Below are 70,449 nucleotides of genomic sequence, written 5' to 3' on the forward strand. Positions count from 1 at the left end.
AAATAATAAAAAAAAACTAACCTATTGCTTTTTTTTAACACCTCTAAACTAAAAACTGTAAATGAACTAATGATTTGTTACAATTAAAGACAAATCTATATTAAGGGCCTTGTAACCCAGTAATATCTCTTCTACCTCCGATTAAAATTATCATGTAATTTATAATTTTAAACGGAGTAGCAGAAGTGGGATAGAGCAATCAAACGTGTAAAAGTGGTTGAAATTTTGGAGAAAATACGAGTTTCAAGTAAAAAAAAAAAAAAAACCAAAGCTTTATTATTATTATTTTTGGTAAATAACACCTCTAAACTACAAATCATATCAAGGGCCTTGTAACCCAGTGATATCTCTTTTACCTCTCAAAGTGAATGGTGATAATTTGAGTCTCTAAATAAGCAAAGTAGGTACGTGAAAGAGACTATTTTGCTCTTTTTCATTAAAATTTTCATCTCTTATTAAATTTATCAAATATTAATTGTTCCAATTACCTTATTTTATCAGTATTAGTTTATCATAAAAATGGAGAAATTTTTTTTAGTTGTAACTACCATTTTCTAAAATGATTAATGTATTAATAAAACTATATTATTTATAATAAAATTTATTATGCTTAGTTTAAACTTTTCTACTATTAAAAAATATTTTTCATATAATATATTCTTGAAAAAATAATAAATGCTTAAATAAAAAATAACTTATTTTTTAATGCAATATATTCATAAAAAATTAAGAAATTACTTGAATTGTTTTACAGATTTATACTTAAGATTTTTCTTTAAACAATTAATTTCAATAATTAAAGATAAGTTTATTCAAGTTTAATGGAGAATGTGTCATGAAATTAGTATGAATTATTTTCACAATTTCTTTTAATAAGAAAAATGGATAAAGTGTAATTTGATATAAAAAGGGCATTATGGTCATTTAATTAAATAGCCCAAGGATGGAGTATTTTGTAACAAAATGTGATAGTTCAGGGGTATTGTGTATAATATTTACTTCAAGGGGGTTATTTACAAATTCAGACATAGTTTAGGGATTTTTTTACACTTTATTTTAATTTTTATGATGTAATATAAACTGAAATAAGTTTTTAGCAGAAATAATGTGCCAGTGATAACATTTGTAATTTTGATGAAAACAAATTTATGTAGAAGTTGGTAACATCAATATTATCCTCTGTAGTTTTTTTAATAATAAATTATCAAGTTCGCACCAAAAAAGAAAAAAGAAAAAAAAGGTGAATAACAACTGCATCTTAGCATATCCAATGTCTAATTTATGGTGTATTTGGTCTTTACACTGTTTGGCAGATGGAGAAGGAGACGAAATAGAATGAAATTAAGCTTCCTTCTCAGCACATTATTCATGGGAATAACAATAACACCCATTACTTGTAATAATAAATCAAACAACACGATATAGGCGCCTTTCTTTGTTTTTTATTTTATTACTTATGAATTTTCAAGTATACATCTTTACATTTTCACTTTTTATTCCTTTTGTTCTCAGTCGTACTTCTTTTACTTAAATGGAACAAAGTTACTTGATGTCCTTATTTAATTTAATTTTTGTTCCGATAGAATGTAGAAATAACTTAAGATGGGCAAAAATTAAAAAAATTTTATATTTTTGTTACGGGGAATTGGATATTTTTCAATAAATTTTGTTATCGTACTTTAGTGCACATCAAAATGAACGCTAGGGAAAGACATAACCAAAGGTTTTGGGCTAGAAAACACAGATATGGACACGAGACACATAGTCGACCTTGAGATTCCAAATTTTTTTAGAGGTCATAGGCGAACTTTCAAATGCGAAGCTCTTTATAAAGTTTCACAAGCGCAAAAATATTATAAAAGTGCAAAATTTTCATTAAAATGAGACGATAAATACAAATAATGTTGAAAATACACCAAATAAAACCCGGTTTTGATACTTTATGAAGAGCATGATTCGATTTATCAAAGCAAATGTAATCCTCATGCATCTTAAGTTGCAAATTTATTAATTAAAGTGCTTATGCATCTTAAGTTGCAAATTTATGTGCTTCAATCAAGTTTCTCTAATATATCCTTTTCAATAGTCAATAATTTTCTATATGCAACTCAACCTCCATTAAGCCCGATCCAAATAACCAAATTTTAAATTCATGTGTGCAATCAACTGTCACACAAAGAGAAACTTGATAAAATTGAAGTCAGTAAAGAAATTTAGATTATTGCGTATATCAGATTAAAATGACTAGCCTTATTATTAGGAAGGTAATATTCACACTACATTTTTCAACGTTTGCACTAAAATCTTAAATGAAATGACAATTTTAACCATAACTTTATAAATAAATAATAATAATTTTTTAAATGACACAACTGCCCTTTCAGTTATTCTCTCGTTATCGTCTTTAATTTTTTAGGCGCCTTTTGACAAGAATTTTTTTAAAAAAAATTGAATAAATTTTTTTTACGCGACAAAATTATTATTATTTGAATAAATTGTCTCTTTTGACAAGACAAAAAAAAATTAAAAAGTAATAATTACAAATTATCTCTTTTGGCATGAAAAAACCCCAATATATATAGAAATAATTTCTTTTGTCAAGATCCAAAAAATAAATAAATATTTTTAAGATACAGAGACTTACTTTCCATTTGGAATTGCAAAAAAAATAACTCAGAGGGGTCTGCGGAGCTTTGCATGCACGAGTCAAAAGATAATATAATAATAAAATAAATCAATTTTTGAGTTTAAATATAAAAAATATATTTTTCTTTTGAAGGGGGAACAAGAACAAATTATTATTACCATACTGTATAACATATATAAATTGATTAAGTACGTGTGTTTATTGTCATATATATATATATATATATATATATATATATATATATTAAAAGTTATTTATTGTCATAAATTTATATGATATATAAGTATGTATTGTCTTTTAATTATGAAAATTATGGCTTAAATGTTAGACATATACCACTATATTTGCACCATAATCCTAAATTTGAGGCCTTAGGTGACCGCCTTAGAGCCCGTCTGAGATTACTTATCTATTGCTTAAAAACGTTTTTATTTTGAGAAAATGCGTTTAGATATATTTGGTAACACTCATATTTGACACAGACACCTTATATACATATATATTGCCATTTTATCGATATAATCATGAATAAAATCACTAATTTAGAATTCCGAACTATATGTTTGATATCTTTTTAAAAAATATATATTTAATTTTCTATTTAACCTACTATATATTTTAAATTGCATTTAATTATATTCTTCCAAAAATTTTAATTACAAAATGACTCATGGTATTCTGAAAGCGTCCAAACATATCCTTATCGTGTTGATATTGTATCCCAGCAATGTCCAACAAAAAAATAAAATATTCAAGTTTTAGTATACTTAGTAACTGTATCCGACACACATTCAAGTATTCAACAAGTGTCTAAAGTTATATGATACCATCACGAAACTCTAAAAAAATGTATTCGTGCTTCTTAGACTTTTTATTTTTTGATGCATAAAATGAAAAGTAAGTTATAAGAGCTCCCTTACCAAAAAATAAATAAAAATCACCATATTTAATCATTTAATATATCTCAATTTATTGATTAAAATCGAGGGTGCTCTCTGAGTATTTCAATTTTGAAAATGCAATACTGTATAACTTTGAGAATAATGTACAAATTTGAAGCATGAACATTGCATTGTTTTGACACACAGAGCAAAAGTACCTACAAGAGGGGATACACTGCTGAATTTGCAATATGAGAAATAATAGAATACCACCTTGTCTTATAAAAAATAGATGTTCTTCGCAAATGGAGGGCTGTGATTAGATCAAAAAACCAGTCGAACCCCTGATCTAACCAATCATCAATGACCCAAGAATCATTGGACGTTCCAGAATTGCCGTTCCAAATTAATCAGCCAGCCATCATCCGTATCTTAGCATCCCTCAAACTTTCTCTTGCAAAACATACTGATACAGAAAGAGAGAGAGCTCTTGAATAAAAAGGACACTGTAGCGCACGTTAACTAACATCACCCCTCCGGCGCACGTTAGCACGGTCTAAAAAATGCTTTCACCTGTGTCTACGATTCTTCCTCTCTCTAACTCCACGCCTCCCTTATCCTGCGCGGCAGCCCCACCTCGCTTGCCCTTGCGCTTTCGCTCTCCTCTAGGGTTAGGGTTATCTCTCTCTCCTCACAGAGACCATATATTTTTTATTCTCCAATGCTCTTCAAAGACCTCGAGTTTCAGTCTTTAGGGTTCTTCTCTTCACTTTGTCTTCGAAGCATAGGCTATGGACGGGAAGCGCCACTCGAAGGACTCGTTTTCGTACTCGAATTTGTTCAATCTTGAGGTATGCCATATGGGTTTTTGATTTTCTCAATTGGGTTTTTCTGTTTTCTTCAATTAATGACTATCATTGTTTTTAGCGTGAATTAATTTTGTAAAAATTAAGTTTTTTTCCCCTCATTTTGTGCATGCGTGTGTTTGCTTTGGTGATTTATTTGATTTGGTTATGTTGATTTTTTTTTGAATTCAACGTGTTTTGCGATATCCCTTTTAATTTTGGAATGAATTGTGGTTGTTTATTTTCTGGTTTGTATTGTAGTCTTTGATGAACTTTCAACTACCACTTCAAGATGATGATTTTGATTATTATGGGAATAGTAGTCAGGATGAGAGCAGAGGTAGCCGAGGTAGGCATGTTGTTCCTCAAGTGTTTTTCATTGTTTTGAGTTGAAATCACAACGACCAATTTGCATTCAATGCTTGAAAATCGAACTTTATTCTCTATAAAATTTATACCTACTTTTTTTAGTATGTTTAATGTTAGTTGTTTCAGTGAAGGTAAATACTTGGGCTAGTGAAGTGAACTTATGTATATTGATCTATATAGGTGGAGCAATGGCAGACCGTAGTAATGGGATTGTGTCTGAGAGGGAATTGAGCTTTGCAAAAAAGAAGAAGAAGAAGCGGAGCACATACAGTAGCGACGAAGACGAGGACGTCAGTTACAATACACGTATTTCAGAGGAGAGATATCGAGCAATGCTTGGAGAACATATACAGAAGTACAAGAGGAGGCTCAATAGCTCCTCGTCTACTCCAGCTTCAACCCGGATAGGGATGCCGGCTCAGAAGAGCAATTTAGGATCCAAAGTTCGGAAATTGGGTAATGAGCACAGAGGAGGACTACATGAAATAGAAACCACATCGGATTTTCTCACTGATATTAGTCCTCAGAGAATGGCTAACAATTGTGATGCAGATTTTGCTCCAGAATATGGCGCTGATAGGTTTGTTTCCTTCTATAAACTTTAAAATTGTGAGTTCTGAAATATATGAAATACCTTTATCCAATGAAATGGGGCCAAGCCATTGTTTGGTGCAATGGTAAAAGTTTTGACAATCGTGGACATAGGTTCAAGTCTGAGAGCAACCACTTTGTGCAAAATAATGCCAAAGGTTCGGTTTGTCTCCAGTCTTTCCTTCCTAGCATCCTGCATACATAGGACCAGAATCCGATAATTGCCTTTAATTATATCCATTGAACAGTTGGATTTTAAATGGAAATCTTTTTACTAATTTTGAAAAAACTGCAGATCAAATTATGAAACATCTTGTTTGGATATTGGGGATGGCATTACTTATAGGATCCCTCCGACTTATGAAAAGCTGGCGGCATCACTGAACTTGCCGAGCATGTCAGATATCCGGGTGGAGGAATTCTATTTAAAGGGCACCCTTGATCTGGGTTCATTGGCTGCAATGATGGCGACTGATAAAAGGTTTGGGCCCAGAAACCGAGCATGGATGGGTGATCCAAAGCCCCAGTATGAATCACTTCAGGCGAGATTGAAGGCCCTGTCAGCTAGTAACTCGGTCCCGAAGTTTAATCTGAAAGTCAGTGATATTGGATTAGACTCATACTCCATTCCAGAGGGGGCAGCAGGAGGGATTCGGCGGTATATATTGTCCGAGGGTGGTGTATTGCAGGTTTACTATGTGAAGGTGTTGGAGAAAGGAGACACATATGAGGTCAGTATTCCCATTGAGTTAAAAATGGTTTATCAAATTTACTTCTTTTATGTTTGGGGAGCAGAATTGGGTTTCTGTTTCTTGTAGTGATTTGGATTTGTTGGGCTACAGATCATTGAACGAAGTCTACCCAAGAGGCAAAAGGTGAAGAAAGATCCTTCTATGATTGAGAAGGAGGAAAAGGAGAAGATTACAAAATATTGGGTAAACATTGTAAGAAAAGAATTACCACGACACCACAGGATTTTTACTAATTTCCACAGAAAGCAACTAACTGATGCCAAGAGGTTCTCTGAAACCTGCCAAAGAGAGGTACCTATAATTTTATTGGGTCTTGTTAGCCTTGTTTTATTTTTTATGGTTGCACCTGCCGCGCTTGGATGTGCTCAGAGCCTTGGGTCTGGTAGTCAGTCCTGCATGCTTCTTGTTTGGCATATCTAGTTCCACATACTTATATCTTATATCTAGCTTTTCATATATTGTATTTTCTTCTCCAACATTCAGTGATGACTTTTTTCTTTCCAGGTGAAAATGAAGGTGAGTAGATCACTTAAATTGATGAGGGGTGCTGCAATCCGCACAAGGAAACTGGCAAGAGACATGGTGGTATTCTGGAAGAGAGTTGATAAGGAGATGGTATTTTTCTTTTCCTCACTGTAATCATTAAAGGGCATTGCAAAGTACGATCTTTTGAATGAGCAAATTTATTTGTTGTGATCCAAGTAAAGGCCGATGATGAGGATCTTTTTTTGGTTTTTTTCCCAATAATTAAGATTCTCTTTTGTTTCATAATTCTATGTGTAGGGAGCTTACAAAGAATTATATCAGTTATCTGTTAGGCATACGCTAAAACATATTTGGTTCATATGATCGCCCTTAGTTCTGTGATCATTAGTGGAATTTGGATACTATGTCCCTGATACTCAAGAAGAAATATCATACGTGCTATAAACTTCTGATCAAATTATTTTAATAAAGTGCCTTTGATTGCCTATTCTATTGGCATATTTAGGTATCTTAACAGCTAATTGAGCCTAACGAAACTAAAGGACGAAGGGTACCATATAACTTTCAAAGGAAACTCTTTTCTATTGGTGTGCAGATATATTATCTACAGATCTCACAATAATAGTTCCTATTTTTTGTAGTTCAAAAATATAGTGAAAGGTATGAAGGGGTGCAACCCATGTTACACTAATAATATATGAAAATGAACGTAACTTATAGTTATTTATTACTGAAGAGAGCTATATGAATAGACAAATTTGAAGCCTTCTGAATATTTTCCAAAATACTTTCACCAAAACCATCGCACAAGTAATCCCTCTTTTTGCAGGCAGAAGTGCGGAAAAGAGAGGAAAGGGAAGTTGCAGAAGCTTTGAAGCGTGAACAGGAGCTTCGTGAAGCGAAGAGGCAACAACAGAGGCTTAATTTCCTGTTGTCACAAACGGAACTCTACAGTCACTTCATGCAGAATAAGTCAACTTCACAACCTTCTGAAACTTTGCTTGTGGGTGATGATAAGTTGACTGATCAAGAAGTGCTTCCGAGTTCTTCAGAAGCTAGGCCTGGAGAGGAAGAAGATCCTGAGGAGACCGAATTGAAAATGGAGGCTCTGAAAGCCGCTCAAGATGCTGTTTCCAAGCAGAAAAAGATAACTAGTGCATTTGATGATGCATGTTTAAAGCTGCGTAAAAATTCTGAACCTGATGACCTCCAGCAAGATACATCAATTTCAGGGTCTAGTAACATAGATTTATTGCACCCGTAAGTTCTTTACTTACTTCTGCTTCGTACAGAAATATTAAGGTAGTGGAGGCATTTTATTTTTTAGCCTGTTAGTAAATTGAAACCTTTCTTTGCAATGTTTCAGTTCGACCATGCCTGTAACATCATCAGTGCAGACACCAGAACTGTTTAAAGGTTCCCTCAAAGAGTATCAGCTAAAAGGCCTTCAGTGGCTGGTGAATTGTTATGAGCAGGTAATAAACCAGTCTGCAGTGGAGCTATTTTCTCTTTAATAGATGCTTTAGTAGGTTTCTACTATGGATTTAGTTTAAGAAGGTTTGATGTTCTCAGGGTTTAAATGGTATTCTTGCTGATGAGATGGGCCTGGGAAAGACTATCCAGGCCATGGCATTTTTGGCTCATTTAGCTGAGGTAAGCTATATACTTGGTGTGTGCTATATGGAGAGTTTGTAATAGTAATTTGGATTGAATGTGCCATGCAGGAAAAGAACATATGGGGACCTTTTTTGGTTGTTGCACCTGCTTCTGTCTTGAATAACTGGGCCGATGAAATTAGTCGTTTCTGCCCTGACTTGAAAACTCTTCCATATTGGGGTGGGCTTCAAGAACGGACGATACTTAGGAAAAACATCTATCCAACGCGTCTTTATCGTAGGTGATTATCTTCTAGCATGAGTTATTTTTCTTTCATTTCTTGAAGAGAAATAAATGATATATCTGTTAGTCTTCTCATTGCATTTTACCATTTTTTACATCCTAATGGGTTATAATTAATGTTATCTGGTGCCATGTTCTCATTTCAATAGATTCTTTTTATTAGATGTGATGATCATGGACATGGGTACAATCATGGACATGGTTATCGCTTAGGGGTGGCAAATTACAACATGACTCGAACATGACATGAGATAAGCGGATTTGGGTTAACCTTAAACGGGTTTGGGTTATAAACGGGTTGACACAATTAACCCGTTTACTTAACTGTGTCGGGTTAGGGTTGAGGGGGTTCAACACGTGTAACCCGTTTATACATGTTTATCTGAACATGTCTAATCATTTATATGACATATGTAATATGTTACCTGTATAAACTCAATTACTATGGACAGTTAAGTCGTTTTAACATAAACCTTGGCTATGCCTTATGATTTTTCTTCTTATTTTGAATATTTGGGTTAATTGTGACAAATTTTTTTTAGTATTTATTATTTGATTGAATATTAAATGTCTCGTTTTGATACACAGGTCATTAAACGGGTTAACACGTAACCCGTTTAATAAATAGGTCAGATTAGTGTTGAGGGTTCCTGACACGATTATTAAATGGGTCGGGTTTGGGTTTACCTATTTAGTAGAATACCCTTACATCGACACAACACGATTATGACCCACGAACACGAATTGCCACCCCTAGTATCGCTATCTGAAAACTTGAAAGTAAAGTATAATTGTCACACTAATGGAAAATGACTGAAAAGATATTCTAGAGTAAAAGGGTAAAATTGAGATAAAACCCACTTTTAATGAATCTTGAACTTTACTGGAAGTATTACTAAATTAGAGTCCATTGGCTTAGTAAAATTTTACAGGACTTAATCGTCTTTGTGATGCAAAAGCAGTACTTATTTGTTGTTTTCCCTCTTTTTTTTAGTTTGTTTGCTTCCTGATAGATCTTCTAAGCATTTCAAAGTTGCCATGTCTCATTCTTTATTTAACAGCCAACTGTAATTTGTATTTGCCAGGGATTCTGGATTTCACATTCTCATTACCAGCTACCAGCTGTTAGTTTCCGATGAGAAGTATTTTCGGCGTGTAAAATGGCAATATATGGTATTAGATGAAGCTCAGGCAATCAAAAGTTCGAACAGGTTTGAAATTCCATCTTTTGAAGTTGCTCTCCGTGGTCCGAGTTCAATGATATCTTTATAGAATCAGGACGCTATTTGAATGTGTGTTTTGTTACTATCTCTAGTTTTTATGCTGGATTGAGTACTAACGGTTGTTGTTGAAGGCGATCTAGTGTTAGAAAAATAACAAGATGAAGAACTTTCGAAAGCCAGATATATATTTTTTCGGATAATGAAAACCAAATAGTGTTGCTCAAGAGGGGGAAAAAATACAGTAAAAAATAAAAATGATGGGTGTCCGTGTTTACTTAAACTAATTGATTTTTCTTCATGTGATACCCAACTAGCTTACTGGTGCTTGGTTTAAAAATCAGCATATATGTGTTAAATATTATGTTGAAAAATAACTGCTGTATGCTATATTTCTGAACTTTGCGGTATTAAAATTTTTATTTTCTTAACTTGAAGGTTAGAACATATATGTACTTTGTTTTTCTTATAGCATCCCATTAAATTTTGGTTTAACAGTATAAGGTGGAAGACATTGCTCAGTTTTAATTGTCGGAACCGCTTGCTTCTGACTGGGACACCTATCCAGAATAACATGGCAGAGTTGTGGGCCCTCTTACATTTCATAATGCCTACCTTATTTGATAGCCATGAACAATTCAACGAGTGGTTTTCAAAAGGGTATGTTTCTTACAGAAGATTTAATACTATCTTTTGTGCACCAAACTTATGAACTAAAATGCATCTTTCTGATCATTCTTTATCATTTATTATCAGAATTGAGAACCATGCAGAACATGGGGGGACTTTAAATGAGCACCAGCTCAACAGACTGGTGAGTAGGTTTCTAGTTCCTATAATTTCATCACGACCTTTGCTGAAGAAGTATATATATTTTTTTAAGTTGTATGAGAAGTCAGCAACAGGAATGTTTGAGATGTTCATACTCCTGAAAGAATAGGAAGAAACTCATGCTTCTCACAGATTCTAAATATTATAAGAAACATGATTTCATTTTTCTTCTGAACATAGTTTAGTACTTTTGGTTAGGTTGGAGAATGTCATTGGCTAAGGCATATTTTTGCATTTCAAGTGAGCAACATGTTTAGAAACATTATAAAGAAGTGCCCAATCCAAAGTGACCAATTTCCTTATTGAATTTTGGTTTCTATTGGATTTACTACTACCTGGTTTGTATCAATTCGTGATTTTGATTAGGGATGCCACCATATGCAGTCGTCTCTAACCACACGTTCTTAAGTTCTTGATGTAATATCTTGTCAGAATGTAATTGGAAGACCCAACTTTACCACCTTGGATGCTCAATACTTCACATTTAAATGCTTGGGTGTCCTTTTTATTTTTATTTGCCTTTCTAAATTTTGAAATTTTTAACTTCCCTAATAATTTATCTTCAAATCTTCTGTCTCCTCTTTTGGTAATGCATACCCATTCCTTCAACTGAAGTCTCTACATATCTTAACAGGTCTAATAACAGTTAATAAATTTATCGTTGCATTTCCGGGAAGATTTCAATTTGATCATCAGTGGGGAATGGTCAGATGTTTCGGAAAGGACTGGTTTTCTTAACTCAACAAGCCTTAATTCCAACTAATTAAGATCTTCTAAATGGTTTTGTCTTCTCCAACCGACTCTTTGTAAAGTGCTATTTTTGTTAATTACACACCAATTTGGTATTTTCTTATAGATGCAACCCATATTCTTTCCAACTTTATTCTTGTCCTTTGTGTGCCACTAACTTGGATCAAATCATGGTTCCTCCCGCATAGTTGGTCTACATTACATATAACAAAGCTATCTAAAAATTAATCGCCTCAACCTATCCATGTAACTTCCCATAGATAACTAATTCGTTATTCCATCTTTTATTATCAGTCATCCATTCGACCCTCATTTTGGCTTCACTTATGTTTTGAACATGTTGCCTCTTAAGCGCTCAACAATATCTATTATGAAGAATCTAAGACCTTATAGATTTGCCATAGAACTTCCCCTTGAACGTGACAAGAATTCTATGATGATGTAACAGCAGCAGCAACACTACATTTCGCCCGTCTTGCTCTTTTTATATGGGAACTTCTTCTTTGTTCTCTCACCCCTTATGAAGGATCCAAGGGAGTGGAAACTGTTGCTCTGGTATTGTGTTACTACATCTGGAAGTAGATCAGTTAGCAGTCAATCCTAATCTAATCCATTTAGGAAAATAGTTGGTCTAATTGGATTTGATAAACTGAAGGATCAATTTTCTCCCTTTTGAATCTCAACTTGTAAGCTGCCCCATCTATGTCCTATAATCAAATCAGTTTGAGCAAACTAGGGAAAAAAAAGAAATCAGTTTGAGCAGCATATTTAGCCTAATATTTTTACAAAATTTGATTCCAAACTCTAGATTTTAGCGTGTTCAAATTAATTCATAGCGTTTTCCACCTATGATTGCTTTGGACTTTACCAAGTGTTGTTTCTGACACATATCTTGGCTGTTCTTCCTATAACAGCATGCCATTCTAAAGCCTTTCATGCTGCGGCGGGTTAAAAAAGATGTGATTACTGAGTTGACAGCGAAAAATGAGATCACTGTACACTGCAAGTTGAGTTCTCGGCAGCAAGCTTTTTATCAAGCCATAAAGAACAAAATATCTCTTGCTGAGTTGTTTGATAGCAATCGTGGGCACCTTAACGAGAAAAAAATTCTGAACTTAATGAATATTGTCATCCAGTTGAGAAAGGTATTCTTTTGGTACATTTTTGTTACCTGAAAACAGTGAGAAATATGGATCTTCATGAATAACATTCATTGTGCAACGATTCAAATTCATAGTTGCCCATCATAATTTTTTTATTTTTTTTGGTAATGGTAGGTTTGCAACCATCCAGAGTTATTTGAGAGGAATGAAGGAAGTACATACCTTTATTTTGGAGAGATTCCAAATTCTCTACTGCCCCCTCCCTTTGGGGAGATGGAGGACATATACTATTCTGGAGGTCGGAATCCCATTACATACAAGGTACTTTACAGTCCTGTTCTTATTTTGTTTCCCCTTTTGTTTGAAAACGTGTCCACAATATCTTGTCTTACCAGATTAGATGCAGCATCCACTTTTGTCCCAATTGTTGACATATTTAGTACAAAACAAGCATTGGTTCTTAAGCACTCCATATGGACATTAGATCTATTCACTAATCTGGAGTTTGGACCCATCATTGGATATTTGGTTTTATTTTCTAGATTTCCGCTAAATAATTTAAGTTGTGTATGAACTTTTAGTTAAAAAATTAAATAAATAAATCTTGAAAGCCAACAAGGTTGAAATATGTTCCTAAGTTTATTATTATTATTATTATTATTTATTTATTTATTTTAACCACAACCTCATACTTGATTTCATAACTCTTTTAACTTGCGAATTTCTGTATCAAAGTTTGTTGATTTGGCTTGAGATGGGAATATTACAACAGCATGCATAATCTTGTTTTTAACTATCGTTTTACAGTTCTGCAAATAAAAAGGAAAAGGAAATATAAAAGTTTAGGTCCTTTCCAAGTGAGATAAAATTATATTTGTCTATTGGTAGAGTTCAAGCATGTGTATGGTTCTGGGGATTTGATCCCTATTAGTTGCAATAGAACTTATATGAGTTGAAATTCATTTAAATATGCATTAGTTATGCACATGTCAACTGGCCATATTAATTGCGATCCTTATTGTGTGCAATCCAAAGATTGCTGGGAGTTCTGTGTTGACTCAATTTTTATTAATTTTGTGACTCCATTTGGGTACCTACGATGTATCATTGAAAGAAAAGAGGACGAATATATTATCTTTATAATTAGTAGTAAAAGTTACATATTGGACATTATTTGTATTATTGATGTGAACTTGCCTTTTTGGAGCCCATGTTAACACATAAAAATATGCTTAGGTATATTTTTCCTTTATGTTTCAACTGATGATTTCCTCTAACCCCTTTCAGGTACCAAAACTGGTCTTCCAAGAAGTAGTTCGAAGTTCTGATATGCTTTGCTCAGCAGTAGGGCATGGTGTCAGCAGAGAACTGTTTGAGAAACGCTTTAACATATTCTCCCCAGAAAATGTTTATCGGTCCATGCTTCCCCAAGGGAAAAATTCACATGGGTCTTTTGCCAAAAGTGGAACATTTGGGTTTGCTCATTTGATTGATTTGTCCCCAGCAGAGGTGGCATTTCTAGCAAGTAGTTTTTTCTTGGAGAGATTATTGTTTTCTGTTCTAAGATGGGATAGACAATTTATGGATGGATTCTTAGACTTGCTCGTGGAAGCTGAGGATGACGACCTGCATTGTGGTCACCTTGGGAGGGAAAAAGTAAGAGCTGTCACCCGAATGTTACTGCTGCCGTCAAAGTCGGAGATTAATTTGCTTGCAAGGAGACTAGCTACAGGTCCTGGGGATGCTCCATTTGAGGCTTTAGTCATTTCACATCAGGATAGGCTTTTATCCCACATCAGGCTTCTTCATTCTACTTATACTTCTATACCGAGAACCAGATCTCCTCCTGTAAGTCTGTTGTTTTTTTTCCTGTCTATTTTCTTCATATGTAGTCACGAGAGCCTATTTCAAAACTTGGTCATTCTCTACATTGCTTCTCTTATTCTTCATAGATTGATGCCCACTGCTCGGACAGAAGCTTCTCTTACAAAATGATTGAAGAACTACATCACCCTTGGATTAAGAGGTTGTTAATTGGGTTTGCACGAACGTCTGACTGTAATGGCCCTCGGAAGCCAGATGGCCCTCACCATTTGATTCAAGAGATTGATTCTGAGCTACCAGTTTCCCAACCAGCTCTTCAGCTCACATATAAGATCTTTGGGTCATGTCCACCCATGCAAAGTTTTGACCCTGCTAAGATGCTCACAGTACGACGCCTTCCATTGACTTCTTTTTTAGTCTTTTTGTCTGTATGAATCATATGCATTTTCAAAAGAATGCTTAAATTGAAATTTCAATATGTTTTTTCTAGGACTCTGGGAAGCTTCAAACATTGGATATTCTATTGAAACGCTTGCGGGCAGAAAACCACCGTGTTCTTTTGTTTGCACAAATGACGAAAATGCTGAATATTCTTGAGGTATCAAAACTTCTCTCTTCAGTTTTGGTCGATTTCTCAAGGTCCTTATCTACAACTTGATAATGGAAGTAATGGGGAGCAATCTGACTTCAGCCATATGCACTAGAATAGAAAAAAATATCGATGGGTTATGTGACAGATATATATATATATATATATATTTTAAATAATAATAATTATGGCTAACTATTAGTTTGTATATTCTTATTTGCTCCATAAGTGAAAGCGTTCTTATTTTTTCTTTGATAGACCATGGAATTTGAACCCATGTTTCTGTTCCATGGTGCCAATGGAATTAAGAAGCTCTAGTGTGTGTGAAAGTTTCCAAATTTTACTGAGGGATGAGAAAATCTTCTATGGAGGAAGAGATTGCGTATCTCTCTGATGACTTCTCAGTTTGTGTTAACTTTGATAATGAAAATTGGAGAAAGCTGAAATGGATAGAAAAACAGGTCAAGTTTCATTAGTTACTAAATATACCATTTTAATTGACAAATTTCAGGCTTGGGAGTTCTTTTAACAAGAAGAATTACACTGATTATAAGTTTAATCAGAAAGTACAAGAAGAATTACACTGATTCTGGATTTAATTAGAAAGTACAGTGAAAAGTCACTAAGCCAGTTGCAAAGAAAATTTGGAATTAAATCTTGAGGGTATTGCGGACAATATTTGAAGAATGTACTACAGGAAAAGTATGTTATTGGAGTTAATATCTTCAATTTTTTTGGAGTTTCTATTACAAATAGATGCTTATGGAATTGTAAAGGAATCAAATAGCTTTTCTTCTTCAGTACAACACGACATGGTATGAGTCTTGATGGCGTCCTACACATACTGGATCAGACACGTAGGTCCTTTAGTTGTGATAATGAATGAAGAAGAAAAGCTCAAATTTCATAGCCACAAAAGTTCCCTACTTTTGAGATTTTCTCCTTTTTTCACCACATTTCATTTAATTTAAATTTTTATGCTAGTATATTTTTTGTAGCATATTATGGGCATGACGTTATCCACATACCCACATCCAAGTTTTAGGCACATTTCAAAGTCCCTGGATCCTAATAATTGGGATTCAGGGAGGTTCGACATTTGAACACATACATGTACCCCAGCCAATGTAAAACTAGGGCTGTAGATTGACAAAGCCCAAATAAGCCTTGGGCTTGCTAGCAAATAAATGTTACAGATCATTTTCCGCTTAGTGCTGTACCCTTGTTGGGTCCAGTATCTAATGGATGATAGAATTTATAATTGAGCTGGGTGTGTAACCCATTAGTTCTTGCAAAAAAAAATAGGAATTCTGTGGAGCTTCATCCTACCTGTCGCATGTTTATGTTTCTTAAGCTAAACAAGCTTTTGCATTGCTCAACCTTGATTACAAGCCTTGAGCTCAGGTCCTTCTTGTAATAAGCTCACTTGCAAGTTAGTTTTGTGTCTTGACTCCAAGCTGGTACAGGATCATGGCAGTTCACTTATCTTTTTTTCTGAGCCATTTTAACTGGGAGTTGTCTTGTTGCTGACTCTTTCTTATATTTTCAGGATTATATGAACTATAGAAAATATAAATACCTCAGGCTTGATGGATCCTCCACCATAATGGACCGTCGAGACATGGTCAGGGACTTCCAGCATAGGTAGGGACTTAATTGACTGATTATGGTTTGTTTTATAGATTTTTAATTTAATTTGCAGTCCTTTCATTTCATACCTATTTGTTCCCTGAATATAACCATGGAAGCGAGATGATGAAGAAAATCTTTATTGTCTTGTCACAGGAGTGATATCTTTGTATTCTTGCTGAGTACCAGAGCCGGTGGACTGGGTATCAACTTGACGGCTGCTGACACTGTCATATTCTATGAAAGTGATTGGAATCCAACGTTAGATTTACAGGCTATGGATAGGGCTCATCGGCTGGGTCAGACTAAGGATGTTAGTATCCTATTCGTTATTTCCATTTCATTTTGTTAAACTCAATGGTTGTGATTGATTAAAATTTCCAAAGTTTTGTTAGTCTTTTCATTGTCCTTTACCATTAGTAATCATTTTTATTTTTAATAGGCAAGCAACACAGCACACTTTCACACACCCCACACTGCCCCAAGTGGGGGTTCGAAGTTCTTTTTTTTTTTTTTTTTTTGATAAGTAAAATGTATTAGAAGGCGTTCAAAAGGGGAACGTGTCCCAAGCTATACAAAAATTGAAACTATGATCTCAAGGAGCCCAAAAAGTCCACAATATCCTCAATGGAGGAAAAATCTCTCCCCTAACCCCAACAAAAAAGAGTACAAATAATAGAGAATTTCAACACCCCAATGGAGGACTCCTTCCCCTCAAAAGATCTTCTATTCCGCTCTTTCCAAATGCTCCACCAAACACAAAAGGGGGTTACCCTCCAGAAGACTCTCGCCTGAGCCCCCACCCATTGGCCCCTCCAAATATCCAGCAATTCCCGAGATGTCCGAGGCATAACCCAATGAATACCAAACAAATCAAAAATGAGACTCCAACAATCATGAGCCATAGGACAATGCAGCAGCAGGTGATCCACTGATTCCCCATTCAACTTACAAAGACAACACTGATTAACAATAATATGTCTTCGCTTCCTCAAGTTATTCAAAGTCAAAATCTTGCTCCAAGCTGCGGTCCACACAAAAAAGGCTACCTTAAGAGGCACCTTGGACAACCACACCGTCTTCCACGGGAAGGAAACGCCATGAAAACCAGAAAGGCACACAAAAAAAGACCGAACCTGGAACATCCCCTGAGAAGAGGGCACCCAAAACAGGGAGTCAACACCAGTGCCCTCCACCTCCTGTCTGTACAAGAGAGCCAACAAGCCAGTGACATCATCCAACTCCCAATCCTGAAAAGATTGCCGGAATCGCACATCCCAAGATAACCTCTTGCTATCAAGGCGATGGCAGTTAGCAACCATAGCATGTTTGTCAACAGCAATCCTGAACAGCCTTGGAAACAAAAGAGACAAAGGCCTATCCGCGCACCAGGGATCCTCCCAAAACCGGACAAACCTTCCATCCCGAACTTTGAATCTAACATGTTTGGAAAACTCGTCCCATCCTTTTCCAATGGCCCTCCACACCCCTACTCCACTAGCAGACCTGATTGGCCTAGCTGACCACCCCCCTCTCTCCTCCCTAAAGCGACAGGAAATAACCCTTCTCCATAATCTATGCCTTTCACTGCCGAATCTCCAAAGCCACTTACCGAGGAGAGCACTGTTAAAGGGGGCCAATCTCCTAATTCCAAGCCCACCCAACTGAAAAGGCCTGCAAACTTGCTCCCATCTGACAAGATGATACTCAAACTCCTCTCCACGACCCCCCCAAAGGAAGTTTCGTTGTAGCATCTCAAGACGGCCAACAACCGAGGCTGGAATCCGAAAGAGCGAAAGAAAATACGTTGGAAGGCTTGACAAGACGCTTTTCACCTGTGTTAAATGCCCGGTGAGGAGAACTCATACCACCTGTGTTAAATGCCCGGTGGTCTTTACTCTTTAGTAACCTTCTTGCTCTTGTAGCAACTGGCGTTATAATTAAGTTTCACCTATCCTAATTGTATGGATTTTCATGTTGCATTCATTAATAATCCTTGAAAGGAAAAATTGAAGAATCATTTGTGAGGCATCCTTCATATGATCCTGTTATTAGTGCAAAAATGTGAAGAGAAGAAGACACTTTTTGATATTATAGTTTGCTTTAAATATACGCGTGGTCCCTTCAACTTGTCCTAAAAGTCTGGCTGCTATTTTAAAGAACCAGTTCTACTCCAAAATTGTTTGAATTATAATGGAACTTAAGTGCTGGACTTTTACTTGCAAACTATGAAGCACGGACACGGACACGGCGATACGGAAAATTTAAAAAAAATAGGACACGGACACGGCAATAAAATAATATATATATATATATATATATATATATATATATATATATATATTATTTTTACTTAATTTCTAATTTACATTTAATAAACATAACTTTTGGGCCCATTATTCTCTTGAAAAATATAAGCCCAAATAGCTCTAAAATATAAACAAAAAAAGGAGGAGGTATATAGTTGTATCTAAAAGTGGAATTTTTATTTCTTATAATCAAATGGGTTCAAAAAGATAAGATTGCAATCTTATCACTTCTCTCTTCCCTAGGGTTTTTATTACCTTTTCTACGCCGTTGTCTTTAGGGAACGACGACAGGGGGGAAGCATATGCTCCCAACAGGAATTGATCGAAACAAGCAGCCTATTTTAGAACCTTTTCATCGGAACTTGAAAAGGCCAAAAGTCTGAAAATGGAAGTTCTCTCTCCTCCTGGAAGCGACTCTCTCATCTGCTCCATCTCTTAATCTCCCTCCATCTGCCTTCCTATGAATACACACTGTTACACACATGTATATATCTCTTTATCCTCTCTCACTTTTTTTTTTTTTTGACAAAAAATCTGAACCCCGTGTCCTATGCATGTCGCCAGCATGTCCTTGGCTGTGTCCGACATGAAAAAAAGAAGATAAAAGAATAGGACACCTCTACAGAGGTGTTGGACATGCGTATCCGTGTCGGACTCGTGTCCGACACCGGTACGACAGCCTATTCTCACGTGTCGGTGCTTCATAGATTGTAAATCATTCTCCTTCTTGTCTGCGACCACAAGAATCTGAGTCCTAGGAACATCTGAAAGTTTATGCTCAAGACGTCAATAATTTGTCAGTCACTCAGATTTGTTTCATTTCTGTCCCCACTCCTATATTTAGATTCTCTTAACTCTTTGTCGTCTAAAAGAATTTGCTGGTTCTAGAACCTCTCTATCATATTACATTTATTTTTTATGGATCAATAGTAATGTTATACCATACTTGAATTTTGATGGGTTTGGTTTTTTTATCTTCTTTCTGTGATGTAGGTGACTGTCTATCGATTAATTTGTAAAGAAACCGTTGAAGAGAAGATTTTGCAAAGAGCGAGCCAGAAGAGTACTGTGCAGCAGCTTGTCATGACTGGGGGTCATGTTCAGGGTGATCTCCTGGCCCCCGAGGATGTTGTTTCATTATTAATTGATGATGCCCAATTGGAACAGAAATTAAAAGAAATTCCAGCACAGGTGTGGTCTCAATTTGGTTTAGCTCCTTTCATTTTTTCCAAGTTGTTTTCCTTTTATCTTATTCAGCTTTGCAATTGGTTCAGCTCGGTTTTGAACTTATTTATTATTATTATTTATTTCCATATTTATTAAGCATCCCTTGAATTTTTTTCCCCCTTACCCAGGGTAAGGATAGACAGAAGAAAAAAGCTGGATCGAAGGCTATACGAATAGATGCTGAGGGTGATGCATCTTTGGAAGATCTTGCAAACTTTGGATCTCAGGGTAATGGACATGAGCCCTCTCCTGATCCTGAGAAGGCAAAGTCCAGTAACAAAAAGGTGCCAAAAGCTATAATGGCCTACTTTTTTTCTTCTACAACTGGAATCTTTATTTCTTGTCTGATAGTGCGATACATATAACTCATATGGTGAACACTAAACTTTAGACTTCACAAGATATTCCACTTCCAAGTCAGTTGCTGATTACAGAATAAGGATTATCAGATTGTTTTGAGCCAAATTAGCTGACTTTAAGTGACTACTTTTTGATACCTCGACTACGTGTTACTCGCATTAGGAAAGAAATTTAGAAATATGCAATGCTAAGAAACCTCATCTTTTTGACCTTGTCTGTAAAATGTTTTTCTGTTTGTTTCTTTATTTGGCTGATTGGAGTTTGAACCGTATTACTTCTTTTGATAGTCTTTTTATGCAAATGCTGAAATAGAAGTCAAGCTCCATGGCTACATTTTACTTTTTTCATCTGGGTGATGTTAAAGTTGTCTGTTTGCAGAGGAAAGCTACCGCCGGCAAGCAAACTCCTTCAAAGCCAAGGCCTCAAAAGAGTTTGAAAAATGCTGATTATTCATCCCCCAACATGATGGACTATGAATTGGATGATCCCCTTCAAAACTCGGATACCCAACAGCAGAGACCCAAGAGGCCAAAGAGGCCGACGAAGAGTGTAAATGAAAATCTTGAACCAGCATTTACTGCCCCTGTGGTGGTTCCAGAGTGGATTCCGAATCCACCTGTGCAGGAGACCCAATCTTCTGGTTTGGAAACAGGAGCTGATGGAACCCCAATGCATAACAGCGACTTGCCAACCTGATAATAATAGGAAATGGGAAATTTGTCAAATTTAAATGAGGCTGCAAGCCTGTTATGTGAAGAGATGCAAACTCACAATCTGAAATGATGGATGCTTGGGAGGGTCCTTTCTGACTGGGACCGCTGGAGCTGGACAAGGGGAACACCAGCGGAATTGTATGATAGTGTTATACAGATTAGTTATTCAGATTTTTGTTGCCAGTTTTACTGGTTATTACACTATTAAGTGTTTGTATAGGTGAAGTCTATCTTGGTTGTAGGAACTACATAATTGGATCAAAGATTTTGTAAACAGCCTCAAGATGCATGAAATACGGTGGGATGGGGAACTTTGCTGAAATATAAATTGATAAGGAGCACATAATTTGGTCGACCATGTATACTTTGCTTTTGAGCATGTACTCTCCCTCTCTCTCTCTCTCTCTATATATTATATATATACACTTATATGTGTACATGTATTTATATGTCTCTGTGTTGTATCTGTGGATTAAGAATTGTTTTGGGTGGGTATTTGAGTTCATATTTCTATTTATTGATACAACACCGCGGAATAGAAATTTTTAAATAAATTGGAAAGATATCTAATTCCGTAACAGCTGAAATGAGCATATCTAGATATCTAGTTCATATTGTTTTGTCCTTGGGCATTGTGTGATTTTACCTCAGACAGCCGCGATTTTTTTATTTTTTACTTTGGTCCCCGTGATCTTTTGATTTTTTACTTTCGGAGGTGAGGAAGTATTTGATTTTATAATTCCTTTTTGTTTTGACTTCTGAGATACTAAAAAATATAGATACTAAAAGAAGAAAGAAATACCTGAAAAAACAACATCAACATTAAACTCTTCCATAAGTTGAGATCTCCGTGAGATTCTAAGCTATTAGAGTGCAAACTTCATAGCAAAAAACAAAGAAGAGATATATACAGGCACACACAAATATCCACGTTTGGATTATTTTCGAACTTGAGTCGACAGTTTTGTACCTTGAATTGCACTCAAGTTTGATGTTTTAGCTTATCAATCCGCTTGAGTTGCATCCCTAACTCAAGGTTGACGTTTAGTTTATTGATCCGATTCAGTTGCATCCCTACATGAGCAACAATTCTTGAACCTCATCATAAGCTTGGATTGAAGCTATTTTGACTTATTAGTGCAACCAAAAAATATGTGTATACACTCCTCCTCCTTGCCTTGCTCTGTTTTACAGTAACATGCACCATAATCACTCCCAAAAAAAGAAAAAAAAAAAAAAAGTGACTAAATTTGATAACATGGTTTGAGAGTGTAACAAGCATATTTTAAAACCAACCCTTTTGGGTATATGATCCCAATCCATTGCTTGCATTCACTCCAGGATTGTCGATGCAGGTTTGAATTTGCATCATAGGTAACAGTAACCCAATTCAAACTCCATAAGAGATAGGACAATCCAAAACAATCTAAATTCAACCTTAAAATTGAAGGTCATATTAATCAAATTATAATGAAAAATTGTAAACTTGACAACTATAGGTGTTACTGATACTATAATGATAACAATATGTTGTCGTAACTCAAATATAATATAAATTTTCTCCAATTTTTTATTTTTTTATTTCTCGAAGTAAACACACAAGGTTGTTGTTACTCTTTCTGGCCTTTGAAGTCATTGAAACCGCATCAAACACACAAGGTTTGATTTTCACCAAAAATTAGTTTTATGTGGGGTTGGGGTTTACGCACAAGGTTTGTTGTAGTCTCTTTGTAAACACACCATCCCAACTTTTTCATAACATGTATCCTATATAAATTTTATTACATCTTAATTTTCTGCTTTCATGTATTACATGTTAATTTGTAACATCCTAACTTTCTCCTACCATGAATCAACATAACATCGAACAAACATGTTCAGAATGACATCACAATTTAAAGGCAACATGTTTCAAACGCAAATTATACATAACATCTCAACTTCTCATAACATGCATCACATGTTAATTTTTGTGACTTGATAACCTTGAGAAAATACACGAAACCCTAACCCTAAAATCAATGGAGATAGAGAAGAATCGTTCAAAATTTAAAGTAACGTGGTCGATGAGAACAAATAAAAAGTTTGATTTTTGTAAATACGTCAAATTTATTCAAATCGTAAATTGCACCTCTCACTGTGTCAATAGATTTGTGCTGTGTATGTCATGAAGCTTGGAAGAGGGATGATTTTGTCTTAGATGAGTTGAGAATTCTATTTTGGTTGGAACAGAAAGAAGACATTAAAAAGTGTATAATTTTAATTTCCTTAAGACATTTGCCATCCCTTTCCTAATTAACCTCCATTTTTAACTCCAAATAGTTACCACGCCCAAAGTTTGAGCCATAAACATAACCCAAAGTTTCAAACGGTCCTGGTCCACCATGTGATTACCAGGCCTTTGATCTGCTGAGGTGCATCATAATTCAGTGTGGCGCTCAACAGAATATCCCTATTAGCACTTTAAACCGTTCCGCTTAGGGCTTTCCTCGCTCCAAAAACCATCGTCCGCTCAGCGCATACAGTGAACTTCCGAGAAAAATTGCAGAGAGGGAGAAGATATATATATATATATATAGAGAGAGAGAGAGAGAGAGAGCGCGAGAGAGATATGGCGAGTGACTCAGACATGGGTAACTGGACCGATCTCCTCCATTCGTCTTCGAAGCTTCTCGAACAAGCCGCTCCTTCTGCTCAGTTCCCTCCTCTTCAGGTCACACTCTTCACTCTCCGTTTGGTTTTCGAGGAAAAATCCAGTAAAATAAAGGAAGACAAAAGAAAATGATTCAATGTTACGTCCTCTAGTACTGTTGTTTCATTAACAATGAAATTATCTTTAATTCTCTAACGCCAAGTGTTAGTATTAGGCTTAGTTGACTAGAGGTTTATATTTTCTTTATTATATTTCCCCATTTTTATGGGGGAACTGGGAAATGAATGGAGAGTATATTGATCTATCAATTCTTTTGTTCTAATTATATATATGCTTTATTTTTTTTTTATTTAGAGAAATTTGGATCAATTGGAAGCGTTGTCGAAGAAGCTCAAGTCTAAAACACTAAGGACCGAAGCTCCTTCTCAATCCCTTGCTGCCACTAGGTACTTCTCTGTTGTTCATCATGCATGTATGCATGACAACATACATTTAAGCGTATTTGCTTAAATATATTTTAGTATATATGTAGCTACAAATTTATTTACGTGTGTGCATATATATGTAGTCACAAAGGGATGCATTGACACAATAAAGGCCATGTATGATAGCTGTATCACTATAGGTAGAACGCCTCCAGGGAATTCTCAATTACCCTAGGCTTACACCAAGGGTCAGCATTAAGTCCATACCTTTTTGTCTTTGATATGGATGAGCTGACAAGACACATCCAAGATGAGATTCCATGGTGTATGTTATTTGCAGATGGTATTGTTTTAGTTGAAGAGATTAGAGTAGTAGTTAATGCCAAATTGGAGGTTTGAAGAAAACAATTAGAACTAAAAAGTTGAACTAAAACTGAATATATGGGGTGTAACTTTGGTAAATCTAGAAACACAAATGAGAATGTAGTAAGGATTGAGAATCAAGAGGTACAAAAAAGTGCACATTTTTGTTATTTAGGCCCAATTATTCATAATGAGGGAGATAGATATGGCCTTAATCATAAAATTAAGGTAGGATGAGATACATTTAGGAGTTCATCTAACATATTTTGTGATAGACGTATCCGATTGAAAAGGGAGTTCTATAGAACCATTATTAGACTAGCCATAGTTTATTGTACCGAATGTTGGGCAGTTAGGAAACAACATTTGCATAAAGTGAGTGTGGTAGAAGTGCGAATGTTGAGATGGATCTGCGGTAAGCCTAAAAAGGATAGAATTAGAAATGATCACATTCGGGAGATAGCGGTTTTTTTTTTTTTTTTTTTTTGATAAGTAAGATTTTTATAAAAATCGCTCAAAAGGGGAGCGAATCCCAAAGAAACAAAAGGCCACAAAACGCCTCAAGCCTTCAAAGAGGCCAAAAAAATAACAATCTCCTTTACTGAACGATAATCTCTCCCAGAGACCCAACAAAAAAGAGTGGAAATGATGGAGAACCAAAGATGGTTTGGACATGTGCAAAGAAGACCTTTAACTGCACCAGCTAGGAAAAGTGACATAGTCCACATTGAGGGTAATACTAGGAGAAGAGGAAGACCAAAGCTAATGTGGGTAGAGTTACTAAAGAAAAATATGATACATGTGGATTGACTAAGACTGTAGCCTTCAATAGAGTGGAATGATAAAGTGGATTCATGTAGCCGACCCCAAGTAATTGAGAAAAGGATTGGTTGTTGTGTGTGTGTGTGTGTAGAGAGAGAGAGAGAGAGAGAGAGAGAGAGAGAGAAGGAGAGGGGGGGGGGGGGGGGAAGGGAGAGAGAGATTCATAAATACATGCATATAGCTAGTGACAGTTTTTACTAAGAGTTCTAAGCATGATTGTAAATGCTATGTGTTAGGATTCGAACTTAGTGTTGGCAACTTTCACAATAAAAGTCCAGGTCTGTACTTCTATTTTTAGCTTTTGATCACATTTTCAAAAGTTATTTCACTTACTTAGTTGGTGGTGATGATACCTATGTCCAATGCCAAATTCCGTATCTGAAGATACATCAATGGGCAAAAAGGTAAAATCTTATATTGAATAATTAACTCACCAAGTAAGGTTTATAATCATGCATTCTCATCATGACTCATTTTATTGCACCACGTTTTGAATCATGAAAAAGATGTTTCGAATGTGTGAAATTGATTTTGAAATAGATATATTTAAACAAATATTTTTCACAAAAATTGAGAGGCTCGAATGTGTCAATCGATCGAAAGCTTCCCCAAAAAATTATATTGAAGTAAATAGTTTAATTGAATGCTCAATTGATCAAATCCTTGGTAGTAGTTGTCGATAGCTCGATCAACCTGTGCGCAAACAATTTTTGAGAAATTCTGTAAGTCAGAATTCTAAAACATTTATGTTTCCTTTTTAAATTATAACTAAAAAACTCTAATTCCTTTGAACTTAGAGCACTGTTTTTTAACACATTATTGAGAGAGCACTTAAGAGAGAGATCATATATCTTTAGAGAGCATGCTTTTATTTTAATCATCTAGCATCTTGTATTAGATGGTGAGTTATTATACAGAATGTTGAATATCATAATCCTTGTGCTACATGGAGAATTCAACACCAAAGTGTCTTTACACAATGAATGCGCAACTTGTACGACTAGCCATTGGAGATCAAATCACAGAGTGGAGAGCGGATTCGTATGAGGAATGAATTTGTTAACGGATTGGATTTTGTGCCTACAAGACTCAAGTGGAATTTTTTATGTAAAAATCGTCTGTTCGTTTGTGGTTGCACAATTTATTTATTTCTACTCTCTACACTTGAACTGATTTATATTGCTGCATTCTAAATATAATGGTGATAATTTAAAAATCAGTTATTGTTAGCTAAAATTGGACAATATCTATTCAGTCCCCTCTCGTCTCGATCTATATTGGAACTTGCGAGACTATTTTTGGTCCTTCACTTATCTCTTTGTTTTGTTGCTGAGAACACAAAGCAAAATACTTTAGAATTTGAATTTTTACAATAGTTTTTGTTTTGGAGTGGCTGATGTAAGATTTCACAGGTTTGAATTCTCTCTCTCTCTCTTTTGGGGTGGGGTGTTTGGGGGGGGGGGGGGTTGGTTTGTTGTATTGTAATTTGTCCACCGATGATCTTTAGTAGTTTGATATTCTTTAATTATTTCTTTTTTGTCTTTGCAGGCTGCTAGCCCGTGAAGGAATAAATGCGGAGCAGCTTGCTCGGGATCTTAAATCTTTTGAATTAAAGGTAGAATTTCTGAAGACATTCAACTTGATGCACGGTATCCTAATGTCATTGACTGCAATTGTATAACTGCATCAAGATAGTTCAGGGAGTCAACTAATCTTTTATATTTCATCGAAGTGTATGAATATGTGCTGCGACGTTTTACAATTTGTCCCCTGAAGTTATATGATGAAGAATTTAGCAGACCTTCCATAAAATGTCGCATGTATGCACTTCATACATCTATATCCTTGTATATTGCTATGATCATCCACAATTTTATGAATAGACCATTCTCTTTTTATGTTGCTTTACTCTCACCTACAGGGCTACAAACACAAGCACATTGCAGTAAATTGAATTACATAAGATTTTCTTTTTACCAAGAATATTGGAGTTTTTTGGCGTGCCTTAAGTGTCTGCTGTAGGTATAGCAAATAGCAATAGATAGAAGATAGCAGTACATGAATTATTAGTCACATGAACACAGATGATTAAGATACTTTCTCCTCTCTTTTAATTTTTTAAAGAAGTTATCCATGATGTGGTAATTGTTCTTTACAACTCAACAACTCACAAAAAAAAAAAAAAAATGTTATAACAACTTGTATGCATATAAATAACGGCAGTTCAATATTTAAGAAACTTGGGAAGGACAAAGGGAACAAATATCATTGTTGATTATCACACTGTTCTATTATATGAAAACCATCCGAAAAGTCCTCACTTTTTAAGTGAGTAAATGCTGTAAGATTGAAGCTTTGGAATTGAATCTGATTAGTTCATTGGATGCTCGATCTGAAACAGATTAATTGTTCTAGTTTAATTCTTAAGTATGCTAGATTATTACTTATAAAAAAAAAAATGTATGTTAGATTATTATTTTTGGTTGATTTGTAAAATTCAGGAATTAGTGGATTTCTGCAAGTGCAAAGGGGGTCACATATGACTCATAATGGTATGTATTAAAGTCTGGTCTCAGAAGTTGTAAGGGTCCAGTTCTATAAAGTTATTTTTTTGGAAAATGCTCTTGATATTTACTGAAATGTGTTGAAACCATAGTTTTCAAGTATCAGCCGTATCTGTCCGAGTTGAATACCGATATAACGATGAGAATAGGAATCACGTGAAACTTGTTTGAGTCTCTAATTGACAGAGTCTTTGGGGGTTCCTATTATAAAGCATGACTAGTTAATAGGGGATTCACTGGAAAATACTAACTTGGCTCATTGTTACTGAGATAATGGTCTACTTCTTCACATCTACCATGCAATGCATGCCGTTATTGATAGAGTCTCTCATTGTTGTATGGCAAGGTTTTCACCTTGGGACTTGATTGATTAGAGACGTTGAGAAAGCTCATCGGAGAAAGCTCATCATAGTTGAGATGCGGTCGGAGTCTACTACTCCGACCAGTCACCGGAGTCATAAACTCCAGTGAAATCCTTTGATACTCTTCTTTTCGCTGTTCTCTTTCTCTGTTGGGTTTGTGGTCTGTGTTTTCTGTTGGGGGTTTTGCTTGTTTTCATCCTTTGATACTCTTCTTTTCACGTTCCCCTTTTGAACGTTTTTCTAATATATTTTTACTTATCAAAAAAAAAAAAATCTCTTTCTTCTGTTTCTGGTTTATTATGCGCACTTTCTTGGTGGTTACTCGTTTACCTCGTCTCTTTCAAGGTGGGTTTGCCAAGTCTGCAAACACGTATAGAGGTCCTTCGATTTTCTTGGACGATGATTTGGTTGGTAGGAGGAAAGAGGACCTGCAATCGTGTTTAGTGGGTTAGTTTGATAAGGAAGTGGGTGATTTGGCTTAGATTGCCGCTTAGGCAATGCGGGCTTGGAAGATTTCAGCTGAAGTGGTCGTTTCGCCGTTGTCGGACTCGTTGATCCTTTTTTGTCTCCCTTCTCCGACGGTGGCAGCTCGTGTTCTGAAGGAGGGCCGTCGGAAATGGGGTTGTGCTTCTCTCTGAGTGGAGGCTTGGAATTTTAGAGTGGGTTGCTCCGAGGTTTTGAAGGTGCAAGGGTTGAAGAAGGTTACGCGTCTCCCTCTTCACCTCTGGAGCCATGCTTTGTTTGTGACGGTCGGCGATCTTTGTGGTGGCTTTATTTGGGTTGATGCAGATGAGTCCAAGGATGCTGAAAGAGTCCGGATAACGGTCTCGGTGGGACGTGCTTGCCCTCCTTTTGTCTTCATCCATGATGATCGATTCTGCTATAAGGTGGCTGTTTGGGTGGAGAAGCACCCTGTTCTTGTTTCAATGACGGACAGCTTGGAAGGAGGAGATGGCTCGCATCTGTTGAAGGAAGTTGATTGGATGAGGTGGGAGTCCATGGGACTGAAGGGGAAAGCTGAATTTTAGAAATGGAAGGCGTGGAGGGATAAGGTTTGGGTTCGCAACACGGAATGCTTCAAAAGAATCTTCACTCAGAAAAGGAAGGAAGGTTCTTCATCATCGGTCAACCGTGGCAGGTTTGTTTTTGACGGGATTCTCAGAGCGGAGATTTCAGAGGTCATGATTGTCCGCCGGTTTCCCATGTTGGTGATCGGAGAAGAAACCGAGGTGGTTTTCATGCGCCTTCAATGCGTAGGTGGGGAAGAGTCGGGGACCAGACACGTGGTTGGCGCTCTGGAGTTGGACGTTCGGGGTGGGATACAGCTGTTTCCTCATTGTCATTTGAGTTTAAATTTGAACCGCATGTGACTTTACAGGTCTCACCTTCGGATGGGCTTTTGGTTGGGCCGGAGGTTGGGGCCATTGTGCCTAGTTTGAATGGTCCGGCTCCTCATGGGCTTACGGACTCTCGTCGTAGTGACCCGAATTGTGCTAAGAAGGCCCAGGTTGATAAGGTCTTGTGTGCTCCTTCTGTTTTGGGCTGCAATTTGAAGGGTGGGCCGCGTTTCAATTCTGTTAACTCTGGGCTGAAGGTGGCCAATAGGTTTGAGCCTTTTTCTTCAACTGATGGACCCGTTTCATCTGATGGACCTGTTCCTTCATCTGACGGACCTGGTTTTAAGAACTTTGATTTTTTAAAGGACGGACGGCGTGAGGTGCGGCCTTTGCAAGGTCGCCGGCTGAGATATAAGAAGAAGCTTCTTCTCCCTGCAATCCAAAGGAGATAGTCACGCAAGGAGAAACAGAAATGGGTGGTGAATAACACGTTTGCTTCATCTCCGGGTAAGTTCACCTCTCAGCCGAGATTCTCTCTTCTTCATCCTTCCTCTCTTCCTCTTATTCTCCTCCTTGTGGGGTGACAAAGCAGTGTGCCGGATTGGGGAAGGAAGGGCTTTTTCCAAAAGGTTGTCTCCGGTTTTTGAGGCAGAATCGGAGAAGCGTTTGGCTGAGCAGATTTGCGATGGACAAGGTTGTTAAGTGGGATCCGTGGGGTCTCTTGACAAGAAACGGGAAGGCGTCACTGTCTGTGTGGGACGGGATGTGCAGATATGTTTGGATGATGTTTTTGCTGCTGCTTTGTTAAAGGACCTACAGGTTCACTTGGCGCTGAAAGACTTTTAGGCTGAGCCAGGGGGCCTTCTTTCTGATGAGGAATTTGGAACTCCGATGGATGGTTGCGCTCCTTCCACCTCTGTTCCTGAGGATTGGGAGGGAGTCTCGTGTTCTTCCCTTGATGGGGAGGTGTGGTTGATTCAGTGGGAAGGAGCTGAGCAGGCTATGGAGACGTGTGTTCCTTTGGCTGTCATTCGACTGGAAGAGGAGTGTTCGGAAGGTGTTGCTGCTGTTGTTGGAAGGGTGGATTTGGAGGCGGAGTGGTTTCAAGATAAAGGGGGGGAGGTGGGCTCTCTTTTGGGAGTGTCTTTTGAAGGGAGAATGGATGAGGCGTTGAGTATGTTCCATGGTATCCTAAATTCACAGCTTTTTGAAAGAATGGGAGGTAGGGATGGTGTTCAGGAAGGGGCAGCTGAGAGGGAGGTGTGGAGATCCGCGGATCTTATTACTTATGAAAGGCGGAATAGGAGTCCAGGGAGAGGGACAATGGGAGGAGGAGTGGGACGGATTTTGCTACTGTTTCCCTATGAAGCTACAAATCTTGTCATGGAATGTGCGGGGGTCTAAATGACCCGGTGAGGAGGAAAGTGGTGAAGTCGGTTATTCGTAAAGGGGGAAGTCATGTGGTGTGTTTGCAAGAAATCAAGCTTCGATGACGGATTTGATTGTGCGAAACATTTGGGGTGGGAGATTTGTGAAGTGGTGTGCCTTGGATGCCAATGGTTCTGCGGGTGGTGTTCTTGTTTTGTGGGATAGCAGATGGGTGTCTTTGGTGGATTCTCGGATTGGGAATTTTTCAGTTTCATGTGTGTTCTTTATGGTGGAGGATGGTTTCCATTAGGTTTTTTCGGCTGTGTGTGGGCCTACGGATGATCTGGCTAGGCCGATGTTATGGGAGAAGTTGGGGGATTGTGGTGGGCATTGGTTGCTGCTGTGGTGTATTGGAGGTGATTTCAATGTTGTTCGCTCCCCTTTTGAGAGATCGACGGGGGGAAGGTGGACGTCTTACATGAAGTCTTTTTCGGCTTTCATTGATGATTCTGGGCTAGTTGACTTGCCTTTGGAGGGAGGGCATTTTACTTGGTCTAGTGGACACTCTCCTCCTACCTTCTCTCGGCTCGATAGATTCCTTGTGTCGGGAGACTGGGAGGAGAAGTTTGCTGATGTTGTTCAGGCTACTTTGGCTCGCCCTATTTCTGACCATGTTCCGTTGATGTTGGATTGTGGTGGGTTGCGTAGAAGATGATCTCCATTCAGATTCGAGAATATGTGGCTTCGTGCCGAGGGTTTTTTGGATAGAGTTCGAGTTTGGTGGAATGGATTTGGGGGGGACGGTACGCTAAGCCATTTACTCGCGGTTCACTTGTGTTTTCTTAAGGAAGACATCAAGATTTGGAACAAGGAGGTCTTCGGGAATCTTATCTGGAGGAAGAATCGGGTCTTTTCTGAGATTGCTGATATTGAACAGATGGAAGGTCAGGGGGTTCTAGCAGACTCCCTGAAGGCTAGGAGGGTGGAATGTCAGGTGGAATTTGTTGAGATTGCTATTATGGAGGAGATTTCGTGGAGACAAAAGTCTTGTGCTTTGTGGCTCAAGGAAGGTGATAGGAACACGAAGTTTTTTCATCCCTTGGCCAACGCCCATTGTAGGGGCAATCATATTGGTAGGATTCGGGTGGAAGGAGAGTTATTGTGCAAGGAGGATGAGATTTGCAAGGGTATCGTTGACTTCTATGCGAAGCTTTTCACAGAGTCTGTTGGGTGGAGACCTTTGCTTGAGGGGGCTCCAGTTTGATTCTATCTCTAGTGAGGAGGGCTTTGGTCTGGAGGTGCTTTTTTCTGAAGAGGAAGTGTTGGTTGCGTTGAAGAGCTGTAACGGGGATAAAGCCCTAGGTCCTGATGGGTTTACTATGAGATTTCTTTTGGAGTGCTGGGAGGTGGTTAAAGGGGAAGTGATGGGCACGTTTCATGCTTGACACACTCAGGGCTCTTTTGAAAAGAGCTTGAATGCCACTTTCATCGCCTTCATTCCCAAAAAAGGGGGGGCGTTAGATGTTAGGGATTTTCGCCCTATTAGTTTGGTGGTATGCATTTATAAGTTGATTGCCAAAGTTCTTGCTAATAGATTGATGAAGGTGTTGGATGGAGTCATTTCTGACTCTCAGAATGCCTTTGTGGGAGGTCGTCAGATTCTGGACTCGGTTCTTATTGTTAGTAAGTGCGTTGATGCCAGATTGCATAGTGGGGTTCCAGGCGTTCTGTGTAAGTTGGACATCGAGAAGGCTTATGACCATGTGAGTTGGAGCTTCCTTCTTTATCTGTTGGAGAGGATGGGGTTTGGAGTGCGATGGAGGAAATGAATTCATTTTTGTATTTCCAGTGCTTGTTTCTCTGTGCTTGTGAATGGAGCTCCGTTGGGTTTTTTCTCTAGCTCGAGGGGGATGAGGCAGGGAGATCCGCTTTCCCCTTTTTTGTTCCTCTTTGTGATGGAAGCCCTCAGCAGGTTGATGAGGAGGGCTGTGGAGCTGGGTTTTCTGAGGGGTTTCCAGGTGGGCAGGGATGTTGCTAGTTAGTTGGAGATTTCGCACCTCATGTTTGCAGATGATACTTTGGTTCTGTGTGATGCAGATGTGTCCCGGCTCAGATATCTGAAATGAGTTTTGATTTGGTTCCAAGTTGTGTCCGGCCTTAAGGTGAATGCTGGAAAGAGTGTTTTGGTTCCAGTTAGCGAGGTCCCTGACATCGGGATGCTTGCGAGCATTCTTGGATGTTGTACAGGGGTTGCCCCTGGGTGCTCCTTCGAGATGTGTGGTGGTTTGGGATCCAGTCGTGGATAGGTTTAAGAGGCGGTTGGCGGGATGGAAGAAGCAGTATCTTTCCAAAGGGGGGCGGGTGACTTTGATCAAGAGTACCCTTTCTTGTCTTCCCACCTATTTTATGTCTCTGTTCCAGATTCCCTCCTTGGTGGCGGAGAGGATTGAGGGTTTGCAGCGCAATTTTTCGGTTTGGGGGGGGGGGGGGGAAGGGGAGGAATTCAAGTTTCACCTGGTTCGTTAGGAGCAAGTTTGTAGGCTGATTTGGAATGGAGGGTTGGGGCTTAGAAGATTGGTGCCTTTCAATAAAGCTCTCCTTGGAAAATGGTTATGGAGTTTTGGGGTGGAGAGGCATTGGCTTTGGAGGAGGGTCGTGGTGAGCAGATTTGGGGATAGTAGAGGAGGGTGGTGGTCTCTTGAGGTGCGTGGTCCTAGGGGTGTGGCTGTTTGGAAGTTTATTCGACAGGGCTGGGTTGATTTTTTCAATAATGTACGGTTTTGTCTCAGGGATGGTAGGCGGATTAGTTTTTGGAAGGATGTCTGGTGTGGGGACATCCCTCTTGTTTTTGGTTTCCCTCGACTGTTCAGGATTGCTTCGGATAGGCAGGCCAGGGTGATCAACTGTTATCATCTTGATTATGGGAGATTGGTTTGGGATGTTCGATTCAGGCGTCTGTTTCAGGACTGGGAAGTTGACGATGCCATCCGTCTTCTGGAGGTGTTGTATCGGCAGGGTGTTATGGTCGGAGATTCTGATGATTGGATTTGGGCTCCCAATGCTCAGGGTCGCTTTGAAGTGCGGTCTTTCTTCAGGTGCCTCACTCAAGAGCCTGAAGGTCCTTTCCTGTGGAAGGCAGTTTGGTGTTCTAAGGCTCCTCTTAAGGTGGCTCTTTTTGCTTGGACCTCTGTTTTGGGAAAGATTTTGACTCAGGATAATTTGAGAAGAAGGAATCAGGTGGTGGTTAATCGGTGTTATTTGTGCCGTCATTGGGATTTGATGCTTGGCCTGTTTGGTTTTCTGTGGGGTCATGCCTGGCTCTTCTAGAGGTTTGATTGAGGCTTGGAAAGGCTGTTCTGTGGGGGCTCACATTCGAGACGCATGGAGTGCTACGCCTCTTTGTATTTGGTGGTGCAGTTGGCTTGAGAGAAACAAAAGATATTTTGAGGGAAAAGAGTCACCTATTTATGTTCTGAAATTCTCCATTGTTTCCTCTCTTTTTTGTTGGGTTTCGGGTAGAGATCATAGATCTATTGAGGACATTGTAGATTTTTTGGCCTCTTTGAAGGCTTAGTGGTTTTTGCTTCTTGCTGTTCCTTTGGGATGCGCTCCCCTTTTGAGCGTTTTTATACAATTTTTACTTATCAAAAAAAAAAAAAAAAATGGTATCAAATCAGAACATTTGTTGGTGTGCAAGGGCAATAAAATTGTACAACTGCGATAACTGATTCCATTACGTTGGCCTGTGTCCACATCGGCGGCTGTGTCAACGTTTTCAAACCATGGTTGAAACATGGACTGTTCATAGAACCAGGAAAGAGACTGTATTAAGGGTCATCTGTTCAACCACTGGATCAATTGGCGCTGAGTCGTGTCATACTGATATATCACTGTATATAATAATAGAAATAACTTAAAAATATGAGAACTTTCCAAACAATTATAAATTTTTGTTTCACTTTCATTATGACTTGTATAAATCTTTATAGTAGCATGACGCAAGGAAAAAAGGCAAAGCAAAATTTAGGACAGAGAAACATTGAATACCGGGAGTTTGATTGTCATCATAAACAAACAGTCCATGAGAGGAGAGTAAAAGAAGGTTTACATTCTTTTTCTTGTGAGAGGTATTCCCTGCCAGTCTATAGGAGGAGCTGCAGGATTCTGGTCAGGACATGGGTGGTGTGTTGTTATTATTAAAAAAATAACCATATTTACTCAGTAGAGAAACTAGTAATTCAGTGCATGTGAAATTATCTTCTGTTACAGAGATAAATAGACAAGAGTTGGCAAAATCTGTAATAGGTTACATGGGTTTGCTACTTGATGGACATTGCAGACGAACCTTATAAAATTGTATGCTTTCTATCGGGAAATGTTTTTTTGGATTTATAAAATATCTGAACTCGAACTCGGATTGTCTGGTTTGGGAAAGCACATTAATTCAGCATATAGTGTACAGAAATACAACTTCTATAAAAAATCTTTTTTTCATAGTAAGGTACCAACAGCAATTAGGACAGTAGGAGCATCAAATTACTTGGTGTTTCGTCAACATACATTATTGGATTTAGGATAAACTAAGTGCCATAATTTGTTGTTGGAAAATACATAAAGAGTATAACTTTTGAGAAGCATTTTGCTGAACCACTTCATCGTGTGATCAGAATCCAATTTTATGGAGCACTCTTTGCATCCCTTATGTATTATACCAGTAACAATTATAATATTTTACACACGCACTTTCTTTGTTGGAGATTGGGTGATAGAGTTGCTATATAATCTTGGCAGTAAGGAATAATGCATGATAGATAATACGAAATGTCAAGACCTTGTTGATTGATTTTTATTCTTATTAAAATTATTATACTTCGATTGCAGAGAAAAATGGAAAGGTGAAAATAGTAAATTTTGCTGGAGAACTACGACAAGTCTTGTTGGATAAAATGAATTTGAACCATTTAGTCCATGCCCATGTGATGACTTTTGTCTCCCATCAGGGCATGGTTCACTTTGATTAATATTGTTGTCTGAATTCCATGCATGCTAAAGTTGTTTAAGCTATGAAAATGTTGGTCATACCTAGTGTTGAAAATGGCATGTTCTTCTAGGTATAATGGATATTTTGATTAGAGAGAGATGAAAGGTGGAAATAGTTAAATTCATTGGACAATATCCACATATTTTGGTAAATGAAATTTAAATTTGTGAATATATTGTGATTTTTGTCTCCTCTTGTAAAAAATGTCTTCCTTGTTTAGCATTTTTTTTCAACTACAAATATTTTGAAGCTTTTATGCTTGGAACAAGTTCTTTTTGTTTGCTTTTCTTCTTCCCTTTTTAATTTGTCCTCTGTGCATTAATGTTTAATGTTTGTCCTCATTTTCTGTTTGCTTCTTGTAGACGACGTTCGAGGATGTCTTCCCAGCCGAGGCAGCAAGCGTTGAAGAATATCTGCAGCAGGTAATTTTCAATAATTTAGATGGTTTTTTTTTTATAAGTTCAATAATTTAGATGTTTGGGGACAATATAATATTAGTTGATGCTTTATCTCTTGTTATCTTGCACCTTTTTTTAGGGGGCTGAAATTTGGAGCATATTGTTTTCATCACACTTGCTTACCAAAAAATAAATATCAAATCATATTGATCAATGTCAAGAGAGTAGTATGTTTTCTGTTTAATTATGCGGCATATCCCAAAACACCTATATATTTGGATTTTAGTTCATTAGGAATTATAAAGACATGAAATAGAAGAATTTTTTAATTTTGATGGTTTAATTTGTTGTGAATTGCATAGACAAAGTAGGAAAACTACTATGTCATTCACATCACTTTAGCTTGTTGAATATTCACACTTGTTTAATATCACTGCTGAAGTTCCTTTCAGATACCTTAGGAAATTCTTTCTGTAACGATGTACTGTAGTTTGTTCTTTCTCTGCTTTCTTTAATGACTTTTCAGTAGCATCCATTATGTGAATGTTTTTTTTTTTTTTTTTTTTTTTTTTTGAAAAGATTTAGTTTTATGCTTTACCTTTGTATTTGCTATAGTTGTGACAAGGATCGCTTAGGCACATACTAGGCAATTTTTATACTTCATACATTTCTAGAAAATTTTTTCTTGGTTAACTTATTTTATTTTATTTAGTTAAGTAAACCCATCTATATATAACTCACTCACATATGATTCTATGTTCAGGATACTCCATACACAATTTTTTTGGACCCTACCAATTATTACCAGTCTTCTGGTCTCATAAGATCCAGGCATCAAACAAGCACCCAACTCGTACTTGAATCCATGCGAATAAATTTTATAGAGATTTGATGTGGCATCACGATCCCTTTATCCGTTTTATACTTGTATGAGCTGGATTATAGAGTTCTGCCTGCCGAAGGACACTTTCTTATGGAAAGCTTCCTCCTTTTTTTCCCAGTTCATGGTGCCTTGGAAATAAATTTGGTTTCTGTTGTGCTCTTTAGTTTGATGAGTTTTTGTGAGATTTTCCTCGTCTATATCTCTTTATTTTTAATCTCATTGCTTTTGCTTTTCAAATATATTGTTGTTTCTCATAAGTGATCCTGTATATGATTTTAACTTGTGCATGACGCAAGTGAAGATGAATGCTTGAAATATTGTCACTCTTTAGTGCCTTAACGAGCAGCTCAATTTCTAGAGTGTTCGGTTTCCTTTTTCCTGGTTCTGGCGGCATCCACTGGTGGATGGTTGTGGAATGGGCAGCACTAGGAACTATATGTTGCATTGGAAGAAACTAATTTTTATGCATCAGATGCAATGATTTGCGGAGAAAAGTTTTATCTTCTTTGCAGTTCAATCTTTTTGGGTGTACCATTGGTCGGTGCAATTGTACAAGCTCGAGTTGTTGAACATTAAAACGTGGATTTGACTATAAGGACAATCACTTGGAGGATTGATCTGGAACCAATCCACCCTTAGCAGAACACTGGGGATATGAGACCAGCATTGGATTATCTTGTATTTCATGTATATACGATCTGTAATATATGTATGGGATAATATTCATTCCCATACATATATTATATGTGTGAGTACCAAGTACGAAAAAAAAAAAAAAAATCGTTCATGTATTTTTTATGCATTCATGTTTGGTTTCCTTTTTTGGGGCAATAATTCAGCCCAAGAGATAAATGAATCTGCGTGCGTCCTGCTGGATGTGCGTACAGACTATATGCTATACCTGCAATGTTTGTTTTAAACATGCATTCTAATTTTTGGAATGTAAATATGGACCAATGTGTGCCAATCCAAGTTGACATGAGGTCTTTTAGTGCATGTATTTTCTCATGTTTATTAAACTATTTATGTTTGTAACCAGAATATAAAGTTCTAATAGTGGTATTATTGAAGTTCTGCTTTATCTATGTAACTACTTGTGAACTCAGAGATCTTAAGGGTGAAGCATTTGAGTGTTTTTGCAATTAGTTTTGGCATTTTGTTCATTACCAGTAAAATTTCATGGGTGGTTGTCCTCTGCACCATTGACACAGCTTTTCAGATTGGTTGTGTAATATTTATACGGATGGGTTCTCATGGCTGTCTCATTCGCAACACTGAGTATAATGAAAATTTGTTCCATTTTCCTTCCAACAATTTAAATAAAAATCAATTAGAAGGAAAGCGCAATGAATAAAATTACAATTCAATTCTTATTAGCGAGTGTAGTTTGAACTTTGAACTATTTAGCGCATCTTAATTGATTAACATATATGGAGAGAGAGCAGTGGAAGAGATTATGGAACTGGAAGGGGAAGAAACAAGCTTGATAGTACATGAGCTTTTGCAGCAAGATGGTAATGACTGGAACTGCAAGGCATATAGATGGCCTGGCTTTTAGAGTGAATGACAAAAGCCTAAATTAGTGTTTGCAAGGATGGCTAAACTAAGGTATCTTAATTTTTTTAGGGAGATTCTAGTAAATAAAAGTATAAAAGAGGTCGAACTGGTTGTCCTGACCCTGACTCAGACCCAAACCTTTGTTATGTACGTATCTCCAACCCACCTCCCAAGAAAAGGAAAGAAAAAGAAGATGAAAATCTCTTACCCATTTTAGTATCTTGGAAAACCATTCCAATTGGGGAGGGGCAGGTTACCCTTGGGACTGGGTATATTGTCATCTCTACGTGGTTGTGATTTCAGAGTGCTCAATGTTCTGATTGTATACATTCATCCATTTTCTTGCACATTCTTTACGTCTCAGCTCAAAGAACAGTTAGTAGACAGTACTTGATCATGTTATATTGCAATTTGTGTGCCGCAGGTCCATGAGATGGCAATGGTCTCAGCTGTCCAGGAAGCTCAGAAGGATAACCTTAGAAGTTTTAATGATTATATGATGAAGGTTTTGGAGGTTAGTGTGTCACAATATGTCCATGTGATATTTTTGATCCTTATTTCTCTACCTTTACCTATTTCCCTCAAAGTTTCTGTATATTGGCTTGTTAGTTACTTAGCTAGTTATAGTTATTCAGTTCGAACATCAACTTGATTATTTTTATTGGCTATTTCATTTTTTAAAATTAGTTATTAAGTGCTGTCTTTGTAAGTCAACTAAGTTCCTCTCAGCAAAAAAATTGATTTTATAATTATAAACTTCTTATCCAGTTTTTCATTATCATTTCGTGAAGTAGGATCTAGTGAAATGGTTTTTCACTTGTTATATCTGTGCATTCATTTTTGATTTTGTTCTATAATTCTTGAGTTTTAATAAATGTTTCTTTATCTTGTCATTGCAGTCTGAAGGCTATAGATAGCTTATTCTGAACACACTGATAATTTATGAAATTCAGTAACCTTAAAAAATGAAAAGCTTGCTATTGTAAATTAGTTTGAAAAAACAAATTTGAGAGTCCTTTTACACCTATTAAAGTTTTGGTGCCTTGCCACATTAATCTGCTGAAATATTGTCTGTGAAAGAAATCCGAGTGCTTCCCTTCTGGAGTGGTGGTAAAAATATCCCTACTTCAAGAGCAGATTGGATGGATTGCAGTATGACCAGCTCTATTTCTTTTGGCATTGTTAGCACTATGAATTACTATCTGAGATGCATAATTAAAGGGCATTGCATTCCAGTATTGATAGTTAATAACTGATTGATGAAAATTTTTGTGCCTCCATCATTATTACAGGAGGATTGGCAAAAGCAAAAACGGGGCTTCCTTCAGAACCTGAGCCGAATTTCAACATTACCGCGGACTAACATGGGTCTTTCAAGCACCGAGGGTACTCACCTCGGTCAAATAGCGTCTGTGACTTCTAGTCCTCAGGTTTCATCTAGTCCAACTGGCATGGAACATACTCCACTGGCTCATAAGCCCGTCCTTGAGAAAAAAGCTGCAGCTTATGCTGAAGTTGTGAAAAATCTCAACAATGCAAGAGAACGTGGCTTACCATTTAAAGTAAGGCATGATTTTATATTTGTCACTTTGAAGTTGGTCCAGATAAAAACATTTTCCTTTTTGTATTTCCGTCTTTCCTCAGTTCTTCAACAATGAAGCTTCATAGAGGTCTGATTACTATAAGCGAAACTTGATGATAGACTAACTGATTAATATCTATAATATATCAATGTTTTGATGTGACAAGCTATGGTGTCATGTTGGTGGTGTTTTTTGGAGTCCTGCTGACAATTCTTTAGTGCTAAACTTAGATGCATGCTAATGTCAAGTGTTATCTGCCCTTTTTCCATTCCTCTTGAAGTTATTGTGCATTAGTCACCCTGTTAATGTTGGCTACTGTGTCTATGGTTGTGACTCATGATTGCTCAAGTCAAATAAGTGAATTTTGAAAATTTTGTTAGATGTATGATCAATTTACTATTTATTTTCTTCTTATTAGCCTGCTACAGCCTTCAAGGGTGCTTATGAAAGTTTGGGTGTTGATGCAACTGGTGGAAAATCAGTTAGTATGCAGAAGATTTGGCACCTAATGCAGGTATACTTTGCATTTATATGTTTTTTCACTCTTATATTCTAGTGCAAAAACTTATGATTGCAATTTCTTCCTCTCTTTGTAAAGCTCATAATGCAATTACTTGTGTATGAAATTATGAATTGAATAATTCAACAGACATTGATGGGTGAGGATACAAATGTTCAACGGAATGTTTCGAGAAAAATGTCTTTAGTTGTTGGGGCAAGGCGCCATCTCGAATGGGGACATGAGAAATATATTATAGAAACAATACAAAGTCATCCAGCACAGGTAATAAGTTAGTTTTAATTTCTCATCTACTGAGTTTGGTTCTAATCTGCCTTCATATTGTATACTCCTAATGTATAATTGTGTTGCTTATTTTAATTATTTATTTGGTATTGACTAAAGGAGCTTAGCTTTGTAATGGTCATTCTTTGCCCTTTTATTTTTTTAAGCCAAAAAAATTAACATGTATTTCTTGGTCATGTTCTGATATCATTTTAGGCGGCTCTTGGTGGGGCAGTTGGAAATTTGCAAAGAATTCGCGCCTTCCTTCGGGTTTGTCAGCACATTTTTATATTTAGGCATTAAAAATTTGCGTGTGGCACTCAGGGGGCCTGTTATATTATATTTGAGGATTATTTATTTATTTCTTATGCTAAATGTTTCTTTCATTGCAGATACGTTTAAGGGATTATGGGGTTCTAGATTTTGATGCAGGAGATGCTCGTAGGCAGCCACCTGTGGATACCACTTGGCAGCAGGTTTGAGTACTTCTGAGATTACATCTTTTGCTTGCATCATGCAAGCATTTGTTTCTTTTTTCTTTTCCTTTCTTTTTTTTTTTTAAAAAGAAAAAAGAAAGAAGAAAAACTTGTATAATATTTGTTAATTGTTGATTGGCCACTCTAACCTTTGATGTTTAAGTTTGTAATGAGATGTAAGCAAGTAAACAAACTTTCTATGTAACATTCTATGATTGTGGTTCCTGAAATTACATAATACTTCATATATATATATATATATATATATGCTGCTCATTCTTTTGTTCATGTTTTTGAAACGTGGATGCACTCACTTTCCCCACCACCAGAGGAAAAAAAAAAGGTAAAATCATTTTTCAGTTATAAGAACCGGAGAAATTTTTTGCCGAGCATCATTGTAAATAAATTGTCTAGTATTTCTTTGCTGTTCTTGTAATGTTAAAAGATTAGCCTTTTTGTAGCTGTGTATCTTCTTCTTCTTTTCTGCCTTTCTTGTTATGATGGTGAAAAGACTGGTTTTATGTGTGTGTACGTGTGTGAGTGTGAGGTTGGCGTTCTTTTTTTTCTGAAACAAGTGACCTTTACTCCTTGATTTCTTGCATTGATGGGTGATAAAAAGCACTTGGACTGGGGTTTGCTTGTAAACATCCAAGTCTGCTGTTCATTTTAGTTTATTTCATTCTTTCTCAAGGCGAGGTTATTTGTTTTGTTTTTCTTCTCTACTGAACCTTCATATTGTTACATCATAGTAATGTCGTAAGATACTAAGAAAGAAAATTGTCATGCATGCTTTTTAGATTCTAGGCTTGCTACTTGTTTACCATTATGTAAACAAAGGCTCATTTATTAAAGCACCATCATATAAGAAGAGAAAACATTACTTAACTTGTTTATGGTTATGTTGAACCTATTTTGTGGTTTCCATTGATAAGCATATATTAGGAAATCGGCTCAAACTAACTCCTATACTCTGTTCTGTGTTACGACAGATTTATTTTTGCCTGAGAACTGGTTATTATGATGAAGCGAGAAATGTTGCCTTGTCATCTCGTGTTTCACACCAATTTGCTCCTCAGGTACTGGATTTTTTAATTTGTACATGAATGATTATTCAGCCATAATCATTATCTTTGTACTTGACAGCTTACAGAGTGGATCACTACTGGAGGTATGGTATCTGCAGAGACTGCAGCTGCTGCTTCGGAAGAATGTGAAAAAATGTTAAGGACGGGTGATAGAGTGGGTCGAGCTGGATATGACAAGAAAAAATTACTACTATATGCTATCATATCTGGTTCTCGCAGGCAGATTGACCGTCTGCTTAGAGAATTGCCTTCAATTTTTAATACGATAGAGGATTTCTTGTGGTTCAAATTGTCTGCTGTACGAGACTGTCCTGCCAGTTCCTATTCTGTTGTCCTGAATGAGGGACTGTTACCCTACAGTTTGGATGATTTGCAGGTATACCTAAATAAATTTGAGCCATCATATTATACAAAGAATGGAAAGGACCCTCTGGTATACCCATATGTTTTGCTTTTAAGCATCCAGTTGGTACCAGCAGTCCTGTATTTGTCCAAGGACGTGGGAGATGAAGGATATAACATAGATGCTGCCCATATATCAATTGTGCTGGCGGACTATGGGGTCCTTTCTGAAGGTGCTGGGGCAGGGCAGAAACTGGGGTTGATGGATTCTTTTGCAGAAGCATCTAACATAATCAGGCAGTATGGGTCAGTGTATTTACGTCATGGTAATCTTTCAATAGCATTGGAATATTATGCACAAGCTGCTGCTGCAGTGGGTGGTGGACAGTTGTCATGGAGTGGGAGAGGTAATGTAGATCAGCAAAGGCAGAGAAGCTTGATGTTGAAGCAACTCCTTATGGAGGTCTTATTATGGGATAGAGGTATTTATCTTTTGCTTGGTCCAAGAGGTGCTGGAGAAGAAGGTGAGGTGGGGAGGTTTTTGACCACTGTACAAACAAGACAACAGTTTCTTCTTGAAGCTGCTCACAAGTGTCAGGAAGCTGGGCTTTATGACAAAGTAACTCTTCTTTCCTTCTCTTCTTTTATGGCTTCAGTGCAAGATTGCGTATAAAATCAGGACTTTGTATAGGCCCTTTAATATATGTTTTTGTTGTATTCCTAGATACACTTGCTCATCTTTTTTTTTTTTGGTTTCCTTTTTGATACGCCTCCTTTTCCATCTAACATGGGTTTAACTGGTGTGAATAGATTGACTATTTCGATTTGTTAGGTTTTAAGTTCTACATATTTTCTAATTCTCTTTCAAAAGTGACAAATGGGGGAGAAAATGGTTTTTACTGAAGAGGCTTATAGCAACATTTATCTTGAAAGATATATTTAGGTGGTTTTTCTTCCCGGGCTTACCTGATGGATGTGGTTTGCTTGTGCATCTATGGGATTAGTCTTGACTCAAAAGGGGTTGGTGGCAGCCCAGTGTAAGCCCCAAAAATCCCTCCACAATTCTCAATTTTGTCTTCACCTTGCAGGAGAGTTTGTTATCTTGAAAGATATATTTAGATGGTTTTTTTTCCCGGGCTTACCTGATAGATGTGGTTTGCTTGGGCATCTATGGGATTAGTCTTGACTCAAAAGGGGTTGGTGACAGCCCAGCATAAGCCTCAAAAATCCCTCCACAATTCTCAATTTTGTCTTCACCTTTCAGGAGAGTTGGTTATTTAATGGAATGAGGCGCAAAGCAATACCGCTCAGAAGGAAGTCTTGGCTGCTCTCAGGGCCATAAAGGAACTAAAGGAAAGCCTTTTGACAACCTTACTAATAGAAAGGGGATGCACTCAAACATGCGAAGAATTTTGAATATTCTATTTGTAATTGGTTAGAGTGAAGAAAACCACGTTCCTAGTGAGCTTGCTGGTTGGCCAGTTGCACCTTGCCTCTTCAGCCCACCTTTGACAAATTGTTCATCAAGTTGGTAGTATACATGACCCAATCATGACTGATTTATAGAAAAAATGCTAATTAATGTTTGTAGAACTCATCTTACTGCTTTCTCTCCTCCAACCCACTTTTTCTTGAAAAAATTAAGTAACCATTGTCAAATTAAAAAGCAGCTATTTTCTTCAACATTTACAATTTAATAAATTGTGAAAGCCACCTGTTGTTTTCTACATTCCTTATTAATTTCAATGTCTCTTTTTATGATTTTTTGTTATCCCCTCCCTTCCTCTGCCACTTTTTTTGGGTACTATTGATTTTAGTTATTAGTTATTAAATACCCATTTCATTGATATGTTTGTTCATTGGTTTTGTGTTTTCTCTTCTTCCCTTCGTTCACCATCAAAATTCAGTCTATAGAAATTCATAAGAGAGTTGGGGCATTTTCAATGGCGTTGGACACAGTAAATAAATGCCTCTCAGAAGCAATCTGTGCCCTTTCACGCGGTAGATTGGATGGTGATAGCCGGACTGCCGGTCTTATTCTTTCTGGAAATGAGATCCTGGATGCATATAAATATACTTCTGAAGCTGAAATGAGGTAATTTCAAAATTCTGCTTTTACCTTGTCTTTTTTTGGAGCAGTATTTGCTTGAATTATTACCGCCTGATTTGTTATGGATTCTTATAGTAGAGATTGTTGTCAATGTAAGTTGCAACCTTCTGAAAACTGAGAGGCTTCAATGCAAAAGCTTATGTTGGAATGGATTGGCGATCTCAAAGAATGTTTTCAGTTGGATTCCGTTGCTCAAGATTCTTTAACCCTTTTGTTGGAAGTCCTGAATCATTTCCTAGATGTTATATATTTCTCAAAGCGCAAAGTTATGCATTTACACCCACTTCAAATGTCTTTGACTTGCTTCTCCTTCTTCGTCTTGTATTTTTTTTTGGAATAATTCTTATAATTTCTGTCACTTTGTTGATACCATCTTCCTCGCTATTTCATTATTTTTTGTGCAATTAATTCCATATCTAGAATTCATTCTTGTCATTTATTTTTGAACTGTAGGAAATTTTAAATTGTTAGAAATGTCAAAAGTTTCTGAAATTTGAGAATGATAACATCTACTCAGCTCAACTCAGCAAAGTCTTTTCCCTATTAATTGGGGTTGGCGGATTCTATTTTTCCATTCTGCTCTTTACTCATATTCTTAGGATTCATGTTCATATTGGTCCTCACAAAAGTTTTACATCGTCTGTCAAGGTACCTAATACAACCCTCTTCCTTTTTGTTGGCTTGGGAGAGGCTGTGATATTGGGTAAATTATATGGGTATAAATTATGCGATTCCTTAATTTGTTGCTTATGCTTCATGGAATTGTTCGTAATAAGATAGCGGCTACACGTATCTTGATTATGCTTCATGGAATTATTCGTGAGAAGATACTGGCAACACATATCCACTGTCATAATATAGATTGTGTTTTTGAAAAAGTTTCTTTTCTTCATGTTAAGCTTTCTAGCCTAGGGATCTTATGCCTGAAGGTTCTTGAGTTGATCTTTGCTTGGACTAAAAATCATTTCATTATAACATGCAGTTCTCAAGAGAGAGAACATGTTTTAGGGCAACAAACTGTGTTGAGACAGCTTGAAGCAATATTGTCTATCCATAAGTTGGCAAGAGTGGGCCATCATGTAGATGCTCTAAGGGAGGTTGCCAATCTTCCATTTCTTCCGTTAGATCCACGACCACGAGCACCAGATATTGCAACTGATGTGTTCCAGAATTTATCTCCACATGTCCAAGCTTGTGTGCCGGACCTTTTGAAGGTTGCTCTTCATTGTTTGGACAATGTCTCTGATTCAGACGGATCTCTTCGTGCCCTGAGGACCAAGGTATAAGCTTTCTGTTTTATTTGTTTGATGTGGATGGACCTTAATTTTTTAACTTGTTGCTATTTGGGAATTGCTTATTGTCGGGCATAATGACCGGGTTAATGTTCTTTTAGTCTTCAAGGAAGTTCGAACTACATTAATGTGCCCGTGAAGCCAAAGTGTTTGATGATATTTAACATTTGTCACTCGTGGAAACTGTCTTAACTCATGATGCTAGTTAACATTTGTCACTCGTGGAAACTACTGTCTTAATTCAGCTTGATGAACTTGCTACATTTTAGTGCTGAACGAGGTCTACAACTATTCAAAGAGTACATGTCTTAGATTAAGTGTAATGGACCAAGTCATTTATATTATTGTATAAACAGATATTTTATTCTGTTAAATTATGTTTTAAAGAACAAAGAGAACAATATATATATTTTTATTTCCTTCTTCATAACTATTCACTAAAATCAGCATTCTCTGCATTTATGACCTAATATTATAACAGAGATATTTCATTTTATTATAAAACAAAAGAATCATGTTTATATGTACAAGTACATGTAATTTCTTAGACACAAACATCCATTGTACAACTAATTTAAATGTACTTTCAAGCAGTGAATAATCTTGGACTTGTTATAGTTGACATGGGTGCTTAGAGACCATCATGGAAATGATAATGTTTCATGCTTAATTCTGTATGTCCAATTTGGATTAGCCTCTTCATTTGTCCTACTTGTGTACAAATATTTTTTCCATCCTCTTTGTATCTTTCATCATTAAACGTTTGCTTTGATGGACCAACTCAATTTATTTAAATCTGTATTATAGAATAATGTGATTAATCCTGGATCTGGTTTCTAGTGTGTGTGCATGCATGATTAATCTTTGTTTTTGACCTTTGCAGATTGCGAATTTTCTTGCCAACAATTTGAATAGGAACTTCCCTCGAGATTTGTATGAAAAGGTTGCTCGAAGCTTGTGAAGCAAATCTGTGTAGTGTGTCCAGGACGGCTTGTTAAGGAGATTCATGGTGAATGTATCATTTTTGTATAGAACTGAAAATTGTTTTAAGTGTTTCTATGATGCCATTTTTGTTGGTGAATTTAACTGGGGAAGAAAGTTATGCTACTACTTGCGGGAACTTGTACTTCACATGTATGTTGCACTCTCAAGTCTCCCTTCACACAAACACACACACACATATGAAAAGATATATGCATATATATATATATATAGGGACTTGCTTTGAGGATTGCTAGTTGCACTTATGCACAGCTCTTGAAATGAGGAGGAGAATACTGACTCATACATCGTGTTATATATCATTTTAGGAATATATCATGTTTTTCTAATGAAAAATGCTTTTTCGAAATGAAAAAGCATCCAAGGCCATGGGTTAGTGGTATCTCCTCTCTTTTCAGGTATCTCCTCCTTTCAAAATGAAAGGGTAGAAAAGGTAGAGGGTTTTTGAGTATGAGAAAACCGTCATAATCAAGGTTTATTGTACTTAATCTCCTCCCATCAATTTCAAGGTTTGCTGGTAAAGAATCGGACTGGTAACTTCAAAAAATTTACCGTGCACAAAGAAAAAGCTGGTTGTAGAAGGGCATGAAGTGAAAGCTTTAATGAGTGAATTTAACTTTACAGATGAATTTATTTATTTAAAACAAATTCCGGGCTGAACTCCACTATATTTTAATGAATCTATTGAACTTGGATTGAACCTGTAAATCTTGATTTAATAAAAATGATTTAAGTTGAATCTCGAATTTGAGGCCGTTGATGGTCATTGATTTATTAAAAAAGATTTAAGTTGAATCTAGAATTTGAGGCTGTTGATGGTCATTGATGGGAACTGGGGACACAGGTTAGGAGTTAGAACATATGGTGGGGAGAGAAAGCAATGTTCTTCATTAAGGTCTGTTTGGCTAGAAAGAAAATTTTATGAAAAGTGAAAATGAAAGAAAGGAAATTCAAGTTTCCATTGTGCATTTGGTTAGCAGGAATTTTTTTGAAAAAAGTTGTGAGAAATAATTATTTTGTTAGTTTGGATGGTATGAAAAGGAAAAGAAAATGATTTTACTTACAGAAAAAACTCTTATAATTTTAAATAGTAAATAAATAAATAAATGTATGTTAGATGAATATTATTTATATTTAATTATTTATTTTAGGAAGGAAACAATGAAATATGGAATAGAATAAATAGTACGTGATATCATGATACAATTTTTTTTGCTTTCTTCTCTCTCTTTGTATTCACTTGTCGTGTAGACTTGAATTCTCAATCTTTTATCTTAAAGAAAAATAAGCTTTTGGTAAGGTGGACAATCAAATTCAAGAATTTGTTTTCTCTTTTAGGTTAATTTTTATTTTTATTATTTATTATTTATTTATAAATGATGTAATTGAATACTCAGGACTGATAAAATTAAAAGGCATGGATTCATTTCTGGGTCTGGACCCGAGGGCCTTTTTTTTCTCAAGAGGTGATTTCGAGAATCAACCAACCGAGAAAGATTTCACCCGAGTGAGTCACAGCCCCCTATCACCCAAATTCAATGGGATGAATTTAAGGCGCAGCGAAGCCAAATTCCATCACGGCAAGGCTTTCCTATGTTGTCTTCTTTGTTTTAGTCTGATGGGGGAGTCCGAGGTTCGTCTCCTGCGTGTGTTTTCTAGCCCCGAGGCACCATTTCCCGTCGGAACATCCATATATTCTTTAGATTGCAGGTTGACTTTATAGGAACCTCATACTAATCACGGTACCGTATAATTGACGTCACCACAAGCAAAAGACTCGGATTTCTTAGATTGATCATGTATACGCCACTGAAGTTTTTCTCTTTTCTTTCTTCTAATCTTTGTGTTAAGATAATGTAGACCACTCTTGCTATCAACAAATAGTTACGTATATATATAATAACTCTTAATCATTATCAATTATAGAAAAAAAATATCTTACTTATTTCAGAGATTTCACAAAAAAAAAAATCAATAATAAAAGAAAAAAATTAATTAATTTTGGATGCACACATCAAAAAAATACAAACAATTAAATTAGTAATATTTGATTATATAAAAAAAGTAATTTACAAAAGAAAGAAACTCTCATTTCTCAAGATAGTTAATTAAGTGACGAAAAAGATAGACAACTAACATGGATATAATAGGAAAATAAAATAGAAAATGCACAACTTTTGCGAGAAAGTGAATTTTTATGAGTTTTTTGCATCTCAAAAATTTTGAGAAATATTTTTAGATGCGGAATCCTACTTTTCTAAAAATTTTTACTTTTCCTCTTATCAAACTTTCAAAAAGTTTAAATATTTTCTTTTTCTTTTCTTTTCTGGTCACTTGACACTAACCAAACATACCCTTAAGAAAACAGTGTTTAGCTTGTTATATATAAAAAAAAAAAAATGGAGACGGTGTGTAGCTAGTGTTTTCCAATGAAGCACTCTATTATTTCATAAAATGCTCATGCTTTGAACCACTCCTGAAGTAATTAAGTCAAAATGTTGAAAGAATGTAATATAATTTTTGTTTAAAAACTATTTCGTATTTATATTCAATTTTGATGATTGGATAGAATTAACCTAGTTTGATTTTAACGTGAGATTAAATCGATTTTCAATTCAAAATTTTCATTTCAAATACAATCATTTGATTCAGTTTATTTTTATTTTTATTTTTATTTTTTTAAATATTGAGAAACATTAGGTATAACGTTTATAAATCATAAAATTAGAAAAATTGAATATGAATTGCATAGTCATATTCATATTTATAGATCCGACCATGTAAATTTAACTGGGATAATTAAAACGATATGCTATTCTTTTTCTTTTTCTTTTTTATTTTTCTTATTTTTATTTTTTTTAATGTAATGGGTTCCATTCAAATAAAAGCAAATTTAATTGTGCGAACGTGGCTTAACCTGAATTTAATAAACGTTAGGTATTGATGAATTGCACAACTCTTGAGTTGCACCTTTTGGGTTGCAAATTACCCAAACTTTTTGACTCCTTGGATTAATTTTCTCAATCGACCCTAGTAAATGTACTGAAGAATTTCACTATTTCAGCCGCTGTAGAGAGAGGCTTTTGCCAGTGTATCAGCCGCTCCATCCTTCTGGCCGCCACCACCTGTGACCAAACCCTACGGGACACATCCGCCGATGATTTCTGCGGTATCGTATATAGGTATTTCTGTTTTCCCCAACTTCTAAATTCCTTCAAACACTTCTTTTCTCATCCCTTTGTTGCTGCTAGTACTAGCAATCTTGATACTGATTCTACCCGCTATATGTATATAAGTGAATACATATATATGTATCCATGCATATTTATTTGTATATATGCTGCTCCTGTTACGAAAGGTACCGACTTTGATGATCCTCTTACATATCCGATTGTCATTCTTGTTATGAAGAGGACTTGATTTCTAGCATTGAAGAATAGAAGATTGAGAATTAATTTCAGTGATAGACCCACCTTTTCTTGTGTCACTGACACTGACAAAGCATTAATAGATGAAAGTTTTTTCTTTATTTAATTTTATTTACTTATTTTTCTGGTACTCGAGTGCCAACCTCTGAAGTGATACGTGCCTCACAATTCCTGGTGAGAAAACTACATCTATTGTCTCAAAGAGCATTACAGCTAAGCTTTGTACAATCTGGGACTTGTTGAATTAATTCTTGCAGAGTGAAAATGTGTTTTTTTTTCAGGGGGCGAACTGCCATCAATGCTGTCCCCTTTAAGATGGCCTAAAGAGATGGCAGTCTGAAACGAGGCTATCCAAAGAGTCCTTGAGGAAATTACCCTCTTGAAGGAATAATGCCTTGATCTAGTTGCCATTGGAGTCACAAAGGACTATCTAAATTGATTTGTTTATGCCGATAAGCTCAAATTGCATCATAGGAATTCCAAAAATCCGTATGGGGGTATTTTGGATATTGGACAATTCAAAACTGCTAGATGCTAAGTGGCCAGCTAATTGCTATTACGCCTCATCCCTAGTCCACTTTTCATTTAAGGTGCTACAATTACTTGCCCTATGATCTATAGATATGACCACAAATGGTAAAAAATAATTGATACTCTTATCCAAAAATTATGGTTAAAATCTGTGTTTTTGTTTTATTTTTCTTCTAGCCATGAATAGTCCTTTTGATACTTGCATTTTACTGCTGTTTCCCATTTTCAGGTTACAATGATTTTTAACTTGCTCTTAAATGGTTGATATGAAAGTTATATGGTCAGTAATTGGTATAATGGTGGTTGAGGATTGGACCAGTTCTTCAGGAGAAACAAGTGATTCTGAGGTGTATGTGCAGGATACGAATGATGAAGAACATTGCTCTACATCTGGTGATATACCTAGGTTGCAATTTAGGTAGAACTTCTAAAGCAAAGGCTTCTTGGAAAGTTGGTCCAATGATAAAACTTACTACTGTGTGTATTGTTTTCCTTAGGAAAGATGTATCGAAAGCACGGTGGAACAACGAATTAGGCATGGCTGAGGTTGTGGAGAAAAAGGGTCGAATGTGGACAACTACTGGATTAGTTCGTAGCCGCAGGACCTATTGCTCAGTTGAAGAGACTTTGTAGGTGATGCATTACTTTGTTGTGGTTCTGACTCTCTTATCATTATTGGTACGACTTGGAAGCTGTTCTGTATTATATTTTATATTCTATAATTGTAAGTTAACAAGGAGGATCTTGTTTTTGTATTATTCTTGCCTCTTGGATATGTACTTAATATTTTTCTTTTGCTCATTGATTATGAGCAAATGACTTTACAGTTAGATAGCTTCACCTATGAACAAGGACAGTGTCACTCTTTGAAAGAGTGAAGGTCCTCAATATGCTGTATAATATCATTTTTTTCCGTTTGTGAGACACGCATTTGTCATCATCTTTTTCTTTTTCTCTCTGTACAGTAGGGATATCATATAACTATTACTGTGATCTTGGAGCATATTATAGTATTCAAATTTTACAACAATAACTATATGTTCTAATTAATTTGTAAATATCGAGCCTAGTGATATCTCCCCCTACCTTCTACAATGGTAGGTGTAGGGTTCAGGTCTCATTAGGGACAAAAAGTGGGTGTGTGAGAGCTACTTGCGATGGTAAAAAATAAGATATTAATTTGAAATTTTCCATTAGATCCATTTATTTTTTGTTTCCCAATGCCTTTTCCAACGGGAAGATGCAGGCCCCAATTAATTTAAATGAAGGGGAGGAAGCTAAGGAGATAACAGAGGATATTGGATTAAAACTTCAATAAATGTCACAAGTTTATATTCTATGCTTTACTTTGAAAGAAAAAAAAAAAAATTCACTATTGTTATAGCTAGCCTCAAATCAAGTATGAGCCGAGTCATTCTGGTCAAGGAAATTTACTTTCAAACAGTGATTCTAGCCAGGTATGAGCCGACTCAAATCAATTTAAAAACTTCATTTTTTGTTATATTGTTGGTCAATTCTATAAATCCAGCTGCCTTATTGACGAGTAGTATGCATTAAACATAATTGAAGTAATTATGCATAGGACCTGTAACACAGCATTATATAGATGAATATTAATTTGCATGGAAACTTGGGACAGTTTTTCCAGAGCTTGATTAAAGACATCAAGTCCCGAATACGATGCATAAAACTAGAAATTGGTAATACACGGGTCATATGAAAAGGTAGTATTTAAATGGTTACATTATTTTCTTTTTTGTATTTTTAAAGTATCTTAATATTTTAAATGATAGAATAATGCTGTAAATTATTTTATAGTCTTTTGGTTCAGCAGAGCTTATAGATCAAACAAGCATTAATCTTATTGGAGTAATTTTTTTCTTTTGCAAGGTGTTGATGTAAAGTACCTTAATTTTACAACAAGAGGAATAATAAATACATATTAGTGTAGCTTTCTTCAACTCCAATACATATTCTCCTAATCGTATCTCACATCTTGTTCATTCATGATATTCCAAGATCCCTTTATATAAAAATTTAAATTCCAATTGGCCAATTGTACCTCAAATGAGTTTAAGTTCCACCATTTAACGCGGGTTTCTTCCTAGTTAATTAATGAACAAATATAAACATATTGTTGTATTAGGAAATAAATTATTGCTCTCTTTTGTTAAGTTATTGATTTTAATAAGTTAAATCTATATATGCAGTGGAATGGTAGAGAACCAAAACTAAAGGGTGTAGCTAATGCTAAATTGATTAAATTGACGCAAATATTTTGATTTATTTAGCGTCTACCTTTTTTACCTCCTCCTCTTTTACTTCGAGACAAATAAAATGTTCAAAATAGTTCTGAGCACAAAATTTCAAACTTGAAAACTATTAGAGTGTATCAAAGGGTTGTGTTATTAGTTAGGAAATTGGCAACTCATTTAGGTGTTCATGTTAGTTGTGATACGTGTTTAAAAGTATATCTCCTTTCTTAATGTTGTACGAGTAACATATTTGGTTTTTCTTGCAGATTTTTGGCCGAAATAGGGGCATTGCATCTCTTGCATGATGATGACACATCCCTTCCCCTAAAAGACATGTATAAGAAGGTTGCAGAAGGAAAGAGCGGATGTTGTTGGGAGTCCTTTGAGGTTTATAGGCACTTGCAATCTCTTGGTTATATTATTGGGCGGCATGGTATCCCCTGGACTATGAAAAGTGTTAAGAGTAAATCTGTTTCTCTTCAGGCCATGCCAGAAATTAACGGGATTATGGGGAAGGAATCTGAAGACAAAAATCTCATCGTTGAACTGTTTAGTAATATGCAGATTAATAAATTCAGAACAGTTTTTGATATTTACTCTCCTAACAGTAAGTTTAGAAAGTCTTCTCCGGGCAGTCCAAGTTTTGTGCTTTGCCTAACGAGGTAAGCGATTTCATAACTCCCATATGAAGATTTTGTTCTACTGTGCTTTATAATATTGGATCAGCCCAATTTTTTCCTGTGTTTGATGTAGCATGAATATTTTGTACATGTGTGAATTAAATTCACACATACTTAGAAGTTTTTGGATGTTTTTGTTTCCGTATAGATCAATAGCTTGTAGATGAAATAAATATGCAGTAGTCCATGAATTCATTCAGAGGAAAAGTGGGTTATTTGTTTATATTTACTTTTTGAGCCTTTACCTGTTGATTGAAGAATGACCACTTGCACCGTGTTTCACACATTCATTTGGCAGGAGATATGCATGTATTCTTTGTGAAGAGAGCATCTGATTACTGTACTAGTCTTAAACTTAACCTTTTCTGGCAAAAAGTAGTTTGACCATATGCAAATGAGGCCTTAAATTAGAGATATTGAAGTTTTCTGCTGAGATATCAACAATATAAGAACTGCATTACGCTAATGCTGCGCTTGGTGTGCATGAATGGAATGGAATGCCTATTCCAACCATTTCTTTGTTTGGTATGCAATTTAAAGTGGAATGGTCATTTTATTGGAATGAAAATCCATTCATGGGAATGAATTCCACAACTAAACCTATGGAATGACCATTCCATTTCCAAGTAATTTTTTTAAAAAAATTAACTTCCCAAAAAATCCTCTTGTTTCAAGTTCAAAAATCACCACTACCTTATACCACAACCACCTCCGCCTTTCACCACCACCACCACCGACTTCCACTGCCACCACCGCCATCAACTTTCATCACCGCCCATTGCTTTCCATTACCACCACCGTCACTGCCTTTCACCACCGACACCGCCTTTCTTTGCTGCAACCACCACCACCACAGCCACCGCTTTTCATCACAGCCACCACCTTCCACCACCACCGCCTTTCACCACCGCCACCTTTCACCACCGCCATCGCCTTTCAACACCACCACCGTCACCTTCCACCACCTTCCACCGCCACTGTCACCTTCCACCACCTTCCACCTCCACCACCACCGCCACTGCCTTCCGCCACTACCACCACCGCCACCTCCACTGCCTTCCATCACCACCACCTACACCACTATCTTCTTTCATCACCACTACCACACTACTGCCATTGCCTTCCACCAACACCACGGCCGCCGCCGCTGCCTTCCAATACCACTACCTTTTTTCACTTCCACCACCATCGTCACCACCATCCACTACTGCCACTGCGACCATTTATTTTTAAAAAATTATAGAAGAATGTCATTTTGTTATTTTAATTTATTTACTACTAAGAGGGATATTTTGGAAAACTCAATTTGAAATTTGTTCTATTTTAAATTTTAAATTGTTCCAACCAAATACTAGAATGATTATTATCATTCTATTTCTTACACATTTCATATTTACAACCAAACAAAATATAGAATGAGAATGTGTCATTGCATGCTTGACTTGCATTGACCATATGTATAATGTCAATTTTAACTTTGGTCACTTTGAAGTGTGTGCATATCGTTTCCAGGACTATTGGGCGTAGCTGCTCTTAAGATGTATTCTGTGTTATTTGAAACTTGTGCTGGAGAGTGTCTAAGATGTATCTGTGTTTGGGGTGTACCATTCGACTCAATTAAATTAATCCCTTCTTATTGTTGTTGTTGTTGACTTGTGTACGTCAACCTGCATTCTTGTCAATTACTCTCGAATCAATGATGACTTGCTTCCTCTTGTAGTTGTCATCCGCCATCCAAACCAGAGATTGAAGACCTTGAGAGACGGTACAGTGACATTCCTTTGAAGGTCTGTCATGTTGACCATGGACGTGTCAATTTTTTCTCCTTCAACAGAGTGGAGCTTCCTGCTCTTCCTTGACTTGCCTGTGCGGATGGAGTTCTGCGGGATGAGAAAAGAAAAGAAAAAAAAAAAAAATTTAAATTAAACATAATTGGAGCTGCAACTTCAGAAAGCTTGATGCCTAAATTTTGGTATAACTTATTGAACTTTAGATTATACACGAATCGTAATGTTAGATAAATAGAGATGATTGTTCCAGTGTTTGTGCATGAAGCTATCTGTCTGCAGGCATTTTTCTTTTTGTGTTTTTCCTTTTTCCTTTGTTCTTTTGTGCATAGTTATTTTCTGTTGGATGGCGTATTTTGGTTTTGTGTTCCTTTTGATTTCTATTGGGAAAAATTAAATAGCAGCTTGCAGGAAGTTGTTGACCCATGCAGGAACTGGAAGCCTATTAATCCAGTTAATAAATTTTTCTTTGTCCACAATTTTCCCTTAAGACATGGATGAATTTTATCTCCTTGCCTTCTTTAGTATGTTATTCATTCATATATTGAAAGAGAAAAAATTGGTAAGCTGAAGTTGCAACCATTTTGTTTTGTTAATGCGAAAATGTCTCTAATTTGCTTCAACTTGTTAGCTTAACCTTGTGCCTGGGTCACATGGGAAGGTGAGATTGATTTACTTCCATCTTGTGAAGCAACGATTGAGAGTGATATCAATATACTTGGAAATCTCAGGCCAGATTTGGATGTAGCAGCAGTAAAGATCCTTGTTGCCTCAATGTTTGTGGATGGCTGCTGCTATGTTACTACTCTAGATGGAGTTTTGCTGGGAAGTGCTGACCTTCCCGAACAATTTTTTCCCTTGTCCCCCATTAACAATACTGGGACGCTGGTCCTCCGTAATCGATGGAGCTTCTTTTCCTGACAAAAAAAAAAGAAAAAAAAAAGGGTTGGAGAAATGGACAATAATAGAGGCGTTTACTCGGTGCAATGGTAACTGGTAAGGGCTGTTCTCTATTAGGACACAGGTTTTGAGTTTAAGAGTAGCCACTTCTGTAAATGATGTCAAAGTTTAGGTTTGTGCCGAGAAGATCACTCCTGGCAGCCTAATGATGATGGACCCGCACAGAGTGGTTTTTTGAGGAACTATGTACATGAGAGGTTGAGGATCTTTTTGTGTGTAAACTCAGTGCTACTTTGAAGTTTTGTGGGCAGGTTGATTGATATTGTTATGAGTGTTTGTTCATGTTTCACGGCAATGTACTTGAATATTCATGCATATATGTACCATGTATTTTATAAATTTCTAAACAATGTACTTGGACAAATATCATTAGGGCTGCAAATGAACTGAGTTGAGCTGAGCTTTAGCTTGCTCGGGTTTGGCTTGCCTTGTTCAGAGGAGGGCTCGGGCTCGACCGAGCTCGGACTAGCCAAGCTCGGGCTCGGCTCGTCAGTTTTTTGTTAGGCTCGGGCTCAGCTTGGTTTTTATATGTATACATTTCCAATGAATCAAGACGCCGTTACTTCAATCGTCGACCTTTGAAATCACCCATCTATTCTCCATAATTCATTCTCCCTTTTGTCGATTCAAACTATAATTCATCCTTCTTTTTTCGATTCCAACCGTAACCATCGATCTCCATCTCCAGTTTCATCACAATATAATCAGAGTGAAGAGAGCGAAGAAGAGAGAGATTTGTCAGCTTCAGATTTCATAACCATCGATCTCCATTTCCATCAGAGAGAGGAGACAGAGAGAGTAGGAGACTAAGATAACTAACCTGCCTATAGCTGATGGAGTTATGTGATTTCTGTTGCAGACAAGTTGCTGGCAGAAGGAAACGTGTTGCTACAGCTACTAGTTTAGGATTTCTATCATTACTCAAGCTCGACTCGTTTAGTTAACGAACGATCTCGAGTCGAGCCCAAACATTTCATAAACAGTTCGATTCATTTAGAACCCTAAATATTATCATACAAGTCCAAATATATGTCATAAATTTTGATGAATAAACTTAAATAGGTTCAAGAATTAATTAACTGAGTTTAAATTGACTGAGAATATCAAATGTTAAATGTCAATAGACTCAATACTTGTAAATGCACCTTATTTGAGAATACATGAATTAAGAATCATCCAAGACATATATATATACGTATATATATGTATATAATATATTCATGACTTGATTGTTCAAGAGGGTATGAATCAGAACATAAATATTTAGTTGTGAGGTTGCTGTAAATAGGATGTGGAAGGTTGAAAATAATTCTTTCTTCAGAAAAAATGGGGAACTAAGAAAAATGATTCATTCTTTAAAAAATTAGATTTGTTTTGATTCTTTAGGATCATGTATCACGGTTCTTTCCCTAATTATGAACTTTCATCTACCGGTAGGTATTACGCACACATAGAAACACAGCATCCTTGCGATGATACGCTCAATTAAGTTTGTGGGCGATCAATCCAGCTCAAATAAGTTTGTGGGCGATCAATCCAGCTCAAATAAGTTTGTGGGCAATCAATCCAGCTCATAGTGTGGTTACTGTGAATGTTATGTAAACGCAGTACACACACACACACATATATATCATACATTTATATATATATATATATATATATATATATATATATATATACTTTATGTGGAGACAGCCATTTGAGTCTGGGGGACCACCTGGTACTATGGCTACTCTCTGCATGCTTGTTGAACGTGTTAATTCTGTAGTTTTGTGGGCTACTCATTGAAAAAAGTGGATACTGGGACTTGGGAGTTGTATTTGGTCCCCAAAATTTATGTTTCCAATGTGTCACTATTATGCATTGCTTTTCTGTCCAAATCTTGAAAAATGCAGCCTCCAGATAATTTCATAACTAATTGAATAATTTGGTGACAAAAATCCTCTCGAGGGTATTACTTGAGACATGTAACAAACGAATTATCGTATTTATGACATGAGTGATAGTGTAATGATATTTTGTCCGACTTATCATATAATTACTTAAATTATTGATATTTTATTTAAGTCTTAAAAATATCAAAAATAAATATGAAAAGAAGGTGAGGAGGTTTGTATGACCCCTCTATACAAATTGAAATATCACAAATGAATTTAATTAAGTTCATCCATGACTCTTTATTACTAAGCCAATCATAAAGTTACAAAGAAATTAAGACCATCTTATATAAATGATGAAAAATAATATGTGGCCCAAATTCAGACAAAGCATCACCATACAAAGAATATTATTCATGAAAAGGAAAATGATTTTGGAACTGAAGAATACAACATTGCCTCCTTGATTAGGATGTTACTAATTTTCATATATTTACTAAAAACAAAAATCTAATTTTCATATCATTTTGCTCTAACTAATGAATCATATCTGACTCTGACTTGTTAAGTATCCAATATATAAAATAACAACAATGTTATTGTTATGGGTCCCACTTTTCATTATCGTTTTAGATAAACATATTTAAGGAATATATTTAAAAGTAGATAAACATTTGACTAGTGTCTAATTTAGCAAATTGTTAGGTAGTTTTACCCTTATCGACGCTTAGACTTAAGTGTGAGGTCGACCACTACACAACCCCACACCCAACTCCAACTCACCGACGTTGGCTATGGAGTTTCATGAAAACTATCTATTTTCTTCCATAATAATAAATAAAGTAAAATAAAACTTACAGATTCACTTACAATAAGCAAAATATTGGTAGATCTGTATGCACAAGACCACATTAATTTATTTAACCAAAAAAAAAAAAAAAAAAAAACCACATTAATTTAAATCACCAAAGATACGTTCATCGATCACAATGATCTTGTGATTCTTACATATGATCTATCTAGTGATATGGGCAATGAAAGAATCCAACTCCAAGCGTGACACACCACCCTCCTCCACCGCCTTTCGGACCTCCCGGCCAAACTCCGCCGCCCTCTTCCTTATTTCCTCCCCTTCTTTGGACCCCATCAATCTCCTCACAGCTGTTTCTATAGTCAATGAATCCACCAACTCAGCTCTACGTGCCCAATCCTTAACCACTACACCGACTTTTAACAACTTAGCTATCAATACAGCGTTCCGAGGCTGGTCTGAATGCATAGGCCATGCTCCCATTGCCACTCCCATTGTTATGCTCTCCATGCACGAATTCCATCCACAGTGACTCATGAACCCACCTGTTGATGTGTGCCCCAATATCTCCAATTGTGGAGCCCATTCTCTCACTACAATTCCTTTCCCTTCCACTCTCTCTTCAAACCCTTTTGGCAGTACTTCAACTAATTTTCTCTCTCCAGCTCCTTCAAACACATCTCCTCTGTCGGCTTCTCTCAACACCCAAATGAACTTTTGTTCACTTCTTTCCAACCCCGTCGCCAGCTCTTTGATTTGTTCATCAGACAATGAAGTCGTCGTCCCAAACGAAACATAGATGACCGAGTTTTGAGGTTGCTTGTCGAGCCAGTCTAAACATGGATGGCATGATTTCTTGTTATGAGATACAGCTGTGACTGGATTGAAGGGTCCAAGTGCCCATTGCTTGTTGTTGTTGGTTACTTTTTTGGCGAGCAAGTCTAAATATGGACTTTCTATCACTCTGCATGTGTTGTAAAGACGGCCTGAGCTGATCTTGATGTGATCAAATTGAGTGCTGATGAATTTGATAAACTCTGCAGTGAAACATCCTTCATTGGAGGGAAGGTCTTTTAGTATATTAGCTTCAACCTCGAAAGGTCTTCCCAAGGTTTCCCAACAGTGGCAGAAGAGGGCAAAGGCGGAGACACTGTGAAAATTGTAGGACTCCGCGTTTGGTATGGAAGCCACATCTTGGACCACTGAAGCCATTAGAGAGTCATGGATTACGACAATTCTTCGAGTTTTGGGTGATAATTCTCTTAAAAGGTTCCTGACAGGCTCACGAAGTTGCGATGATGCTTCGAACAATGGTTGGAGGTGTGAGGGGAATTTGATGGAGGCATTAGGGTTTGGAGGAGGAGAGAGAAATGAAGGGGTTGGGAAGTCATGGAAATGGATATTGGCAATGTCAAAATGGTTCCCAGAGTGGATGCGGGCCTTGGCTTGGAGGTTGTGAGTGGCGGAGCTGACATAGTGGACCGGTATGTTGTAGGAGGCGACTAGGTGGGAGAGGTGGAGGAGCTGGTTGAGATGGCCTTGTGCCGGGAAGGGCACCATGACCACAACCACTTGGGAGTTTTCTAGGCGGTGGTGGGTGGCCATTGGGAGGGTTAGTTCTCTAGGAGGATAATTTGGGTTTGGGTTTTGTGGGGGGAGTTTTATAGGCCGTGGTAGGTGTCCTGACTTTATTTTATTTATTTATTTGTCTTTAACTTGCATATTGAATGTCATTTATTTGGAGAGTAAAATTTTTTAAGAAAATCTGTGGGTCATGGATTGTCCTTTAGAAAATTATTAATTTGTCTTTTTAAATTTTGAATATTTATGTTTGAATAAAAATAAAATAATGTAAAATATATTGTTAGGGACAAATGAAATAATAATTGTCACTTTTTTCTATTTATAGAAAAAAGATTTAAATTGCTTTCACATTAATAATACAATTAGAAATATGTTCAGAGATGAGGAAACCATGTACTTTTGAACTAAATCACTTTCTCACTAATAGGCAGGGGCGGAGGGAGGGGTAGGCCAGCAGGGGCCTGGCCCCCTAAAAAATAAAAAATTTATTAGTATATACAAAAATAATAATAATAATAACCCCCCCACATTAGGGCACAAGAGAGAAGTTGGAGAAAAAACAGAGGGAGAGGAAAGAGAAGGTGCTTAGGCGGTGACTCTCTGCTGTTACCATGCAGTTAGATCTCTCATCTCATATCACTCTTTCTTGGTTGAATGAATAGACGGCCAATTTTGCCTAATTTGTGACTTGTGGGAACCTTCAACAAACAAAAAAATCAATTCAAAGGCTAAAGCTGGAAAGAGAGGGAAAATCCAAACAAAAGGCGATTAAGCAAGTTAGCAACGCGAGTTGCCGAGTCCATTAAAGCTGCTCAGAGATCTCGAAGGATCGAGGCTGTCGAAGCTCAACTCAAGGTCTCACCTATCTTTTGCCCTTGTTTTTTTGAATTGATCTCTTTCAATATTATGCTAAATTGTTAATTCAATATGTTGTTGTTTGCTTCTCGTGAATTGAAAAAAAAAAAAAAAAACCCTTCCTCAGTTCCTATGAGACTATGAATTCTTGTCGACTATCGATAAGTGCGGCTGGATTCCGATTCCTTTTTTGAATTACAAACAATTTGCATTAACACTTCTGTCACTCCACATTCATATTTATTAATGTCTTAAATAAAGATTTGAAGTGGGCCAAGTGACAATTTTATTATTTTATTAGTATAGAGTCCAATAGTCTGACCTTGTTTTATTAATTGGATGGAGTTAAAATTCAATTGAATGAACATTGAACTTATTTTTTTAAATCCCATTAGGCACTTTCAGTTTGTCAAGTACATTGATATTTAGGCAATCAACGCATATTTAGACACTCCACACAATTTATTGTTTAGACACTTTACATGCCCACAATTATGGGGGATAACTTTTTTATATTTTAAATTAGTTGTTTTATATGCAATGAGGGTGCAATATTATTTTTACTCAATTATGCTTATTAGGAATTTAGGATTGATGGTTTAAATTACAATGTAAAACCCTAGGTAATAGGTATTAAAAGTTTATATTTGAATTACCTTTTTTAGGTACAGTGTTATACGATGGTGAAGCCAAAAAGAACTATTGACGTTTCTTGTCAAAAAAATGATGTGCCTTCCGCAGCTTCCACCTCTAATGTTGATGTTTCGAATCATGATAAACAGCGTCCTCCAAAATCTCCAAGAGTTGAACATACAGAAGTTGATCCTACCTTTTTAGAATGTGATCCAGGATTACGTCGTCAAATATGGGATTATCCTGTTGACAAACGTGATGAAGTTCGACAAGCTTGCATCAAAGCGAAAACATACCAAATTGTGCTTTCAGTATATCCGCTTTCTGGATCGGAAAAAACACTATTGTCAGTTTTGATCATCTTGGTTTAAATTATTTCCTACCTGGTTAGAGTATTCTCCTTCAAAGGATGCTGCATTTTGGTTGAAATTATTTTTAAATTATTGTTTTGTAAACAAATTGGCCAAATTTTGGCAAGATATATTTTTGTATGCAATTAATCGATCATGAAGTACTTTTGACTTAAAATATTATTATATTATATTGGTAAAATTTTTAATACTACGACCCCCCTAACATTGAATCCTGGCTCCGCCCCTGCTTATAGGACTCATCAAAGTTTAAGAAAGCCCCTATTTTTCATTCCATTTGGGAATTTCTCTCTTCATATTCACTGTCTGCTGCTTAAAGATATGGGAGAAAAGTCTCTTTTTCTACTCCATCTAGTCCATCTTTTCATAATTGCTTTTTAATTTTTATAAAATCTCTCAACTTAGAAATATATAGGGTTAAAAGTAAAAAAACCCCCTGAACTATAGGAGTTTTGCAACGAACCCCCATGAACTACAAGAAAACTCCCTAAACTATAACTTTGTTGCAATTTGCCCACTCAGGCCATCGGAAAAGAAGAGGATGAAACTGCCCTTCCAATAAAACGATGCAGTTTGTCAAAATTGACCTTTATCCACTATGACCCGAGCCTAAAGAAGGCGGCGAAAGGCTGTGGAGCGACGGGAATATGTTTGTTGTGTGTGTATTGATATAGATAAATAAATGTGTATATATGTATATGATTTTATGTATAAATTACGGTTTGGAGAGGATGGGAAAATGACTGACATACACCACCTTCGTCGACCATGATGACAGCCAAGTAACCGTCTTAGAAGGTCTCGACGTCCATGATGATGGAGTAAGGGTAGAGAGAGAAAGAGGAGCAAGGACGATACTGGAGTTCCTGAGAAAGAGAATGGATGGTGGTGATCCGGCGAAGGCGCAGGCCATCAAGTTGTGGACAAGTAAGAATCCGCTCTTCTTCGAATCCACAAGCACCATCGGCCGCCGTGGCTCCACTGCGGCAGCTCCAATTTCAGAATCAGTGATACAGGCGGCATAATTCTCAACCCCAATCACATCGCAAAATTCTCAACCCCTCACCAAACTCATTCATAAGAATTGATTTGCAAAATCCAATTAAAACGTACTCAATCGCAAAACCCCAATAATATTTTTTCACAATCACCAAGCAAATCCATCACAAATATATGTAATTTTTTTTTTTTTGGTGTGTTTGGTGGCCGAATTTAATGGTTGAAAACCTACGGAACAATCACCGGTGGTGATTGGTGGCCGGATTTTTGGGTGGTGTTTGGTGTTCGTTCATCTCCTCTTCGTAATGACGGCGAATTCGCCCAAATTAGCCTCCACGCCTTCCCTGTGCTTGATCGTAGCAGAGAGTTGATGTTGAGGCAAAGGGCATGAAGAAGATCATGGTGCGGCTCAAAATTCAGTCTGGCTACGATGGTGGTTTGTGGTGTTCAGTCCAGTAGTGATGGTGGTTTGTGGTGTACATCGGTGCACCGCAGCAGAGAGTTGATGTTGAGGCAGAGGGTGTGAAAAAGATCACAGTACGGCTTACCCCAGATTCTGCTGGACTGGACTGAAGCTCACCGGAGTCAGATCTGCGTGTAATGTATGTGTATATGTGTCTGTATGTATATGTGTATATGTGTGTTTGTTTGTTTATGTGTATTTGTGTGTATATATGTGTCTGCGTATATTTACATAGTTGTTAGTGGTTGGTGGTCGGCCATGGTGATGGTAGGTCGAGGGGAGAAACGACAAGATCGGTTTTGTGTATAACAGGTGTATAAGGGTGTGTTTGGCTTTGTGGTAAAAAAAAAAAAAAAAAAAAAAGGCTTTTCATGCTTATAAGGGTATTATAGTCATTAAGTTAAATATTGAGGGTAACGTGATGGGCACATGGTCGTTTCACGGCAAGTTTGGGACGAATTTGACCGGTCCTTTACAAGGGTCGCGATACCAAGTCAAACTTGAAGAGTTGTGAATTTAGGAGGTGGCCAAGTTTTACATTTATAGAAAGCCACTACTACCTTTCTCTATATAAAATATAGATAGGGCGAGTAGGGATCGTCCCAAGGGATTTGATGGTGTATCGAATTGTGAAACTATGGTAATTAGGGTTAGTAGGTCGAGTGATCACACAATTGATTGGTTGGTTGATTAAGCTAAACTGAATTCAACTAAATAAAATAATATGAAGTAAACAAGAGAGAGAGAGAGGTCTTGGGGTGTAGAGATCACCACCAAGCAATACTTTTCTATACCACTAACAAGTGATCAATTGAGGGTAATGGATGTGTTGCAATATGATAAGGGTGTGTGTGCATTAGGTTGATTCAATTGGCAAGGATGACAAATCAAGCAAGTATTGTCTAAACATCATGTGAAGAACACAATATATCTAAACAATAGAGCATATATTGTTTAGACAACATGGGGATAACACAATAGATCAAAACAAGTCATTAATCCTTCATTAAGCTCACAATCCACATACAACACAATATTAGAGGAATATGCCATTTGGACTCACAAGCATAGAACATCAAACATCAAGAGTAGATTGTCCTCCCATCTAACATTACACTACCACTACACTAAATCTACACTACTAGCATGAAAATAAAGCTATCTAGACTAAGGGAGAGGCACAAACCATCAAGAATAGGCATAAACCATCAAATGAACCAAAATAGCATTCATTAAGCATATCATCTTGATAATCTCTAGATCTATAGCATCAATACACATAGACATGCATCAAAAACACTAAATCTAGAGATAAACACATGAATATCCTACTCTAGCATACATAGACATATGGATAGAATAGAATAGTCAATTGGAAGCATTAAACCATACAAACCATGAAATAATCAAGATTTATATATACATGAATATCAAGATGTATCATACAACACTAATCCCTCAATAATACACAAGATTAGAGTATAGAAAGCATGCTTGGGGCTAACTCTAGCCCCAAGAGGATGTCTAGCCACTCATGGTAGTGATGATCCAACCCTCAAGGGCTAACTCCATGGCTGCTCCTTGTTGGTGAAGATCTCTTCCAATGGTATTCTAGCTTCCCTCCTTCCTCCTCTCCAAGAATAGCCTCTAAGATCAATTTTCAATGTGTGACAAGAGACTCCCTCAAAAAGTGTATCATATTCCTTATATAGGTAGGTCAAATACACCCCATGATGAGCTGTGGTCGTGCAAGGCATATTCTCCAATGATTGGATGAAGGACGGAATAAATGAGCTGGACTTTAACTTTTTCTCGCTGGAGGAAGTTCGATCGATCGAACCTTAACTTGGATCGATCGAAAATGGGTTCGATCGATCGAACTGCATCTTAGATCGATCGAAGTGGTCTGACTCCTCCGGATAATGACAAGGCTGGGATATTTTCAAGATATTTATGGGAAAAAGACAAAAGTGGTTGGTAGGCGTACAGCTGTGGATAAGATCAATCATTTGAATAGGACAAAATAGGGTTCGATCGATCGAAGGTGATGTTCGATCGATCGAACTTGGAATTTCAGCAAAGGCCAAGGTTGGATCTATCGAGAAGCACTGTGATCGATCATAGATGTTCGATCGATCGAACTCTAAGTTGGATCGATCGAACTTTTCAGCTGCACAACTTGATTCCTTTTTGCTTCTTTCTTTCTCCACTTTACTCCCTCCTTTAGTTTATCTCAGGATTGCTTCAATTAAGCTCTTATTTGGCTGAGTTAGCTCAATTTTGGGATTAGTGCCTGAAAATATAAATAACACGTAATAAGTCTAAAACGGCAAAATAAGATAGATAAAGGTACTAGAATGCTTAAGCTTAACGAGTTTAAATGCGCACTTTTCAGTGCTCATCACACCCCCAAACTTAAATATTGCTAGTCCCTAGCAATGAACTAAGAAGTAAAGGAATGAAATAAACAACTATACAAGTATAAACTGGAAAACAAGTAAAATGATAACACCATTTTCGTAGGGAACACGATTGCATTTAGCATATGCAACTAGCCTTTTAAACCCTTAGGTTATCCCTAGTGGACGAGTAAAGTCTCGTGAGGGTTTCCAAAAATGGTACCCACAAACATTAAGCTCATTTTTTCAAAAGAGGCACCAATATTGCAAACAAGCATTGGGAGAAAACTACCTCAAGTATGCAATTTTTCAACCCTTTCTAAGCAATCTCCCAAAATTTCAATATCAAGCAAGCAAGTATGGTCCTCCACATATCAAGAAAATGATCATGAAAATCGAAACAAGTCTAGAATCCATGTGAGAGGTCCGGCATCAAGTGTGTTGCTATCTTAGCCAACTAGAGAAGTAATCACATCCTTACCCTCAAACTAGCACACAAATCTAGTACCGATCATCAAGATAAGAGAATGGACCTTTTATTAAAGCTTTATTGTTCTAGGTGCGCTTATTCTTCTCACTCTTTTTATTTTTATTTTTATTTTTATTTTTATTGAGGATCAAAGATGGAAGTATTGTGCAATGTGTTGATCTCTTAAGTTTTCTAGTGATTCATGTAGCGAGTGTTAGGTCAATGACTCCCAAACCAGACGGCTTTAGGGCATTAGGTGTTAAGACACCCCAACGGACTTACAAACTCAAATCAACTAGGCTACAAATCAAGACAACAACCATCTAATCATTTCCTACTTCTCACCTTTTGGTAGAAGTCCTCACTTTTATTGCTTTTTGCAACACCTTTTTTTTTTTTTTTTTTTTTTGAACTCAATTATTAACCTAGAGTTTGGGCCCTCCACTTTTCGGCGCGAGAAGTTCACTGCTTAATGAGGCAAGAATCCCGGCTACTCAATGAAAAGGGGTTGTTATCCACCTTTATCAAGAATGAAAGCTTTCAATGCACTACTAGCCCAATTGGGATATAACCAATTCAATAATCAACAAAACATGTATCCCACAAATGAATGCTAGTGTGCACCGGTGCTAGTGTAGAATCCTAGAATGAATCTCAAAACAATCACAAATTCAGGATGATGTGGACCACAAATGCAAGCAAGATATCAATCTTTTGAAAAATTTACTCCTAAATGGCATCCTCAAGGCATACAAGGAGTATTGGACTCTCAAGTCAAGCAATTTTTAAATTTTAAGCAATATAGTCCTCAAAAGATCAAAATCATAGCTAACATCAATCTCAAATCTCAATCATGCATTTAAAGCTCAAATCTTAAGTAGAATGCAAGAAGACACCTTACCCCCAAACTTAAACCACACATTGTCCTCAATGTACAATGAGAACAATGAAAAAAAAAGTGGAAAGAGTATACCGTGGTGGTGTAGACATGAAGCCCGGTCATGATCCAATTCGAAAGACGTCTCCCCCAAACTTGGAATCAACAACCTACTTGAATAACCACGCTAGCAAACTCACATCAAATATCAAATGGGATAAGAATAATCAAATCAAGCATTCTAAGGCAATGTAACACATGATGCAAGAGAGATATAAGATCAAGCCCTAACTAAAACATAAAGTATGCATGACTACACATAAGGGCACAATGATGAATCTTTTTATATTTTTCATTTAATGAAAGCAAGTATATACAAAATGCAAGAAAAACAAAGAATAAAATGCATGAACAAAATATAAAAAGAAAATTAAATAAGGCAAAATGTAATGAAAGAATATGTTCAATGTAAGAAATGAAAAACAATATGTGCAATGCAAGAAATGAAAAGGAACATGTACAATGCAAAAAAAATGGAAAGAATATGTACAATGCAAGTATATACAAAATTTTCTTACTTTTTGTTTTTCATTTTTTTTTTTTTAATATATATGTGAAAACATGCAAAGAAAAATGAAAAATGTAAGAAATATGCAAAATGGGTGCTAAGTTTAACATCTCTAGCAAGACGGAATGCTTCTTTGAAAAACCGTCTTTGAAAAACCGTCTTTTTTTTTTATTTTTTATTTTTTTAGACAAAACAAATATGTACACAAATAAAAATAAAAAGACAAGTAAATAAAAATGTAAGAAAATAAGGAACGCAAAGATTTTTTTTTTTTTTTTTTTTTTTTTTTTGATAAGTTAGAAGAATTAAAAAAATTAAAGTTAAACAAAATATTTTTGGATTTTTGGAAATAAGATAAAAGGAAATAAAATAAAATAAAAGAAAATTGTTTTTGGGATTTGATTTTTTTTTTAATTTTAAATATTTGAAATAAAAATAAAAATAAAGCTTGGAAATAAAAGTAAAAATGAAAATAAAATAAAAATCTTTTTGGAATTTTTGAAAATAAAATACAATTAACAAAAATATTTTTGTATTTTTAACAAATTTCCAAAAACTTCTTTTTTTTTTTTTTTTTTTTTTTTTTCATAATCAAGAGAGAGGGTAACTAAATAAAATAAAATAAAATAAAATAAAAATAGAAATAGGAAAAAGTTAAAAAGTCAAAGGGGCAAAGTTGTGATCGATCGAAGATGAAGTTCGATCGATCAAATATAGCTGTGATCGATCCGAGATGAAATTCGATCGATCGAACATGTAAAATTTTGGAGATCCCGAGAGCATGCATTTTCAGAATTGAAACATGTCCAAAATTTTTCTAAGTGTTGGGACTCTGGATCGATCGAACTGAGAAATTGGATCGATCGAAGTACTCTTCGATCGATCGAAATTGTAGTTGGATCGATCGAACAGTGAAAATCCTGGAGATCCCGAGAGCAAGCACTTTCAGAATTGATGAAAGCTCAAAATTTTTTCTAAGTGTTGGGACTCAAGTGGAGTTCGATCGATCGAAGGTGCTCTTGTGATCGATCGAACTGGCACCAAATGCCTAATTTTGAACTGAAAGTGCAGAAAATCCTATGCTAAGCCCCAATGATGGTAATAAGAATGGAAATTTGAAAAATAGATGGAAGAATGTACACAAGAATGGAAAATAAAAAGAAATGAGGGAGGAATAGAGTTGTGAAACTCTACGAATACTAGTGTTTAACGTCTCTAGCAAGACGTTAGGTCAACTCACTAATCAAATGAATCAAAAACTGGATATGAAATATCCTTATTGACCCTCTTTTCACTTTTCTCATTTAATGTCCCACTTATGACAATGAAATCATCCTCCAAAAGAATGACTTGAAAAAAAATAAAAGAGATGATATTGTTCCTTTCATCCACGGTCTTGAAAACAAAATCAATCATGGTTAGGCTTGCCT

At 36.5% G+C, this 70,449-nt stretch overlaps 4 protein-coding genes across 8 annotated transcripts; 3 read left to right on the forward strand and 1 right to left on the reverse strand.

The window, feature by feature from the left end:
* The first annotated feature begins 4,072 nt into the window (after positions 1–4,072).
* On the forward strand, positions 4,073–21,387 carry LOC132313576 (chromatin-remodeling ATPase INO80). 2 transcript variants are annotated; one of them, XM_059812404.1, is made up of 23 exons: positions 4,073–4,379; positions 4,635–4,722; positions 4,923–5,322; positions 5,629–6,064; positions 6,176–6,376; positions 6,590–6,700; positions 7,401–7,831; positions 7,938–8,046; positions 8,144–8,224; positions 8,296–8,468; positions 9,556–9,681; positions 10,189–10,350; positions 10,447–10,504; positions 12,186–12,416; positions 12,549–12,695; positions 13,662–14,222; positions 14,327–14,584; positions 14,689–14,796; positions 16,337–16,431; positions 16,573–16,729; positions 19,719–19,916; positions 20,081–20,236; positions 20,691–21,387. In XM_059812404.1, exons 1-23 carry the CDS (start codon positions 4,320–4,322, stop codon positions 21,006–21,008), a joined length of 4,665 nt encoding a protein of 1,554 aa, XP_059668387.1. In that variant the 5' UTR covers positions 4,073–4,319; the 3' UTR covers positions 21,009–21,387. The 2 variants fall into 2 exon arrangements, with proteins under 2 accessions (XP_059668387.1, XP_059668388.1); XM_059812405.1 differs by lacking the exon at positions 4,635–4,722.
* A 2,111-nt stretch (positions 21,388–23,498) lies between these two features.
* Positions 23,499–47,601, forward strand: LOC132313577 (nuclear pore complex protein NUP93A-like). Its single transcript, XM_059812407.1, has 15 exons — positions 23,499–23,738; positions 24,033–24,124; positions 26,837–26,903; positions 36,323–36,382; positions 39,223–39,312; positions 40,091–40,360; positions 40,800–40,895; positions 41,031–41,165; positions 41,382–41,435; positions 41,558–41,641; positions 42,631–42,717; positions 42,785–43,687; positions 44,976–45,163; positions 46,161–46,458; positions 47,354–47,601. Exons 1-15 carry the CDS (start codon positions 23,637–23,639, stop codon positions 47,429–47,431), a joined length of 2,604 nt encoding a protein of 867 aa, XP_059668390.1. The 5' UTR covers positions 23,499–23,636; the 3' UTR covers positions 47,432–47,601.
* A 2,658-nt stretch (positions 47,602–50,259) lies between these two features.
* LOC132313578 (uncharacterized) lies at positions 50,260–57,418 on the forward strand. 4 transcript variants are annotated; one of them, XM_059812409.1, is made up of 6 exons: positions 50,265–50,654; positions 51,661–51,849; positions 51,929–52,060; positions 53,953–54,073; positions 54,170–54,348; positions 56,087–57,418. In XM_059812409.1, exons 2-6 carry the CDS (start codon positions 51,689–51,691, stop codon positions 56,223–56,225), a joined length of 732 nt encoding a protein of 243 aa, XP_059668392.1. In that variant the 5' UTR covers positions 50,265–50,654; positions 51,661–51,688; the 3' UTR covers positions 56,226–57,418. The 4 variants fall into 4 exon arrangements, with proteins under 4 accessions (XP_059668391.1, XP_059668392.1, XP_059668393.1 ...); XM_059812408.1 differs by having other exon boundaries at positions 50,260–50,654; positions 53,953–54,348; XM_059812410.1 differs by lacking the exon at positions 50,265–50,654 and having other exon boundaries at positions 51,710–51,849; positions 51,934–52,060; positions 53,953–54,348.
* A 2,402-nt stretch (positions 57,419–59,820) lies between these two features.
* On the reverse strand, positions 59,821–61,515 carry LOC132313579 (zeatin O-glucosyltransferase-like). Its single transcript, XM_059812412.1, has one exon. It carries the CDS (start codon positions 61,404–61,406, stop codon positions 60,006–60,008), a length of 1,401 nt encoding a protein of 466 aa, XP_059668395.1. The 5' UTR covers positions 61,407–61,515; the 3' UTR covers positions 59,821–60,005.
* Positions 61,516–70,449: the final 8,934 nt, after the last annotated feature.

This window comes from Cornus florida, unplaced genomic scaffold (assembly GCF_030987335.1).
Source record: "Cornus florida cultivar Cherokee Brave unplaced genomic scaffold, ASM3098733v1 CherokeeBrave_3.0.0_Hap2_Chr06, whole genome shotgun sequence".
NCBI lineage: Eukaryota > Viridiplantae > Streptophyta > Magnoliopsida > Cornales > Cornaceae > Cornus > Cornus florida.

Coding starts and splice junctions, on each gene's coding strand:
- LOC132313578 (XM_059812408.1), top strand. CDS start 51,689: ATGGTTGATATGAAAGTTATATGGTCAGTAATTGGTATAATGGTGGTT. Junction 52,061..53,952: donor TGCTCAGTTGAAGAGACTTT/GTAGGTGATGCA, acceptor TTTTTCTTGCAG/ATTTTTGGCCGAAATAGGGG. Junction 54,349..56,086: donor TTTGTGCTTTGCCTAACGAG/GTAAGCGATTTC, acceptor TTCCTCTTGTAG/TTGTCATCCGCCATCCAAAC.
- LOC132313576 (XM_059812404.1), top strand. CDS start 4,320: ATGGACGGGAAGCGCCACTCGAAGGACTCGTTTTCGTACTCGAATTTG. Junction 12,417..12,548: donor TTGTCATCCAGTTGAGAAAG/GTATTCTTTTGG, acceptor TGGTAATGGTAG/GTTTGCAACCATCCAGAGTT. Junction 14,223..14,326: donor CGAGAACCAGATCTCCTCCT/GTAAGTCTGTTG, acceptor TATTCTTCATAG/ATTGATGCCCACTGCTCGGA.
- LOC132313579 (XM_059812412.1), bottom strand. CDS start 61,406: ATGGCCACCCACCACCGCCTAGAAAACTCCCAAGTGGTTGTGGTCATG.
- LOC132313577 (XM_059812407.1), top strand. CDS start 23,637: ATGGCGAGTGACTCAGACATGGGTAACTGGACCGATCTCCTCCATTCG. Junction 23,739..24,032: donor CTCAGTTCCCTCCTCTTCAG/GTCACACTCTTC, acceptor TTTTTTATTTAG/AGAAATTTGGATCAATTGGA. Junction 42,718..42,784: donor CACACCAATTTGCTCCTCAG/GTACTGGATTTT, acceptor TGTACTTGACAG/CTTACAGAGTGGATCACTAC.